We start from the raw sequence: 72089 nt of genomic DNA, 5'->3' as shown, positions 1-72089 counted from the left end.
TTTCCCATGTGGGGATCCAGGTCACGGAACAGAGATCCCGAGGGTGCATCTATCCAGTGTGGTAGGCTATCTTCACAGGGATGTCACAAGGAGCTGGCTCTGAAATGCTATGTTTTTACCTGACATGTAATGTCACTACCTCAGAGGATTGTGACCATCAAAACCCTGATTTGTGCTTTATGAGAATATAGCCTGTTGCTATTTGTTTGGTTTAAGAACCTTCTGGCATCTAATACTTTTATTTAGTCATGCAGCCCAAGTGAGGTGTAGTTGCACAACACAATTCCTTCACCCTTTCATGTAGCAAAGGCCCATTCTGTGAAGAGATGGTCAAATGTAAATGGTTTCCTAGCCGGATATGGTCTAGCCATGCACTACTCTAGCTCTCTTAGCTAAACCTGCACTGCAAATTCAAAAAGCAGCAGCTCAGTATAATCTTTTTTGCACTACAATTACATAATAGGAGGGTCAAAGGCGGAGCCTTAAAGAATCTATATTCTCTCATGCTGAGGTGAGGTAAATCTAGTTCTGTCATGAACAAGAGTTTTGTGCATGCTTAGTAGCTGCTTGTTGTGTTCAGTCCGAAACAATGACCTGCCTTCTGCTGCTGTGTGTTCTTCCATGTAAGTTTGTTATTTCTATTTAAATCACATACAATATATTAAAGGTGTGATTACAAGTTGTGGTTACAGAAAAAAAGGCACTCTCACTCTAATGTGTTCTGTTTGTTTCACCATTAGATATTGTTCTTGGAAATACCGTGGTGTCTGAAGAAACACGTGTTTCAAGTAAATCCGGAGGGATTGTAACATTAACTTGCAAATACTCTGTTCTTAGCAGTTCTCCAACATTATTCTGGTACCGCCAGTATCCCAACCAAATGCAGTATATTCTCTCTCGAGGAGCAAAAGGTTATGCTAGCATGAAGCATGATGGGGAATTCCAGCCTGGAAAATTCCAGTCGATGACCAGCGATACATCCACCAATTTAACAATTTTCAGCCTGAGTGTATCAGATTCTGCCTTATACTTGTGTGCTCTGAATGATGCTGCACAGTGTGGTACAACCACTGAACTGCAATGTAAAATCTTCTCTTGTTCTGTCACTACCAGGAGGTGGTGAGCTTTATATGTCAGTTCTTGCAAACGCCATTTAGTGAGCAGCATAACATGCACAGTCCCATTGATATAATCCGCTCTCAAAACAAGTTTTAAACATTTCAGTAACTTAATGATCAAAAAAAAAAATTTTTGCACATTTGATCACTGCCGCAAATAATATAACAATACAAATAATACAATATTGATTTTCACATTCATCCCTGATAGTGATTAGCAAATATGTCGCCATGGTCATTTTCACCACTATTCTCAATCTCATGTAACATTACAGTACATAGGGGGCACATTTACTTAGCTCGAGTGAAGGAATAGAATAAAAAATACTTTGAATTTCGAAGTATTTTTTTGGCTACTTCGACCATCGAATTGGCTACTTCGACCTTCGACTACGACTTTAAATCGAACGATTCGAACTAAAAATCATTTGACGATTCGATAGTCGATAGTCAAAGCACTGTCTCTTTAAAAAAAACTATGGGGAAGGTCCCCATAGGCTTTCTAGCCAATTTGGGATCGAAGGAAAATCGTTCGATCAATGGATTAAAATCCTTCGAATCATTCGATTTGAACATTCGATTGCAGGAAATGCGGTAAATCCTTCGACTTTGATATTCGAAGTAAAAAGGATTTTACTTAGATGGTCGAATATTGAGGGTTAATTAACCCTCGATATTCGACCCTTAGTAAATGTGCCCCATCGTGTTTCAGATTCATTACAATTACACATAGATATATGGTTCATTCACATAAATATATGGTTCATACTTTTTAATGTGGGATACAAAGCACCCAGACTTTATCTGTTGGTGGTCAGATTTACTATTAGAATTAGTTGTGCCTGTGTGTGTAAGCTTGCAGTGACATATAAACTATAGATGTTACTTTTTGCTTAAACATCAACATAGTTAGTTAGTCGACCAGAGTAATGTCAAAAATCACAGCTATCTTTTTAAGGAACATGTTTAGGCACAACTATCCTGCATCAATGGACACAGGCCACTGATGGAACCCTAAAGCTACTGCCACCTCAATGGGTTTCCCTGCATCAATAGATGAACTACACACATTTCATCCAAAAAGACTGGTGGGATGCATTAGCCCTTTGCTCCAATATGTGCATTAGCGAAGAAAGCCTTTAGATGAAAGTATCTTTAATGAATGCATGATTACAACTGTGGCTGTCATAGAAGAGAGGGGGAGGAGGGAGGCGAGAGCAGCAGGGGAGCAAACCAAGACTAGGGGTAGGCAGAAGACCTTTGAACAGGTACCTGCCCAGCACCCCCACATCGTCCACCCTAGGCAGGTGCCTCTTCTGCCTACCCTTAGTTCTGGCCCTGGCTGTGCTTAATAAACGAGCCCCTTTTGATGAAATTTTTAACCCATAAATGTTCTATGATTCCTTTATTCCTGAGGAAAGTTTTGGCCCTGGACCAAAAAAAACCCCACAAAAACAAAAAAACCAACACCCAAGGTCCTGAGCCACTGCACCCATCTGAGTACCAGCTATCCATTTGAATGCTGGAGGGCTGAATACAGGGAAGGCCTGGACAAGTGTGGAAATAGAGGGTTGCGCCACTAGATATACACTGTAATTGTGGGAAAACGAAAGTATCACAGCTTTATAAATATGAGGTTAATTGTGCAGCAATGTTTGGTGCAACTACTCATGTTTATAAATATATTCCAAAATTACTCAAAAATGAATTTGTTTGTGGCAAAATTGGTGTGGTAAAAACTGTTTTCTGGTGGGTATAGAAAACTTTAGCAGGATTTAAACACACGATCCAGATGCAATGTTACAGGAATCAACTTGTAATATTGCTAGGATTTGGGTGCACTTCTGCTATTTGCCACTAGATGATAGTGTTTCTATGGTGAATAAAAGCATTGTCATAATGAATTTAGTTTTGGGGAGGGAAAAGTCACACAATGTCAGTACAGTAAATGCAGTTCTACTGCAGCTGAATAACTCAAAGTGAGATATTGTTTAAATACATACGATTTATAGTATCTATTTATGTGCTTACATGCAGTAAATGCAATGAAATGTGTGCCTGTCACAGTAGACTCTAATCCTATCTGAATGGATTCCAAACAGTAATCCTATAGTTCTTAATAACTTACTTTTCTGTAAAAGAATCACATTTATCTGAAACACGTGTGCACTGTGAACACAATTGAGTTTTATCTTGTTTTTTTTCTGTAAAAAAAAAAAGACCAAAATGAAGAGAAAAGGGATATCAAAGAAGTCTTCTAGAACTGCTCTTAATATGCAGGAGACATCTTTTAGCACAGAAGTGAAGTTACTTATAAATTATAACATTTATAAAGGTATGCTGCAAGCATGGTAAAGCATGTTCTAAAGTGGAGAAACGAACAGAGAATCATGTGATGTAAAGGTGCGTGTTAAGTAAGTACAGGTATGGGATCCATTATTCAGAAACCTATTATCCATAAAGTTTTGAATTTCAGGAAGGCCATCGCCCATAGACTCCATTTTAATCAAAAAATTCTAATTTTTTAAAAAATGATTTCATTTTTCTCTGCAATAATAAAATACTCTGAGATTCATTCTAACCATATTGGAGGGAAAATAATCCTAGTGGGTTTATTTAATATTTAAATAATTTTTTAGTAGACTTAAAGTATGGAAAGATCCCTTATCCAGAAAACCCCAGGTCCCAAACTTGTTGGATAATAGGTCCCATATCCGCACTACATCAGTACAATATTTTAAGGATTATCGATAAATAAGCAGCACATAAGTGCAAATTATTCATTATATGTTGGTAGCAACAAGAAGGCTATTTAATGTAAGCAAATCTAAGAGAACAGCTTTAATATTTGAGTATAAATATGGAGTATAATTTGATGCAATGATCAGTTTATTAAAGTGACAGAAGGAAATGCAGTTAGAATCTAGATTATGAGATACAGGGTGGAAGGGGGTGTTCCCCTATCCACTCTCCTCCCCCCTTCTGTTTATGGGTATGCTTAAAAGTTTCTGGGACATTAGCAGCCCCTGTTTTATATCTGATTGCTCCAGAGACAATGACAAAATACTCCCACTTCATATTGTGTGCTCTGGTCATGTATTCAGGTACATATTGCATTTCTAATACACTTTACAACATGTTAAGTTTAGGTTCATATTGATCAACGCATCATTGTGTGCATGTGTTGTACAACTGTGCCTATACATGTAGTCATTATTTGTTAAAAGGATAAAGTATACATTTCTTTCTTTTTTGTTTCAGGAGGGACTTTGGGAGATTATGTCAAGCCAATGGATCAAAGGATGTTTTCTGAAAAAGGAAAAAATGTCAGTCTGTCCTGTTTATACTCCACCAGCTTTAGTGGTGTTGAGTATTATCTTCATTGGTACCGTCAGTTTCCCTTCAGAGAACCAGAATATATACTGTACAAATCCAACAAAAACTCCTATGCTAATACTGCCCTCTTTGCAAAGGCAAGATTTGTATCTGAGGTGAATTCAAACTTCACAACCCTGACAATCACAGACGTGAAGCCAGAGGATTCTGCTACCTATCACTGTGCACTGCAGAGAGCACAATGGGACAGAGCCAAGAAGAGCAGCTACACAAACCTCTCTGCTCTCACAGTCAATTCTCAGCACACAATATTAAAATACTCTGTATCTAGGGATAAAGTCAACTATATTCATGCTTCATGTTCATTTTCTACCATATTCTGGAAATGTGTACTCATAATTTTGCATGTAATCATTTTCTTTGATTTTTATTTTGTGAGTTGCTTCCTCACCGCATTAACTTGAATGTTTTCTTGAGGGATCAATTTTTTTTTATTATAACAGTGCCCCCAGCCATTTAATTGTTTGTTTTGAGATCATTTTACTGCCAATGATCTCCATAGAAACTATTCATGGGGAGCGGGTGGGGAAAGGCTTCTATACTCATTGTATAGAAACAAGAAATTGAAATGACTGGTGGTATGTTTTTTTTTTAAAATAGATCACAGCTTCCCCCCCATCAGGTAAAATCTATGAGGCTACAAGAACAATGCCCACCTTAGAAAGATTGTTTTCATTCACTGCATATGAATAATTAACAATAAACTGGACTGGAATATTATACCCTTAATACACAATCAATCTGGTAATGTAGACCCATGATCCCTTCCAGAGCATTCATTCTAAAATCAGCTACTAAAATTGTTTATTTATTTAACAGATAGTTCTGCCTTTGAATTGAAATCATCTGTATGGTAAAATGCATATATGCATATATTTTCGCTAGCGTTACAAAGGCAGTCTGAGCGTTTCATAGCGAAGTTACTCTAGCATTCATTTCTGCCTATGAAACCTCATTAGTCTTCTTATGCTTAGGTAAATTTGAACAGGGAGGATACATTAAGTCATATACACATCTTTATTAGAGATGTTGCAAATGATTGAAGTGGCCAATTTTTATTACAAATGTCCAAGGAACCTGAATAAAGACATAAAAGATCCTCTAATGCCCTAGATATGAGCCCGCCCTAAAACAAATATGGCATGCCCCTCAAATTAGTTAAAACATTTTTTTACACAGTCACCAGCATTTTTTAGAACTTGAATGCATTTCCGGCATGCAGGATATTATGTCAGTGACATAAGATTGAGGAAGATCTGCTTCGTTTTGGTTTGAGTAAACTCTGGCGAAAGAGGTAGAGTTCTTTAAAATTCGCATCTTATTGAATTTGCAGAGTTACACTCATTCACTAGAAAAAAAAAGTCACCCAGAGATAGCGTGCTAACGCTATCGATGGTTCCATTCGCTAGCGATTTGTCGCCTTTGCCTGTTAGTGAATTGGCAATGAAGCTGTGGATGGGATTTCTGGCAAAATGTCTCTAGCGTTGGCCACTTTGCACTTTAATGAATCTGCCCCATAATGTGGACAGCGATAATTATAATGCCGTTTAGCTGTTTTGACTAATATGGGCTTAAGCAGGCCCCTGGAGGGCAGTGCCAATGACAGGGGTTAAGTGATTGACTATTACAGCTTGGGGGCACATTTAATTAGGGTTGAATATCGAGGGTTAATTAACCGTCGAAGTAAAATCTTTCGACTTCGAATATCGAAGTCGAAGGATTTACCGCATTTAGTACGATCAAACGATCAAAGGAAAAATCGCTCGATCGAACGATTAAATCCTTCGAATCGAACGATTAATACATTAATACATCGATCAAACGATTTTCCTTCGATCACAAATTGGCTAGAAAGCCTGTGGGGACCTTCCCCATAGGCTAACATTGATGTTCGGTAGGTTTTAGGTGGCGAAGTAGGTGGTCGAAGATTTTTTTAAAGAGACAATACTTCGACTATCGAATGGTCGAATAGTCGAATGATTTTTAGTTCGAATTGAAGTCGAAGTCATAGTCGGAGGTCGAAGTAGCCAATTTGATGGTCAAAGTAGCCAAAAAAATACTTCGAAATTCAAGGTATTTTTTATTCTAATCCTTCACTCGAGCTAAGTAAATGTGCCCCTTGGAGGACCCTATGATTTTGGATTATGGTGAACTTTATTGTTAAACATTTTGAACAATGGGATTGGACTCCATTCTTTTTACACATTTTGGGTTTTACATGGACTTATATGAATTTATCTTGGACATTTTGGTTGGCTTGGCTGTAAATTCTCCCAGCAGTTGCCTTATAACCAACTTATAACCAACCTTATAACCAACTGTAATTTAATAGGCCTCAAAGTCAGGTTACCCTACCTGCACCAGCTTATAAAAGGTTAAGCTAATGCTTGCTGTTACAAAATATTATAATAATATTATATATAATAATAATATTGCAAGTTAGGTGAAAATTGGAATTGAAATCACTGGAAGGGGCATATTAAAAAAACACCTAGGGAATTTAACATCTAAATATATATTTGAATAGAAGAAGTTGCTTAACTGGACAATATATGTGTTGGACATCTGCCTCTTAACAGATGGTGGTGTGTATTAAAATCAAATAAAATTTAATCAGCATATGTTCATGTAATTAATTAACCTAAGTGATTTGTGATACGTCAAAAATGCTAATGCTAATGACGTTTTGCTCAAGGTATAAAAATATATGTGACAAGGAGAATCAGAATCTTTGTCCGGACCTGTGTGATTGCTGTATTGCTAATCTGCAGTTTAGTGCAAGTTGCCAATACCATATCTTCTGAGTTTGAGCATTATCCATGTGTCCAGATGTGGGGGATTACCAAGGGAATATACTGTATATCCAAACTTTTCACAGTGAAAAGCAAAGGTGGGAGGGGTCTTTGGTATTTAAAGTTTTTATCACAGTGGTTGTATGCTCACACTTGAAAAAGAACCCTTGCATCTCGAAACATGTCGTGTTAGTGAATAAATGCACTTTGCAGCAGTATCCTTGGGCATCTGAACAATTAGCAGCACAAATCATAAACATATGAATAAAAATAGAAAAGGCCTTATTTACAACCGCAGATATCATTGCATTTGTGTAATGATGGATGCAGTTCTTTCACAAATTGACATGATATCATACTTGTGCTTTAACCTCCCTCCCACGCCATACCTCCCAACTGTCCCTTTTTTGGAGGGACAGTCCCTCTTTTGACAGCTCAACCCGCAGTCCCTCATTTGTACTGGAAAGTCCCTATTTTCTCTGCACTGAACAGCCAGAAAAAGAAACAAAGTTTCTCACTTAATTGGCTTTTAGCAGAAAGCCCAGAACAGCTAACAGGTGCAAATAAGATACTTTGTAACAATTTTGAGACACAAAAACACAGTTTAGATGAGGAGAAATAATTTCAAACTTTCATAACCTGCCAAATTTTGTAAAACAAACATGGTAATTAGGGGGTGTGGCCACAGAAAGGGGTGTGGTCAAAAAATTGCTGCGCTACGTGCAGGAAAAAAAATTTTGTCCCTCTTTTTACTTCCAAAATGTTGGGAGGTATGCCATGCTTGTGTGTTTTTTGTACCACACACACAATTAAACCTGCTGGGTAAGGAAGGATGAGTTGCAGTAATTTCAGGGTTGCCACTGAGGGCTCATCAATATGAGCAGCAAACTTCCACCTAAAGATCCGCACGCAGATTTTATTATGATACCTAGCTCAAAAAAAATTATACAGTCCAAACTTTGAAAATTCTTAACGTAATAGCATGTGATTTGTCATAAAGGGAATGTCAACCCAAAAAATAAACATTTGCTCATTCTTAGCAATTTTGCAATATTTATTCATTAGAAAATGGAATATGGTTTTTAAGCTATTGGTATATGTATTGTTATTGAAAGCAGTGTTTGTCTGTCCCCTTTCTATTCTCTGCCCAGATGGCTCAGACTGTTGATACAATGCTAGACAAGCATGTATGCATCTGGAACAACTGTATGTAATAATAATATGTATTAAAAATAAAAATCCAAACAAAGAAAATAAAGTTCTCTTTTGTTAGACATTGCTATATAGATTTGTTTTTGTACTCTCTGAATTAGAAGAGCTGAAGAAACATACACATATGGGGAAAAGAAAGGAGACAAAGCCTTTGCTATTTTCACATGGCTACATCGATTTGATTTCTCTTTACAGTCAGCAGCAATGAAACAGCTGGATTCAAGAATCACTGCAGGAAGCCAAAACATTGTACTTTTGTTACTATTTGGACTAGTCGCACCATGTTTTTCATGGCATGTTTAGGCCATCATCACACAACAAACTTAACAGGCAGTATGCTAAGCTTGCCACAATAAAGGAAGATCCAGCCCCCTGCACATGTGATATGTCATTATGTCCTGTGTATGCAATCTAGATTCACTAGATGTCAGTGTTTCACTTCAACTGATAGATTTGAATTTAATAGTAACAGTAATGTACATATTCAGCACTTAACTAGAACAAGATCAGAGGGGATCAGGGACAAAGGGGTAGATTTATTAAACTTTAAATAAAGTCATTCTATTTTTTCTACAATGTCATGCTTTCTTGTGGTGCATATTTACAAAGAAAACATAAGGGCTTTAGCACACAGGCAGATTCGGGCAGCTTTAGTTGCCTGGGGACTAATCGCCTCTTCTTTGGGGCGACAAGCTCCCCGAACTGCCTTCACCCTGCCTTCCGTCTGCTAAAATGAAAAAAAAAAACGCCTGTGGCAATGCACTCGCGGCGCTTCAATTTCCAAAGTCGCCCGAAGTTTCCTCACGAGGCAACTTCGGAAATTGAAGTGCCTCGAGTGCATTGCCGCAGTCGTTTTTTTTCGGAAGGCAGGGGGAAGGCAGTTGGGGAGATTGTCGCCCCGAAGCAGAGGCGATTAGTCACCAGGCGACTAAATCTCCCCGAATCTGCCCGTGTGCTAAAGCCCTAAAGGAGAAGGAAATCTACAGAGGCGGATTATTGCCAATAGATTAGCCACAATAATGCAAGATAGAATGCTATATTTATTCAGTAGAATGCTATGCAATAGATGAGTAAACAAATCTAGATCTGGCTGTCAGAGGATGGTGAGCATTATAGTAAAGCTGGAAGGTTTTAGATAAGATATTCCTATACTATTTTGTTAATAATTGTTAGTGAACAAACAACAGTTTCCTGGCCATCATTAACGCTTTAAAGGAACAGTAACATCAAAAAATAAAAGTGTGTAGGGGCCCATAGGGGGTTAAAGATGGGTAAGTAAAGAATTAAGGGCATTTACAGAGGGTAACACCTAGGCTGGGTTAGGGCAGGGAGGGGGGGGGGGTCTATGTAGGGTAGGAGGGTAGGGGATTTTAATATAAAGGGTTGTGTTCTCCTATAAGAAGGAAAATCACGATTTTTGGAAATTGTTGTATTTATTCTCATATAAGCAGAAATACAGTAAGTGAGGGTTTGCAAACATGCTCAAACCCTCTAGGATACATTCTCTTTCTCTCTCTCTCTCTTCAGTTCCCACCCACTTCCTGACCAATATTCTGATATGTAGCAGTTCTCATTTCTTTCCCTACAAGCAAAAAAATCTCTGAAGATATGACTGTGTTAGGAGACATGAAGAGAGAGAGGCACCTTCTGCTGTTTGTGCTATTTATTTGTTCAGGTATATTGATGTGGGTGTTTATAATGACGTTCAGTGCTATTAGAATTATACCACCAGTCCTTATAATATAATTTTTTTATAAAATCTAAATAATTAGGAGGTTTGGAATACAAATGACAAACCAATAATGTAACTGGTTTATAATTTCAGAACTAAAAAAAAGGTTCATAGTGCAGAGGAAGTTTGGGTTAATCAGTTAACATTTTTATTTTTTATTAGCTATTGTTAATTACATGACCTGATCTTGATTTGTTTCAGGGAATGTTTCTGGAGATGAGATTAATCAGGCAGATTCCAAGCTGCTGGAAAAGGAAGAGATGAATATCACTATGTCCTGTGACTATTCAGTTAGTTACACTGGTGCAGAGTATTATCTTTTCTGGTATCGTCAATATCCGAATGGTCACCCGGAATACATTACACTTAAAGCTAACATGGGCTCCCATAATTATATTGCCCAATTTGCAAAGGACAGATTTGTATCTGAGGTTAATTCCACCACTACAACACTGACTATCAAACATCTGAAGCCAGAAGATTCTGCCACATATCTGTGTGCGCTGCGGAGAGCACAATGTGACACATCTGAACTGAACAACTACACAAACCTCAGAGGCTGAAGGAAGCAACTAAGAACTGTGCAAGAATGTTTCCCCACAAAACAGGGACAAGCAGGAAACCTTGGTTTTGTTATGACATACAGTATATGAGCAATCCATCAAGCTGAGCTATCCAGCCTTTTCCCTTTAAAGAATAAATCCCCTAAAAGTAAATACTAATGGTCATTATAGTACTTTCAGATCATATAAACAGTCATTGATGAATCAGCCCTTACATATTACCACAGAAAAAAGCAGACAAAGATTTTTAGTGCTATAAAGACAACACAATTATGTTCATTGGTATAAACAAACAAAAAGCAGTATACACAGGTTTTTAATAAGAAGTTACAATTTCCTTGTCTAAAGCAATATACATTATTTAGATTCATAAAAATGTCCTTGTCTAAAGCAATATACATTATTTAGATTCATAACTTAAAGTGAAACGAAATAATATTCCAGGACATGATATATTTTATATACAGGTATGGGACCTATTATCCAGAATGCTCAGGACCTGGGGCTTTCTGGATAATGGATCTTTCCATAATTTGGATCTTCACACTTTAAGACTACTTGAAAATCAAGTAAACATTAAATAACCCCAATAGGCTGGTTTTGCCTCCAATAAGGATTAATTACATCTTAGTTTGGATCAAGTACAAGCTACTGTTTTATTATTACCGTGAAAAGGGAAATCATTTTTAAAATCTGCATTATTTGATTATAACGGAGTCTATGGGAGACGGCTTTTTCTGTAATTCTAGATAAAGGCTTTCTGGATAACGGATCCCGTACCTGAACTAATCTTATTGTACAAATCATAAGTAGCACTATAATTATGGTGGCCACCTGTCGAGTTTTCACAACAGCCTGGGTTTTGGAAGGGCTGTCCGGTGATAATCGACTTACTAAAGTAGGAAATCCAGACATTACTCTGAAGTAAAAAATATAGACATATATCAGCGATCGCCACTTCAGACCCCGACCCCCTGGCATCACCACACCATTTCCGATCTGTCACTGACACACCCAGTGTAATCCTGGCCTGCACCGAAACATCACCGCTAACCGCTGTCACCGACGCTGCAATTACAAAAAGTGGCAACCTTACCTATAATAGTAATGATTCATGACTTCAAATTGGTCCATATCTGCTCCCCATCTTTAGATGAAAGACTTTAATAAGAGCTGTACATGTATGGGATCTGTTACCCGGAAATCGATTATCCATAAAGCTCCGAATTTTGGAAAGTCCTTATCCCATAGATTCCATTGTATCCAAATAATCCAAGTTTTAAAAAATGGTTTCCTTTTTTTTCTGTAATAATAAAACAGTACCTTGTACTATACTAATGAATCCTTATTGGAAGCAAAAACAAAGCCTATTGGGTTTGTAAAATATCTACATGATAAGGTATGAAGATCCAAATTACAGTTTTTTTTTTCTGTGTAATAATAAAACAGTGCTTTGTACTTAATACTAAGATATAATTAATCCATATGGGAAACAAAACCAGCCTATTGAGTTTATTTAATGTTTAGTTCATTTTTAGTAGACTTAAGGTATCAAGATCCAAATTACGGAAATATCTGTTATCCGGAAAACCCCAGATCCCGAGCATTCTGCATAACAGGTCCCATACCTGCACTATATTTGTATTAAAACTTTGCATAAATAAGTACAAAAATGTGCATCTTGTAATCTCATATTCTTCATTAGACAGTTATTCCATTGCAAATTTTAATTGCGCATAGTGCAATTTTGAGTGTTAAGTGGTCTACTGCGTTGATACAGCTGCAAGGTCCATAACAGACACTTTTCTTCTCTTTAAGACATTTTATTTACACACAGGGGTGACCATTTCAGGATACAAAACAAATCATAAAAATAAATCCTGCCCACTGGGCTCTACCTTCACACATGATGAAGAGTTCCCTTACTAAACTGGGCCCCTTGCGGACTACCAGTAAGCAAACACATAAGTAGGGGTCACCCCTATACTCACATCTCTCCTAGGGGAGACTAGAACTAAATACCTTTCCACAGGACAGCCTTCCTGTGGAAGGCGAGCGCAAATCCGTGAGCTGGACTACTGGATTGGAGTCGCAGCTTCCAGGGCCTGGCCACCAAAGCCTTTAAACAGAGAACATATTCTCTGTCTATTAAAACACTCTTCCTGGTGCCTACCTCTCCCACTATGGAGATCTTAAAGGGAAAGCACACCTTTTCCCACAATGTTTTGGTCACTCTACCACAATTACATACACTGCGCACCGATTCCAAATATATAATTTTAATTTCTTCCACTGGCAGATGAGGTTGTAAAGGTCTTGCAAAGATATTATTTTTCACTCTGTTAATATTTTCCTCACTACATTCATTACATTTCATCTAGTTAGGTCACCTATTGTGTGTCAGTGACACTGCACATGCTCAGTGTCTGCTGTTTGAAAGCCTTGTGTCTTGACATTTATATTCCATACAGTATATACACTGTATACATTTACATGGCAAGTCAGTCTCAATGCTCAGGTAACTGACAAAAGCCCAGAGCAAGTTAGCAAGCAAGAATCAGTTAAAATGAAGATGGTTAACTACTAGAGGCACTTACAGAAGAACAGATCTAAATGACTACATGGCTTTAGTAGCCTTTGAGCTGTACACTCCCCAAAAATGAAAAAAAGCAAATAAGGTATCTTCTAATTCTTTGTTGGGCATTGATTTATCTTAAAGTGTCAGCATTGTATTACTCATATTTGTATTCAGGAACTCTCCTATTTATATTCCAGTCTCTTATTCAAATCAGTGCATGGTTGCTAGGGTAATTTGAATAAAACACTAAATAACTCAAAAAACACAAATAATAAAAAAATCAAACCAATTACAAATTGTCTCAAAATATCACTCTTTACATCATACTAAGGGGCACATTTACTATGGGTCGAATATCGAGGGTTAATTAACCCTCGATATTCGACCATCGAAGTAAAATCCTTAGACTTCGGATAAGTCTAAGTCGAAGGATTTACCGCATTTTGATCGAAGGAAAAAACGTTTGATCGAACGATTAAATACTTTGAATCGAACGATTCGAAGGATTTTAATCCATCGATCGAACGATTTTCCTTCGATCAGAAATTACTTAGAAAGCCTATGGGGAAGGTCCCCATAGGCTAACATTGGTGCTCGGTAGGTTTTAGGTGGCGAAGTAGGTGTTCGAAGTTTTTTTTAAAGAGACAGTACTTCGAATGGTCGAATAGTCAAACGATTTTTAGTTCGAATCGTTCGATTCGAAGTCGAAGTAGCCAATTCGATGGTTGAAGTAGCCAAAAAGAACTTCGAAATTTGAAGTATTTTTCATTCTAATCCTTCACTCGAGCTAAGTAAATGTGCCCCCAAAAGTTAGCTCAAAGGTGAACAACCCCTTTATTTATTTATTAACACCATAATTCCCGCATTATATTTTTTTCTGTGGGCATACGGCTGCCATACATATGACCAATGCAATAAAGAAGCAAAGCCTCCAGTACTGCTGCTGACAATCACTTTCAGTGGCTCTCTGGATTTAAGTCATCACAAGCTGAATAACAGTTGCTTAGTCTGCTTTATAGCAACGATGTTGATTCATGTAGAACAGAGTAACAGTTTATTCATGTAAACAGTAACATCTCGCTGAACTTGTAACAAAGTGTACAAAGAGACAACGGGGAGCAGCTTATATAGGTTCCCAATCTGAAGGGTAAGGAAGTGAGATGTAAGGTGAAGATGACATGTGTAGTAGTAGAGGTCTGGTTAAATCCCAGCACTTTTTGCAATATCTTTTAGTTTCAGTTTCGTAGCCAGTTCGACCCTAAACCTTGCTACTGGTGGTCTAATCACCTATAGCAAGTCATTTGTCTCCCATTTTTCTCCTTGACCTTAGCTTTTCATTTGGCCTTAAATATTAATTATACATGCATGACATCCAGATATATAGACACCCTTCCACTTACATTCAGACACAAATCTCTAATGGCCTCCTAGCTATCCATACCTCCCAACATTTCGGAAATAGAAAGAGGGACATGACTTTGCTGATGATTTTTTGACCACACCCATTGTTATGTCCACACCCCTTAATTACCATGTTCATTTTACAAAATGTGGCAGGTTATGAAAGTTTGAACATATTTCTGTGTTTTTTTCAGTTATTAGTTTTGCTAATGAAGGTGAATTGCCCTGTAAGCTGTGAGTCTAACTTCTCCCAAGGGACCTGTTATCTAAATTGTTGCGATTACTTTTTTGCTTATCTCAAAATTGTTAAGTATCTTATCTGCACCTCCTGCCAGTTCTGGGTTCTCTCCCAAAATTCAATTAAGTTAGAAACATTGCATATTTTTTTATCTGTTCAGTGCAGAATAAATCGGCACTTTCCAGTACAAACCCGTGACTAAGGGACTGTCAGTCCCACTGAAAATGGGACAGTTGGGAGGTATGGCTATCTCCTCCTTGATGTACTACACCACCAGACTAAACACAACTAAAATAGAACTTGTAGTCTTCCCACTTAAACCTACTCCTCTTCCACCATTACTATATATGGCATGACCATTAGAGCCCTGACACTAATCTCCTATCCCCTGCGTGATGAAGTGTCTTATAATACCTTGCCCTTTGCATTCATGACCAAACTTGGGTAATCAATTACCTAGGATCACCGCATGTAATGTGTTTTTCATGCACTGATGCAGGCTATTGTGAAGGGGCAATTATTGTTTGGCAGTTCATTAACACTGTGCCTAATCTGGAAGTATGTAACTCTTACTCCACATTTTAGTGACTCTTTTGCTTAGTTAGCCCATGTATTTTGACTGCCTCGATGGCCTTTGTTTTCCTTTTCCGCAGTTTGCAGATGTGTCACTAGGTGTCAGCATTTCACCAATACTGTATGTTGAATTCACCTTTGACAGAAGCTAAAGGCTGAAAACAATAGAACTGACCAAGTACAATGCAGTGTTAAACTGCAATATGTTCCTTCTGTATCTCCATTCCTTGTACAATACACACATACAGAGTCACTGGGAATGTTTAATACAAGTGTAATGAAAATGCAATGAGCTGGAATTTTGTGATGGAAATCATCATTAGTGCAGCAAACAATCTGCAATTGCATGAGACAAATGAAAGGTGATCCATTCTAAGTTACTGTAACAAGGCACTATTTCTCCTACGCCAAAATATAAGTGTCAATATAAGTGTCAATATAAATAAATGGCAACAACTTGTTCAAATACATAAACATATGGCTGCAGTAAAGTGGATCTGCACCCAAAACCTTATTTCTGCATAATAAAAGAAAATATATAATTCTTTCTAATATACATCACTTCAAAATACTATACTACTAATGGTTTTAAAGTTATTTGGAGCTGTGATTGCAAATGAAACCATTAAATGTCTGGCTCTTTATATTCTCTGCACTCCTGACTCCTGAAAAAATGTAGTGGAATGCAACAGATCAGGAGGAGAACAGACAGAAACTCCGTAGGGCGCATTCACAATGCCCTAAATTTATCGTAACTCTGTTAATGGAAAACTTTTAAATGAAGGATGGATGTTATGAAAAGGATTTGATAGCAGTAGCAAAAATAAACAATAAACTGTGAAGAATAGACTGAAAAAGGAAAAATATTTGTGGGACATCAAGTGATTTTATGGGTGGAGCCGGCTAATCACTATGTACTAAGTGACAGTAAAAACACAATCTTAACAGCACAACACACACTCAAGTGAAGGGGACAATACAGCAACACATTATCTGCTTTTGTGCTGTCTGGATAAATACAGAATGCTGTGTCTTGTGTTAACAATCCTAATCTGTGTGAATAGTAAGTCTCATCTTTTAGTATGCACTTCCTAAAACCCATTGCTCAGGTGCTGCATTATGGAACACAGCTCTCACAATTGAGTTTATTAATAATGTATTCTTTGTAGACGTTTATTAACTATTCTAGAATTGAACATGAAGCTGGTGCACATTTTAAAAAAGTATTTTGAAATGAGTGTGGTCACTAATTTCAGTATTCATAATACCAATATTGAATACTAATAAGGAATTATCTAAAACAGACTGTGGTTTTGTAATAACACTTTATTTATTTATTTTTTCATCCCTAGGTTGTGTGGTTGGTAACACTATCAACTCAAAGGAACAATATATTTCTAGACGTGTTGAAGAAAATGTTACATTAACCTGTGAATACTCAACTAGCAACACTATGGCTTATCTTTTCTGGTATCGCCAATATCCCAATCAAATTGAATATCTACTTTATAGAGGAGCTAAGGGCTATTCTAGCATGAAGCATGATGGGAATTATGAAAAGGGAATTATGAAAAAGGAAAATTTGATTCCAGCGCGGATGATACATCCACTAAATTAACCATCTTCAGTCTGACTGTGGAAGATTCTGCTGTGTACTTGTGTGCTCTTAGCGATGCAGCACAATGGTGATTGAGCATCACAGTATAGTGTAAAAACCTTCCTCTACAACATTACTATACTGTAGACCCAGCAGGTGGCACAGTTTTTGCACAGAAACATATGAACACTATTTATGTATATTTACTAAAGTATTTGCTGTAAGGTTAAATTGATAAATTCACAAACAATTGATAAATAACTCATTAAATTACAGTTATCTTTAAAGCATCTGAAACACTAGTATTTTGGCAAAATACATAAAAGCATTTTAAATCTTTCCTAATGATTTGAGCTATTATTCAGCACGAAAAGAGCCACCTAACTGTACTTATTTGTAATCTGCTTGCATATCATACACAGTTCAAAAGAACTGTGGGTAATTCCAAATTAATGTATAGAGCAAGGCTATCCAACTGAAGGCCTGCTGGTCAGCTGTGGGTCTCCCAACAATTTTTATGGCTCCCAGACTGCTTAAAGGCTCCATACACTTCACTCGATGATATTATAATTTTAATTTAATCTGGCCCTTGAGCAAGCTATATAAGAATTAATTCGCCCACTACTTGTAATAAGTGGCTAAATCACAGATGTCCAAGACTATAGCAGCAAAGAAATCACAATGCTTCATTAAATCCCCCAGTGATCCCATCTATGTGGAGTACCTGCCCTGAACTAGATTGTATCTCTTCTGCTGGGCAGGACTAATAGGCAAGCTACTGCCCCTTCTTTCGTAGCCATCTGTGCAAGACAGTTTATATAATAATATTTATAAAATCTATTCAAAAATTCTCTTTTTAAATGTTTTTTTTACTCCAACACAAAATATTTCAGGCCTGGATTACTAGCTCCAAATGCTAACAGCCCTATTGCTTTCCTTTTCATGTTCATTATGGGATCCATTATCCGGAAACCCATTATCCAGAAAGCTCATTAATCCTTATTGGAAGCAAACCCAGTCTATTTTATTTAATGTTTACATGATTTTCTAATAGACTTAAGGTATGAAGATCCAAATTACAGAAAGATCTGTAATCCGGAAAGCTCCAGGTCCCGAGCATTCTGGATAAAAGGTCCTATACCTATACACAGTAAACTTATATTTTACATTCCCACATTTTATGTTTTGCCACGTTATGCCTTTTTTGTATCTCCAATGGTCAACAACAAATCACTTAGGGGCAGATTTATCAAGGGTCAAAGTGAATTCAAGGGAATTTTTGAAGTAAAAGAATTCGAAATTCGAAGTAATTTTTTGGGTACTTCGACCATCGAATAGGATACTATGACTTCGAATTTACTTCGAATTCAATTCGAAGTAAAAATTGTTTGAATATTCGACCATTCGATAATCGAAGTACTGTCTCTTTAAAAAAACTTTGACTTCAATACTTCGCCAAATTAAACCTGCCGAAGTGCTATGTTAGCCTAAAGGAGTAGAGGTCAACAAATGTAACAACCTTTAACAGTATATCATGCACATTCCAATACACTGGAATGTTGTATGTAGTGAATAAAGTACCCCCTCTTGTAAAATATAAGGATATTATAAGTTACCGAGGAGTTTCATGACCATATAAAAACACGAGGCTGAAGAGGAGTGTTTTTATACAGGTCATGGAACCCCGAGGTAATTTCTAATATCCTCATATTTTGCAACTGGGGGTACTTTATTTATTATAATACACAAGTTTCAGTGAGTCATGTGACAGAAATGACATCAGAACTCACCGTTTATAACCGATGACATCAGAACTCACTGTTTATAACTGATGACATCAGAACTCACCGTTTATAAGGATATAATTTACAAGATATTCATGGCTTTTAGTCATTAGGGTTTTGAAAGCACCAGTAAAAACCTGCTAAACAATGTAAGGTTGACTGAAAAAAGAAACAAAGATGTAGTATGTGAAGTGGTTTAATGGGTGGAGCCAACAGATTATTCTTTGCTAACTGTTAAAACAAAATTTAAACGGCTCGACACACTCACTCAGTAGAGAGGAACAGTATAGGAATCCATGATCTTCTTTCTGTGCTGCCTGAATTAATACAGAATGTTGTGTCACATATTCATAATCCTATTCTGTGTTAATAGTAAGTCTCATCTTCCATTCTACATTTAAATCTGCACTGCTCTCATGCCACTTTATGGAGAACTCCTCAAGTAGCTGAAGTTATTATTAATGTACAATGTTTATTGAGAATAATCTTTGAAGTCATTGATTGTTCTATAATAATATATAGCTACATTTTCTAAATGTGTTTTCTAATGTCTATTTGGACATTTTTCTATTCAATTTAATGTATTGTTCAGTCTTACTACTGTGTGACTAGCTGTTCCATTATTATTATTTTTTTTTAGTAGTTTTGGAATTAATGTGTGGATCTAAAAAACTATATTAAAATGTACTGCAGCAATCAGCAGTCATCAGAATAAATGAACATTGACGAGTGACATTTTAAAACAAACTGCAGTTTCATCCTAATATAATTTTTTTCTATCCCTAGGCTGTGTGGTTGGTAACGCGATAAACTCAAAGGAAGAATATATTTCTAGACGTATTGGAGAAAATGTGACATTAACCTGTGAATACTCCACTAGTAGCACTACTCCTTACCTTTTTTGGTATCGCCAATATCCCAATCAAATTGAATATCTACTTTATAGAGGAGCTAAGGGCTATTCTAACCTGAAGCATGATGGAAACTATGAAAAAGGAAAGTTTGATTCCATCACCAATGATACATCCACTCAATTAATCATCTTCAGTCTGACTGTGGAAGATTCTGCTTTATACTTGTGTGCTCTTAGCGATGCAGCACAATGGTGATTGTGCATCACAGTTCAGTGTAAAAACCTTCCTCTGTAAATTTACTACAGACCCAGCAGGTGGCACAGTTCTTGCACAGAAAAACATGAATACTCGATTCACTAATACTTTTGTTGTAAGGTTTCATTTAAAAAGACACTAACAACATCTTGACTTCACATGAAATAACATTAACATTTGAAGTGTCTGGGACACTTTCATCTCAGTCTCCTGCTTCTCAAATATAAAAGAATTTAAACCGAGCCAACAAATTGTGGTTATTGTGAACCAGTTTGCCTATAGTGGAAATAAACTGCAGTTCATTTGAATTATCAACCATAAAAAACACATAATTGTACACAGAACCCAATACAGTAAAAATAAAAGGATCAGTGTCATTAAAAATATATATGGAAGTTTAAAACTATTTGGCTTTTGCATTTTGGCCAAATTCATTATCTAGTATATGGAATGCCATCACTTCCACTTAGGCTTAATTTAAATCGACTCCATGAGATAAAACAAATGTGTGAGAAACACTTAGGCTGTCTGACTACCCAGTGTCAATTTACGTTGCAGTTATGCTCAGATTTCAGCAATTTTTACATGCATCATCATTGTAGAAATAGACATCAGCATAGTAGAAATTATCCTATTTTTTTTAACTCTTAAAACAGAAGTTGGTACATTTGCTAGGATAGGATATTCAATATCATAACATGTCATCTGTGTTTTAGGCTTTATCTAAAGTTTCAGGTCTCCTTTACTTAAAATTTAGAGGTTTAATCTCTGACCCTTCCTTCCCAAGATCCTGAATTTTAGAAATAATCCAATATAATTTTTGGTTCGCCCCAGCATCCCAGACAGCATCCCTTGTAAGGCTATCAAAGTTAGATAGTAAGGCCCTTCTTGCCATTTTGCTAGGAATATGTATATTTCTGCACTTAATCTTATCTGGTAGGGGGGTCTCATTGCAAACCAGTTGGAAGCGGAAGATTAGACCTAAGTCCACGCATCACTACTGGCAGAAAGAGTTCCCACTGGGTGACGTTATGTATGGGGTGAATAAGCAGCCATACAGACCAACAGCATGGGCAGTAAGGTGAACAGATGAACAGGCATTGTCAGGGGGACTGATTGAGGCAAGGAATAAGGAGGGATTTAGAAATCAGCTACAGTATAGCTGCTAATTAATAATAGCGAAAAAAAACTTTTATGGTTGGCAAAAAAGGATGCTGAGATTTGTGTTTTGCAAGTGGCATGGAAACCAACATTATCTCAGAATGTACACAAACATCAATGGGTGGTTTCTATTTTTACTCATTAACATGATCATATTTACCACCTGAAACAGTTTGAATTGCCACAGGAATTGCCACAGTTCATAATGACCCTCCTTATATCATATAAATGGTAAGTGGTTACCAAATGTTTTTCTGTTTAACACTTCATTGGACTTATGTTTAGGCACAATCTGTGTTAGGTCCCCAGTGATTCAGTGCCTATAATAGAAGTCAGGGTAGCTAGCAAGAATATTGTACCATTGAGGAAAAGCAATGGGCCATATTTATTTAATTGCTAAATGGAAATTCTAAAAAATCAACTTGCTTCTGTTTATGGAAACAGTTAGGGGCAGATTTATCAAGGGTCAAATTGAAAATACGAATTTGAGCTTTTTTTATTTAATTCAACTAGGGAATAGTCCAAATTCTAATTGAATATGAAAAAAATTTGAAAATACGAATATCGAAAATTATCATGTACTATCTCTTTAAAACTTCGACTTTGACCATTCACCATCTAAAACCTGCCATATACGTTAATAGAACTATGTATATATATATATCAAACAGAATGGAATGCACAACCATTAGTATGCAGAAACCTGGGTGCTAGTCTGAGAAGTATGTAGACAAAATGCAGGGATTGACAGCACTCCAAGGAAATACATCAAGTCAATAATTCAAATGAAAATGGAGATTTATTGGTGATCCAGCATTTCGGCTCTGCACAGAAGCCTTCGTCAGGGAAAGACGAAGCCTTTGCCTGACGAAGGCTTCTGTGAGGAGCCGAAACGTTGGATCACCAATAAATCTCCACTTTCATTTGAATTATTGACTTGATGTATATTATGGGCACAAAAAAACGAATGTTTCGGCTGTGGCACGAGCCTTTCTCAAAGTGATATCACAGTGTAAAAAACGGTTTATATACAGGAAATGAAAAAGGTGGGCGTGTCATGCAGGGAGTGTATGACGTATACTTCAGATTATTGGGTGCTGTGTGGAGCACCCAATCATTAAGAGTGCTTAGATAAACATCACCAAACCAAATCACCCAACCTCGTGTCAGTGAGACAAACCATATAATATCAACTGCGCAGGTCTGTACTCGTAAATTCTGTGACCCTTACCATATACACCTATGTAGTGTAAGTGATATCAGAGAAACGGGAAAAATCATATGCCGACTAAAAAGTGCAGATCACATAATCCAGTGTGCCCAGTCCACTGAGCATGTCAAATTTTGTGGATTAAGGCTCGAAAACGTGAGTCTTATATAGATTGTCAACATGACATTAGTATATTAGCTATTGGGTCAATCGATACCGGTGTAAAAAGTCCACATGGTCCCGACAACCAGGGCCGGAACTAGGGGTAGGCAGAAGAGGCACGTGCCTAGGGCGCAAAGGTAGAAGGGCGCCAGGCACTTACCTCTTCCGATGCCTTCCCCTAGTTCCAGAAGCAGTGGTAGCAGTTTTCCGCTCCCCTGCGCATGCGCACTTGTGCACCCCCAATGCATGCGCACGCGCTTCCTCGGCGCATGCGCACGCGCTTCCTCGGCGCATGCGCACTTGCGCATCCTCGCGCATGCGCACTTGCGCGTCGCGTCCTTGGCGCATGCGCAAATGGTGGGGGGCGGAGTAGGCGATGGGTTGCCTAGGGCAGCTGGCCTTCTTGGCCCGGCACTGCCGACAACTACTCTAGGCATTGGCGTTGTAAGTCACCAAAAACTCCCACACTCGCACCGTTCAGTACATGAAAAATGTATATACATACTGTTGCTGGTTCCAATTGAGAGTCGAGGTCTTATGTGGTGAATGTGGCTGTTTATCTCCGCTCTTCTGCATCCATCTAATCATGTCTGTGTGGACTAGAGACGGCTTCTGACGCTCTCTACCAATATGCGGCATGGGACTCGATAGGTTGTTGTATAGCAGTAGTCGCCTCATCACAGAAGTCCTTCTGTGTTAATCAACACTATCCGTCACTGCATGCTGATGTTCACGTAACGTGTCTCTGCCTCGTACAAAGGGTATCTAGGGATGTGTTACCCTAGCAACGGAGCTGTGCAGCTTATTATTGAAACCTGTTATTAGACTGTGTCAGTGTGGTTCCACATCTGTGGTGTCAGACATAGACACTAACGTTCTTGACTCGTCATCAGTGTATACAAAGCTTTCCTTCACCAATCCAGTCAAAGATCGCCGCCAACCTCCATCCTGCACCAGACTTGCATCAAGTCACAACCTCTTTAAACTACCCCTCTGTGCGTGCTAGCACATCCCAGGGGTCCCCCGAAACTATATCGACTCAGACAACTCCACTGCCCTGTGTTAGGCATTAAGACCACCTCTGCGTACTCAGATCTCTCCGTTGCTTCACAGGGTAGATATCTCAGTAGTATCAGTGTCTAAGGATGCCTCATAAACATCGGCATCAAAATTGTCTCAGTGTCAGTGGGGGTCTCGATCATCAGTGGCCCCTCTGGGCGAAATTGGCACAATTGGGAATATCGTATCACTTTCGGTAAATCCACAAAGAAATGTATGTCCATGGCAGCAATATCGCCAAACGAGCGGATCTCTCTTGCCAATATGCACAGCTTGAGGCAGATATCAATCAGCCAAATGGGCCAATGAGCTTCCGGCTTGGTCTCTCTGCAGCTTTTATCGGCCCCTGTATGGCCACCTTTAGACTGTGCAGCTCATTTTATCTATCTTTTGTAACACATTCCCTGTGACTTTTATTGAACAGAAGGGCAGTGCACCACATGTGCTGGTTAACTGTAGAATACTGTGGCTACTTTATAACAGTATTATTGACACACAGTTAAATCAAATGATTGAGTTTATGTGTCATACTATAATTAAGTAGCATTTTCAAATTAGCAATAGAAAACGTTTGATAAATAGAGGGTCAAGCATGTTTGTACCAAAAGCCTTCCATTCTAAAGCCCGGTACCTTACCCACAAGCTACCAAAAGAAAAAAAATTGCACTTTAAAATTGTTATATATGTTTTATTGTATACTGCATTAAAAATTGCCACTTTGTTATGAATTATAGGAAAAGTTCAAAAATGGAGAATAAAGTAGAGAATAAAATGAATATGCTGCCCAAAACTTTAACTTAAGGCCACTTGTGCCCTATTTTTTCAAGAAGTTAAAAAAAAAAAAGGAAAAAAAAAAACCTCCACTGCTGTATTTAGGAAGCTACCAAGGTTTTTTTTCCTTAAACTAACATAAATGCATGCAGTGTATCTTACTCACAAGCTACCAAAGGTAAAATCATTTTTATGTAAGTTCTATTACATTAAATTAGCAATTGATTATGAATTATAGGAAAAGTAAAATCAACCAAGTTAAATCCGTTTTGAACCCATGACCCTCCACACCATAGTCAACCATGAGGCTCTGAAGCCAATTATTTAACAGACCTGCTCAAAACTTTCACTTAAGAGAGATTTAAATAGTCATCAAAAAGAAAAAAAAAATAATAATTCCGCTGCTGTATGTAGGATGGTGCCAATGGCTTTTACAGACTCAAACATAAGTGAAATGCGTGCGTTTTTTTGGGGGTACTCAGCCAAGTCTGTTGAGGAAATACAATGCATATTACTGAAGCCTACAATCAAGATCCCAATGCAGATACAGTAATTATTTGGCTGTTTGGCAGTTTGCTCCCCCCAAATTAATACATTGGTCTCAGCCGCTGTACCGGAGCAGGACCCACCCAGTTTATGTCCCGGTAGATTTCTGCAGCAGTCATAGAATCTAGTTCAGGCGCCACCTATCTTCATTTAAGCTCCTTTCTTTTCTAAATGTCGGGGCAGCGTGTATTTCTGCGCTTAATGCATTTAACTTGATTATACGTATACAGACACACAGCCCCCACTGGCTTCATCTGTGTTAAGTGCAAAATCTCAAAAAATAAGATTGAAAAATTCAGCATTTAAATTCTGTAACACTCATGTAGGACTCAATGGGAGTTGTAGTTAAAAATGCCGAGCTATTGTCCCAATGAATTTGAAATATGGCATATATATTGAAGAGAAGGGGTAGAATGTGATTTCATAACTTTTCTTATGTTTTCACTTGTTTTTGAGTTTTTAAGGTTCAAATAAATACATACACGTTCAAGATCTTTTTAATTAAAAATGTTTAAAATTGAGAAAAGGACACGGATAAATCTGCCTCTAAAAGGGACATTTGACAATAAACGAGATTGTGGTTTTTCCATCTAAAAAGAAAATGTTAAGCAAATGAACTAAAGAATATTTTAGAAACCCTCTAATAGTCTGGATGAATTAAAGAAAAAAGTGAATGTGAATTTTAAAAAAAGTATAAAAAAATAAAAAATAAAATTAAACATAATACAAACCAAAACACCACAAAAAACATAAAAAGCATAGAATAAACCATAATGCATAACATAAATTAAAGCAGAAACAATAATGCAATGCAAAAAATATAAAGCAAAGCGAAATAAAATATAGAACAAAATATAAAACACATAATGCAAAACATTGACAATCTCAAACATAACACAACATAAAACATAACCTGAAATAAAGTATAATAGAAAGCAAAATAATTCTTCACAGACAATTTCATTGCACTCATGTTAATGTTATTAAGCCAATACAAGTACATTTCTGTATGTTAAATGATTATTATGGGATGTAAAATGTAAAATGATTATTATAGGATGTAAAATGATTATTATGGGATGTAAAATATAAAATGATTATTATGGGATGTAAAATGATTATTATGAGATGTAATATGTAAAATGATTATTATGGGATGTAAAATGTAAAATGATTATTATGGAATGTAAAATATTTGGTCATTTGGTCTTCCCTGATGATGTCATAGTGAGGAATGTTCCAGAACAAAGCCGTTACCATGGAGAGCCATTGTTGTTGCTTTTTATCGATGATGTCACAATGAGAAGGAAAACGTTACCATGGAGATGTAATGTCAACAGATTAAACCGTGATACTATAATGTACACAGCAGACACACTCTCATTTCCATCTTGAACAGGACAGGTAAGCACAGCAGCAAATTCTGGGAGGCAAACCAACATAAAACTGTGGTTTCTTGTGTTGGCTGAACCAGCTAAAAATTGATCTTATTTTGTGTTTTTCTCTCTAGATCTTATACTGACCATCCATCTATTTATTAAAGTAGAAAATGTTCAGAAATCTGTTCCGTTCCTGTCTGCCTTTGCGCAGTAATGTAAGTCTACTGGAAATAACGGGTGTTTTGGGTGGAATGGTGAGGAGTTAAGATATAAAATGCTTAACAAATGGGAAAGAATATTGGGGATGGATATGCCCTGCTAAGGCCTTTAAATGTGTTCAATTAGAGGGCAATTATAATTATTAATATAAACAACTGGCTGAATGAGGGAAATCCCTAAACTACTGTCCATTATTAAATGCAACATTTGCCTTTTAATTAAGGGCCGATTCATCAAGAGTCGAATATCGAGGGTTAATTAACCCTCGATATTCGACTAGGAACTAAAATCCTTCGACTTCGAATATCGAAGTCGAAGGATTTAGCGCAAATGCTGCGATCGAACGATCGAAGGATAATTCCTTCGATCGAACGATTAAATCCTTCGAATCGAACGATTCGAAGGATTTTAATGCAACGATCGAAGGAATATCCTTCGATCAAAAAAACTTAGGCAAGCCTATGGGGACCTTCCCCATAGGCTAACATTGACTTCGGTAGCTTTTAGCTGCCGAAGTAGGGGGTCGAAGTTTTTTTTAAAGAGGCAGTACTTCGACTATCGAATGGTCGAATAGTCGAACGATTTTTAGTTCGAATCCTTCGATTCGAAGTCGTAGTCGAAGGTCGAAGTAGCCCATTCGATGGTCGAAGTAGCCCAAAAAACACTTCGAAATTCAAAGTTTTTTTACTTCGAATCCTTCACTCGAGCTTCATGAATCGGCCCCTATGGGGCAGATTCACTAAGGGTCGAATTTCGAAGTAAAAAATACTTCGAAATTCGACCCTCGAATTGAAATCCTTCGACTTCGAATATCGAAGTCGAAGGATTTAGCGCTAATCCTTCGATCAATCGATCGAAGGATTTTCCGTTCGATCGAACGATTAAATCCTTCGAATCGAACGATTCGAAGGATTTTAATCCAACGATCGAACGAAAATCCTTCGATCAAAAAAAGGTTAGCAAACCTATGGGGACCTTCCCCATAGGCTAACATTGACTTCGGTAGGTTTTACCTGCCGAAGTAGGGGGTCGAAGTTTTTTTTAAAGGGCAAGTACTTCGACTATCGAATGGTCGAATAGTCGAACGATTTTTCGTTCGATTCGTTCGATTTCGTTCGAATTCGAACGAATTTAACCAATTCGATGGTCGAAGTACCAAAAAAATACTTCGAAATTCGAATTTTTTTCATTCGAATCCTTCACTCGAGCTTAGTGAATCGGCCCCTATGTGTTATTATGTCGTGGGCAGCAGACTTAGCTTGTGATTTTTAATATTATTCTATGTTTTTCTCTCCAACAGACACAATCACCATCAACTTCAGAGTTCAGAGTAAGCAAATAAAGCTTTACTTTACATTATCTTTTCTTTTCTTTTTTTAGTATGTGTGACATTTCAGTGTTAATTTACCATACAAAATTCTTCAATTTAACAGATAATGAGTCTTAAGGATGGGTAACAATTAGGAATTAAGGACTTATAGGGGGTTATTTCTTATGTTTTTTGCCCGAAACCTCTAAAAACTTCGGAGCATGGCACAAAATCCAGCATCTGAGATGCCAGATTTTCTGATTCTAACTTTTCCATCCTCGGGGTTTAATAAATTCTGAAAAATGTGTGTTTTTTTAAATTCCAATTTTCTATAAAAAAAATCACAAATTTTTCATGCAATTTTTAAATTCCAATTTTCTATAAAAAAAATCACAAATTTTTCATGATTTTTGCATTCAGAGTTTAGAAAACAACCCCCATAGTCTTTGACTTGTTTCCTTCCCAATACTGAACCTAATATTCCTGCAGCCTTCATTCTCCAAAAGCTCCACCCTTTATGACTCTGTGTGAATGAATGTTACTTTGTCTTATTATTTCATATTATTTTTCATTGTTTGGTTACTCTGTTCTTTCTTTGCTTTTTCTAATACTTTATTTTTCTATTTGTAGGATCCAAGTGGAATATTAGAACTGGGAGAAACCCTTGGCCAGGGTTCCTTTGGCCAGGTGTACAAGGTAAACGACCACGATTCTAGTTCAGAGATACTTTACCATTACATTTTAGCAGAATGTAGACAGTGACAGTCTAGATCCAGCTTTATTTTTAATACATTTTGACATATTTAATATCATTACCTATTTAATTCATTGTTATTGTTAATAGTTTAATAATACAGCTCTTCAGTTTAGAATGTAAACTCTTATCTTGTTGCTTGGGTCCAATTTACCCTGGCAACCAGGCAGTGGTTGGAATAACAGACTGGAAGATAAATTGAAGAGCTGCACAAAACAAGAGTTTTTGGACCCCTCCCAATGATTAGATAACATAAGGAATTTAATAAAATGTAAATAGTGAAATATAAAATATAAAAAAAAACCTCTTGCTTTTACAGGGTCACCATCTTAAAACCCTTGAAGAAGTGGCTGTGAAAGTCATTTATATCCAAAACCAGGTAATGATTTTTTTTCAATGAATTCATAACTTTCCTTTAAATATAAAAACAGAACTGTACTCACTGCTATTTCTGTTTCCATAGGATCACAAAGAGAGAATCTCCAATGAGATTAAAATCCTTGAAAAGGTCTCACGGCACAGCAACATCGTGTCATTCTTTGGCGCATTCCAGCCGCCTGACTCCATAGAGAGGCCTGTATGGGTAAGACTATATTTCTTGTACAGTTACCTAGGGCACAATGAGGTTGACTGCTCTTACCTTGTTATTGTTCTCTAGTCAGCTAAAAAAGTCAAGTCAAGTTCAGTTGAGCTCTAAATATTTATAGGGAACCTATAGTAACAATGCTGTAACTATTTCTTAATTCTACAGATTGCAATGGAATTTTGCGGAGGCGGCACAGTAGCCGAACTTTTAGATTTGTTACCAGGCAGATCACTTCCCAAGACATGGATCTCCTACATCTGTCGGGAAGCCTTAAAGGTATGCCAGGCTCATCTTGTTCAAGCATGTTATACACAGGTTTATATTGAGGTCATATAAAAACACAACGTCTTGCTCTTTTAGCTTTTGCTTTAACGTTTTCAACTTTTATTTTCCAGGGCCTGACCTACCTCCATAAGAAGAGAATTATTCATCGGAATGTAAAACCGCTCAACATCGCGCTTACGGAGGACGCCGAAGTGCGTTTAAGTAAGTAAAAAAGATTATTCTGCTGTGAATAGGTTATCTAACTGACCAGGATGAATTATTACTGACACCAATATTAATAGCATAATGAATTAACAAACATGGGAACACTGGGTCTTTTTTCCCAGAAAAGTTAGCAAACATGGTTTTGGATAATGAGCCTTGATAATGTTACATCATATTTTGTGAGTTTAAAAACTTCTAAGTTCCAAAAACGCTGGCGTCTTTTCCTTTTTTCTGCGTGATATGCGGCAAAAGGCCTTAAAAGTTTATTTTTGTGTAACCAGTTTCCCCCATACATTTTCTAACATATGGAACATTATTTTACAGTGGGCTCATGTGTAGGGCAATATAACAACTCGATTGACTTTTATTAAGACCTCTAAAAATTTGCGCTAGGCAGAAATGAACGCTAGCGTCCTTAAGTCCAGGACGAAAATACACATTTTAGTAAAATATCGTTGTCCCAGTGAATTTCCACCTAGCGAAGTTATACGATGGGTGCGAAGCCATCGCTGGCAAATTTTTGCCGCTTAGTAAATTTAACCCATGGCTGGATAAATCCAGTGGCAATGTTGTGTATGATACCTTCAAAAATGATAAATGTAGTGACAGTTACATGTGTTATGCCCTAGAACACATGACTAGATATATATATATCCAGAGTATTTGTATAATGTTTATTGTCATGTTCAAATTTCTTTTTGACACTTGTAGATTTGCACCAATTTAAAAACAAACATGTTATTAATGCAATAAATTTTGATGACTTTCAGTTGACTTCAGCATCGCTAAAAAACTAAAACGGCGCAAAACTTGCAAAGAACTGCAAGGGACACCACATTTCGCGGCACCTGAGGTGTGGACTGGTGGACCGTATGATTTTAAGGTAAGACTTCAGGGTTTAATTCACTACAAAGTGACATGATGCTTTTTATGGGCTGCACTCACTAATCATTTTCTTTTTGTCTATCACTTTCAGTGTGACATATGGTCATTAGGCATCACAGCCTTAGAGATGGTAAAGAGAGCAATCCGTGAGTATAAGTCTTTGTTTCTGTGTCTATATTGTGCTGTACTACCGGTATGGGACCTGTTATCCAGAATGCTCGGGACCTGGGGTTTTCCGGATAGTGGATCTTTCTGTAATTTGGGTCTTCATGCCTTAAGTCTACTAGAAATTCATTTAAACATTAAATAAACCCAATAGGCTGGTTTTGCTTCCAATAAGGATTAATTATATCTTAGTTTGGATCAAGTACAAGCTACTGTTTTATTATTACAGAAAAAAAAGGAAATCAATTTTAAAAATTTGGATTATTTGGATTAATTGGAGTCTATGGGAGACAGCCATTCCGTAATTTGGAGCTTTCTGGATATCGGGTTTCCGGATAATGGATCCTATACCTGTAGTTTCACGTTTTAAACACATCACAAACACATCTCTTCATATCTTGAAATGCTGTGGTTATTGCATCAGGATTTATATCAATTATACATGTTCCAGACCTATGCTATAAGTGCTGTATAGTAGTAATGCATCTGATAATCACAGCTTCTGCTTTTGATCATAGCTATTCTTTAAAGGACCAGTAACATCAAAAAAATTTTAAAAAACACAATTGTTGTTATTAGAAAAAACACCAAGACAAATGAAACTTTAAAATCGCAAAGTCTTTATTAAGAAATAACTTACCGAATCCACTCTTCAGAAAGCGATTGGACGATCCATCGTGTGGCGCTCAATTTTTCCTCCCGGCCTTCCTTATAGGAGATAGCCAAGGAGGAGATATTGAGGGCCTGCACGAAGGATCGTCGCCCAATCGCTTTCTGAAGAGGAGAACAAGCAGAGTTTTGGTAAGTTATTTCTAAATAAAGACTTTTTAACGTTTAAATTGGTGTTTTTTTGTTCTATTTATACTAACGAATTTTTTAAAGTTACTGGTCATTTAAAGGTATTCAAAATGAACAGTCAGATGGTTAATATTAGTATAGTAGTATATGGCATTTGACTATTTTTAAACAGTGTTTTGTTCTGCTGCCCCTTGGAATACACATCCTATGTGCCCTCATAATAGCGCAAAAAACAGATTTTATGGTAGGCAGAGAGGATGCTGGGATTTGTGTTTTGCAACCAGCAGGGAAACCAACATTATCTCAGAATGTACACAAACATCAATGAGTGGTTTCTAAAGCATTTTTATTTTTACTCATTAGCACGATCATATTTACCACCTAAAACAATTGGAATTGCCAACGTTCGTAATGACCCTCCAGAGCTGATTATATCATATAAATGGTAAGTGGTTACCAAATGTTTTTCTGTTTAACACTTTATTGGACTTATGTTAAGGCACAATCTGTGTTAGGTCCCCAGTGATTCAGAACCTATAATAGAAGTCAGGGTAGCTAGCAAGAATATTATACCATTGAGAAAAAGCCATGGGCCATATTTATTTAATTGCTAACTGAAAATTTTAAGAAATCAACTTGCTTCTGTTTATGGAAACAGTTGGGGAAGATTTATCAAGGGTCGAATTGAAAATTTGAATTTGAGCTATTTTTGTGTACTTCGACTAGGTAATAGTCCAAATTCGAATCGAATTTGGAAAAAAAAATGGAAAATTCTAATATCGAAATTCATCATGTACCGTCCCTAAAACTTTGACCATTCGTCATCAAAAACCTGCCTACGCGGGACCTCATAGAACGTATTTGGACTTTGAAAAATCAATGGTTTTTTTTTAAATACTTTGAATGGAATTTGATCAAATAAGATCTTACTTCAAATCGAAGTATTCGAATACAGCCTATTCACCGGCAGAAAAAACTTTGATTTTTTTAAATAAATTTCGGTTGTTTTTTTTTTTTATTCAAATTACGAAGTTATGGGATTTAAAAAAAACATCATTACTTCGAAATTCGACCCTTGATAAATCTGCCACTTAAAGTTATTGCTAAATATAGATAAATAGATAAATATAGATAAATACAACAAATACATTAATAGAACTATGTTTAAGTGTATGTATATATATATATATGTATATATATATATATATGTATATTTAGAATGGGTGGCACTCCACTTCTGAACATCACCCAGTTGCATGGTTAAGATTAGGTATAGCTTCAGAAAGAACCAGCAACACAGGGTTATTTATAATAGTGAAAAAAAATATATTTGGTAAGGCATGCATAGCCAACGTGACGTTTCAGTCCCTACGTTGGCTATGCATGCCTTACCAAATATATATTTTTTTATATTTATATATACACATTATATATATATATATATACATTACATCTTACATTTAAGTTTCAATTATTTTTTCTAGGACTACGGAATTCTACTCATTTGTTAAAGACTGTCTGACCAAGAACCAAACAGGCAGACCAAAGGCAAAACATCTCCTAAAAAACCATCCTTTTGTAAATAACATACAAAATGAAGCTGAGGTGAGAGAGGAAATTAGAGCTTTCTTCCTCAGAAACAATGAAGCTGAATTAAAGAATGGTAAGGAGTTTGTCCATTTTCCTTATGAATTATTTGATGGTTTTGATTGGATTTTATATGTAAAGTTGATAAAGGAGAATTGAAATTGAAAAGATAGAGTTCAAATAAATAAATGTATATAGATGTATACCGGGGTGCCCAAACTTTTTGCAACAAGAGCCAGATTTGGTGAGGTGAAAATGTGTGGGGGCCGACCATTCAGCCTGACATTCCTTGAAACATTAACATTAAATTACAGGAATCGAGTAATCGTAGCAGTAATATATATGGAACAAAGTGATGCCATACTTCTTTAGTTTACTGTACTGGCACGTCAGTACATCTATTGACACCTTCAGACCTAAAGAAGTATGTGAGAGTGGGTTATCACTATGTGCCAGTATGTGTCTATTGCTAACACCTTCAGCACATAGGTAGCAGAGGCATATCGTTTCACTAATGTGCCTTAATATTACTGCTATGGGATTTCTGATCACACTGTGCTGGGGGGCTTTATTATTATTAATTTCAAGATGGAGGCTGAGGGCCGGTGTAAATTTGAAAAAGGGCCGCAATTGGCCCCGGGCCACACTTTGGACATGCCTGATGCATACAAATAAATATTTCAAAAAGAGGCATAGTCAAAGATTAAATATGGTCTCTGATTATCCCCCTTGTTAGAATTTTAGATTAATACATGTCTAGATAATTTATGAAATTTTATGTATTACCTCTGTAGGATTTAGTAAACCTAGAGAAGAACCTAGGGATACTGAAAAGAAAAGAACCAGCTCTCAAATTCTTAAACCTGCTGAAGAAAAGCAGAACTTGCCCATGGCTGAGAACATGGACGTAGAAGTTGCAAGCTCAGTTGCTGTCCTTGAAAGCAAGGAAGAAAATGAATTTATTATAGAAGAGAAACTGGACACAGAAGATGCCAGTTTATTAACATCAGAAATCAAAAACATCTCAAAGATAAGTTTGCCCAAGGACGAGAATCTGGATGAAGAAACAAAAGATGATCAAGGCTTTGTTACAAAACAACAACCAGACACAGAAGAAGCCAGTTTACAATCATCAGAAGGGGAAATCATCTCAAATAACTCTGACGAGCTGCATGCAAAACAAGATGTATGTACAGTCCATGTTCAGGAGTTGGCTCCTGAAATAGAACATGATGCACTCATTGCACATGAACTAACCCCAGAAGACAACAGGAATGCATCTATTAATAAGAATGATTATGAGTTACCTCAAGTTGGCTCAACCACTGAGGAGGAATTTTTCATGGCTGACGAGTTTTCTCCACAAGAGAAACTGAAGCCAGAAAACACGAACAAAGAAGAAGAGGAGGAATTTTTCATGGCTGATGAGTTTTCTCCACAGGAATACTTGGTGTTATTGCTTCCCTGGTTTTTGTTCTGTATCTTTTATTTGCTGTGGTTATTGGTTGTAAAAACTAGGATCAACCCACACATCTGATGCAACATGATTGTTTCACTCTACAAATTTGGGCATTTTCACTTGTCCCCCTTGGGGTGATTTTATTTTTGTATTAAATTTTTGGAGACTATAACCTAGTCCTATCAGAGAATAGAGATTGCCCACACCCCATTACTTAAACAGTACAAATCTCAATGCCAGAGATTCCATCAACTGATCCACAGATCAGATCTTCGGGACTTATGGTGCATACACCATCCCAACAAGAGAGCAAATACCTTTCACTATACTTGCCATCAGTTATATTCTAGATCCCTTGCCTCCGCTATTAGAAATCATAAAGATATAACGAGTTCTAAGATTCAGCAGCAAGAATTTGTGGTCACCACAGTAATTTCCCACCATTAATACAGAAAATTAAATCTTCCTTCTTAAATGCAGCCCATATACAACATCCTGACTAGGAGGTACAGGGCAGATTTCATCTTTTTGCGCCCTTAGGCAACTGGGTCCTAGTGCCACCCACGAATGCGAAAACCCCTGTGTGAGTGCATGCGCCGGTTCGTAGACTGCAAGGTCCTAGCTCCTGCAAGAGCACATATTCACAGCAATCGTACACTCCCCAGCGCTTTTGTAGATGCGGCTGGGTGGCATGCCGCCCCTCATAGTACAAGTTGATCCAGGGACTAGTCCGATTGCCATTTTGGAGTCAGGAAGGAATTTTTTCCCCCTCTGAGGCAAATTGGAGAGGTTTCAGATGGGGTTTTTCGCCTTCCTCTGGATCAACTGGCAGTTAGGCAGGTTAAAAAAGTGAAAAAGTTGAACCTAACCTAACTTACTATGTAACTACCCCCAGAACATAGGCTTACAACTTTTATTTTAACAGCAACTAGGTTATCAATCACCTCCCAGTGGAAAATCCCACATTCCCCTAAGTTAATAGATATTATACACAGAATGAAAGATATGAGGGAAATTAAGTACATGACTGCAAATATTAGAGGTTGCCGAGACAATTGGGAGAAGACTTGGTCTAACTGGAACTATTACATAACTTCTACCCAACGGCCTAGAGATAACGTTTCTACATAGTGATATAGGCTAACTGAACATTCACAATACTGAATACTGAATATCAATGTGATATACTTGAGACTGTTTTTCCTTTTTTTATATGACTGAAAAAACAAATAAAAATTTTACAAAAAAAACATCTGTGTTAAGGCTATTTTGTAGTTGGGTTTTTTTTGGATATAAAATAATACAGAAATCACTAATTGTATTAATCAAATTCTTTGTTGCTAAATTAAAATTAGTAGGAATTGCTCACTATAGCACAATATATCTCTAGCTAGTGATAAGCAATGCATTGTTTAACTTGGGGGGTTATTTACTAAACTCCGAATGCAAAAATCACGAGAAATGTGAGATTTTCTTTTATAAAATTGGACTTGTAAAAAATTACGAATTTTTGGAAATAATTAAGCCCCAAGGATGGAAAAGTCAGAATCAGAAAATCTGGCATCTCAGACCTGTCGAGGTTGCATATATGGGAGCAGTACCAATGATTTTTTGATTTTTCCTGCAATACCAAGAAGTTTTCTGGGTTTTCGTGCAAAAAACATAGGAATTCAGAGTTTTCGGGTGAAAAAAACAAAAAAAATCATGAAAATAGGATGAAACATCAGAAAAAATCGTGAAAAAACCCAAGCAGATTTGACCGAGTTTGTAGCAGAAAATATTGAGATAAATTTGATAAATAACCCCATTAGACTTTCTGCACTTTTTTATGTGATAATTAGATGAGTGAATGCACTTACACTGTATACAGTTTATGTATGACAACTAATGGAGTTGTCAAACTATTATTTTCCTGCAAGGATTATAGAGTGTGATGGTACAAATCACTTAAATACATGATTACAAGGCAGCTAAGTGATTGATTGATTAATTAATTAGTCTGATTATGTTTATTAATTTATTAGTTCATTAACTTCATAATAGAATGTTTTTTTAATCTAATGAAAAGTTGACGATTTCATGAATTAGAATTAAATTAAGTATTTAGTTACAATAAATTTTGATCTAACATATATTAATTACACATATGAACTAAATTTGTACGTTAGCACTGCATATTTTTCCCAATTGTTTGGGAATTTAATTCAATGAGTAACATATTTACTTTTTATAATTTGTTATACTTATATATGTTATACCATTTTGTGCACTTATCACAGACATTGTTGTGGGTTCTAAATCTAAATTGATCCCAGTTTCCAACTGCATTAACAATTTCCATTGTAGCTTAAGTTCCATATAAACTAAATTGGTATTAAACTGGTAGCATAGGGTTAAACTCTAAGAGGGTTTGTCCTAACACCATATAACATGTTTTAATTCTTGTAAAGGTTTCTTTGCATTCGTGCCTATGAATATGTATGAAACGCATTTGTAATTTTAGTATTATAGAATAAACTTCAATATTATCTACACCGACTGGCTGCAGGAGTGTGTGCTCACTTTTGGTGAGTGCGAGAAGAGCTGATTTTACCTACACTAATTACATTGTTTAAATTGTGTCTCAAGGCAATAGACCTGTAGTTTATACACCCAGGTCACTCGGATGAGCTGCACTCTAACTTATTTTGCTGTTTCATATTTAATACTCTGAGTTTTTATGTTTCCATGCTAAAAAAAAAAAAAAAATTAGCCAGCTTTTCACTTTTTGGGATTAGAGCTGGTTTTGTAAAGTCAGTAAATCAAACATACTATGTTATACAGAACAGCACAGTATTTCACAAAGAAAGAACGATGGACACCAGCTCCGTACTCCAATTTAAAAAAGTCTTTATCGGCCCCACCAAAGAGTGAACTAGCATACAAACAGACCAGCGTTTCCATTAAGCATGCAGAGGGTTAAGTAACATGGTTACACACGTTCAGGATGGGGTTCTTTCAGAGCATCAAGGAGAAAACATTAATTTTCATATTTGTTATTATAAAAGATATAACAGTGCATTTATACACAAAAAGATGTTACAAAAAGGACATGCATTAAAATATACAATTACAAACAGTTTTGAAAATAAAAGGGAAACATATAGAAAACCTATAGACTCGTCTAGAGAGAATTTCCTGGTCCTGAAGGTCAGGAGACACAAACGGGATGAACTCTCCAATGAATTAGGTCCTTCAAAGTAAATCCAAATTGTTGGTCAGAAGAGCTGATATTTATCACTGATTTCAGGGGCATCAGATAACTGAACTCCTCTCAGTTTTAATAACCTAATGTGAGTATGGACTGGACCTAACATTTAATGATCTTATGCCTTATGGGAACATAGTAGAGAAATTACATTATATTCGTTGGTTATATTTTTTCCCACTACTTCTATTTACACTTAAAATTAATTCTGTGTGACCTGCCCCAGCCCAGGTATTTTCATCTGATAAACCAAGATCCAAACCTAGTCATGTTTGAATTTGTTTGCTAGCAGGTATTTTATTAATATATTTAATGTTATTCCCTTTCCACCTTGTTCCGCGTATGGTTCTCCTGCCTGTCTCTTGTCCCCCATTCCCTGAGTCTAGACTTAGAAACCAAGAACCCTTCCAATAACTTTATACCTCCCTGGTCTCCAATGACCTGCTCAGTCCTAGGCCGACATAAGCCACTGGGCTCTTCCCTAATATCGTGGACTCCTAAGCAAACTGCTTAATTCCTGTCTGTCTTGGGGACAATGTCTGCTGCTGTCAGTAATCCTTTTTTAATACTGATCCCCTGACACTCCCCATCAGTACTGGTTGTGGTACTGGAGCTATACCTGGCCCACAGCTTCCTTGCTCTCTCCAATCTGAGTTGCACTGTCTATTAGGACTCTACTCAGCACCTGTACAGCACAACACTGCACTGATCTCTGAGCCCGGCTTATCTGCTGACCTTCACTCAAGACCTCAGGCAGTTTGGGTACAGTACAAGGGTTCCCTGCTGGAAATCCCTCACTGCAGGTACTTGTAGGAAAAAAATGCTTCTCCCCATCTCCACTCTAATGCTCGCTTTTGGACACCGCTGGTTCTGTTTGACACTGACTCCTGGCTCCCCTAGCTACTTTGCTGCATTTTACTTTTGATAGTTACCTGTTGAGGTGGATGGCCACAATCCAATACAGCCAGAGCTATTGAGACCTGTTATAGGGCACAAAAGCAATTAACATGTAACCCAAATCATTCCCCAACAATACATTTACAGACATTTCACTGGTTACCCCCACTTGCCTTAGACTCTCATCGCACCCCAATCCAAGAAAACTCTTTGCTCAAGCACCTTTGAGTAACTCCCATTCCCTTTATGGGATAATATCAGCAATGTTTATCATGTCTGGATGTGCAAGAGAAAAATTAGACCCCTAATCCCTGAGTCACTTTATCCCCCATAATTTTAGACTGCATATAATGTCTTAGCTTCTCAGTGTTACCAGACACAAGGATTAGCACAGGCTTTACAGGTGGTGTTGGTGGCTAGTACTTTTTGATAAGAGCATGTTAATGGCATCAACGTCTCCTTCAAACTCTGGTGGTAAGTCCACAAAAGCATCTTGTGTATTTTGCCCATTGCTCATGGGGTAGGTGATGCTGTCTGTAAGCGCTTTCAAAGCACCACTAAAAGGAATATATGGCACTCTAGTAGATGTTGCATTTTTGCTGCTTCTCTCTCTGCTTGATGTACTGTAGCTTCTGCATCTCTCTCTCTCTCTCTCTCTCTCTCTCTCTCTCTCTCTCTCGCTCCCTGTTGCTATTGCAGGATCAGCTGCCACTTGTAATCCATCCGTACATACCTACCAAGGGACACCTAAAATGCCCATAGTTTTTCAGGAGTTAAGCCTGCATTACACATTCCCACTGCTGCCACCAATATGTCAAATAGTGGCACTTGTACCTGCACTTGGTTATCAGGGGTCACTAGCTCAATCTTTTCCTTACCTTGCACACAGGTTAGACTAGCACAACACCCCCTACAACAAACCAATACCCACAAAATCCACACACCCAGGTCTCTGCATAATTGATCCTATACATTAAACCCTTGGAATCAGCAAATGATTATAGTATACGCAGTATATCTGTCCTAGGGATTGTACTACAGTAATGCCTTTGGATTTTATGCTGAATATATATGATATAATTATAAACACATTTGCTATAGGAATCCAGTAAAGTGTGTTGACTCTTATTACATAAAAATGCTTTAAAAGGGAAGTAAAGTCTAAAATAGAATAAGGCTAGAAATGCTGTATTTTGTATACTAAACATAAACATGAACTTACTGCACCAGAAGCCTAATCAAACAAATGATCTATGCTTTCAAAGTTGGCCACAGGGAGTCACCATCTTGTAACTTTGTTAGACATATTTGCAAGACCAAGACTGTGCACATGCTTAGTGTGGTCAGGGCTGCTTAGGGTTTGCCAAAGCACAAGTCAAATAATATCTGCCAGAAGCCGATACAACAAGACTGATTAATTATCAGAATATGCAGACTGCACTGGTCATGTAATATGTGGATTATATCGTTTTTGTATTGTTTAATACAAACTTTCTTCTTCTTTGCAGAACCAGTGGCTGCAGCCCAGTTTATCTGTTTAAATCTGGCTCCATGATCTTTGTCCCTGCAGCTGGAGTTGGAAACAGTAAAGGGGGTGTGAAGGCAAAAATAAAATCCAATACAAATCTCTACACAGTCGCCAACTTCTTTACCGGGAAACAAACAAAGCTGCTTGAATTCTGCATGGCTGGGAAGTAAGGCGGGGCTCCCTCTGCTGTTCATAAGTATGATTGTTTCCCTGCAGAGCAGTTAGGCACCGTCTAACAATTCCTATCCACAGCAGTAAATGAATGGAGAATTTCACTGCATACAGTCAGGTTTCTTATAAAAATTGTACACATTTTGTAATACAATTATATTGGAGATAGGTCTCTTTTTCATTAAAGAAAGTAAAAAATGGATGTTATTTTTTGCCTTTACATGCCCTTTAATCCCATCAATTGGTATAAGTGGCTGCATGTTTTTACATCCCAAATTCTAACCTTACATTTATCATCACTGAACCTCATCGGCCACTTAGAACCCAGATTGCCAGTACGTCCAGATCCCCCTGCACGTATTTTAGCCTGGTGGAAAGCGGATTCCACAGTTCTGTGCCATCAGTAACCTCCAATATATTTCTTATAAGATCATCCCCCCAAGTCATTAATTAACAAATTAAGTGGTTATGGGAGCATTCTACGGCTAAGTAAAATGTACAATTGCAATAGTTCAAAAGTTCAACTTATCTGTGCAAATTAGCTACAAACATACACAACAGAGTGACTGAACTTCCTGGCCCCCTGCAATTCAGTGCAGTTACTTTCAAAAACATGGTTTTTAGTCGCAATATTATGATGATAATGGCATTGTAGCATTTCTTGGGATAAATCCCTCTTGGCCAAGGGACTGATTTCACCGCTTGTGGCTTGTCAATTTTTTATTTTTTATTAAGTATATATATTTTATATTTATTTTTTATTAAGTATGTGCACTTGTACAGTTATAGGTATGTTATCCATTATCTGGAAATCTGATATCCAAAAAGCTCTGAATTACAGAAAAGCTGTCTCCCATAGACTCCATTATAATCAAATAATCCAGATTTTTCAAATTGATTTCCTTTTTCTCTCTAATAGTAAAACAGTAGCTTGTACTTGATCCTACTAAGATATAATTAATCCTTATTGAAAGCAAAACCAGCCTATTGGGTTTACTTAATGTTTACATGATTTTCTAGTAGACTTAAGGTATAAAGATCCACATTACAGCAAGATCTGTTATCTGGAAACCCCAGGTCCAGAGCATTCTGAATAACAGGTCCCATACCTGTAAAAAATTACTAGTGAAACAGGGGACCAGGGAATATGAACTGATTTACCAACCATCCATGTTTCTAATTGCCTCATTACAGATATGTCTCAAAATGATCTGTCCTTCATGAAACCATGCTGATACATAATCTTGAACGTGATCTCATACCAAATCTTCAGATAACTTGCCCATCACAGAAGAAAAGGCTTACTGGTCTATAATAGCCACACTGGGTTTGTAATCCCATTTTATACTATGTATAATTCACTTTTTAAAAACATGAAAAGAAAAACTGTTGAAAAAATACAAATAAGAATAAAGAAACCTTTTAATCCATGTTTTCATAAGTATTTTTATGCTACAGGTATGAGACCTGTTATCCAGAATGCTCGAAACCTTGGGTTTTCTGGATAACAGATCTTTCTGTAATTTGTATCTTAATACTTTAAGGGGGTTATTTATTAAATTCTGAATGAAAAAAAATCTAAAAATACAATTTTTTTTTGTTCAGGTAAGTTTATTAACAAATGAAGACAGAAGCATTGCAAACCAGTTTACACTTGAAGGTATACAGTTCGTGAAGTACATTGGTACAACAGATTTCATCATTTACAATAAAAGCAAGCTTTGGAAACTCAATTTATGCGTTTGTGTTACTCTGCTGTTGCTATACCTTATTGGATTACCGGGAGGTTTTCAGGTGACTGCATATTTGGGTGGGGGGATTTCTTCAGCCATGGGGTCCAGGTCTGCTAGAACCTTGCTACTTGTTCTTTCTTTTTGTGTAGTAGGAATTCCAGCATACCCAGATTGGACATGGTGCTAATCCAGAGATCAGGGGAGGGTGGGCTGTCTGACCTCCAACTAAGGCATATGAGTCTCCTAGCCTGGAACATGGATTTACTAAGAAAGACTTTAATGGAAGAGTGTGTTTGTAGACCTTAGAAGAGGCCTGAGACAAATCATTGGATCTGGATCAAACCTACAACCTCAGATAATCCATCCAGTATTGCCTTCCAATAGGCTGTATGTCTATGCAAGACCAGAGTGTATGCAGCAGGATGCCCACACTTTCATTACATCTCAAACAGTTAGGGGAGAGGTTGGAATTTATTTTGTGCAGTCGGGCTGGGGTATAGTACGCCCTGTGTATCAGGTAGAGTTTTGAATTTAGAACTGATGGATATTCTCTTTGGTGTTTTAAGGAAGAACCCCCACTGTTCATCCGTGAGGACCCCCTCACAAAAAGAGTGGCCTCTGTCCCTTAAATACACAAGGGTGTCCCCTGCATATAGCTGTATCTTGTTTGTACCTGTTTTTGAGGACCAGCCCTCTATACGAGGATTTTGTCTTAGTGATACTGCAAATGGCTCTATTGCTAGGGCAAACAACAGGTTAGTGCAAATAGGGGTGAGTTGGAGCTTCCAAGCCTAAATGCAGCTGTCGACTTGACATACAGCAACTGTACAATGGATATGAACACATGCCCAAATCGTATATTCTGTAGCTTTTTCCAGAGATAAGCCACTCCACCATATCAAATGCCTTAGCTATATCTAGTGCCGCTACAGCCCTTGTTCCTTTGTTGGGGGAAGTCTAAGGTCAGATTGAGTAGGCACCTGATTTTAAGTGCTGTGGTCCTCCCCGGCATGAACCCCAACTGGTCTTCATTGATAAGGGTATGTATAACCTTTTTCAGGCGGTTCTTTAATATTTTGGCAAAATATTTTGACATCAGCAGTTAATAGTGAGATTGGGCGGTATGACTCTGCTAATGTTGGGTCTTTGCCAGGTTTTGCTAGCAGGGCAATAGCCGCCTCATACATTGAGTCTGGAAAGGCTGTTGATTGCATTGCGTGGTTGTAGACCTTAAGGAGCAGAGGGCTAGTGTATTGCTATGTCTCTTATAGACTTATATTGGTAATCTGTCTGCTCCTGCAGACTCGTGCAGTGCAGTGCTGCAGGCTTACTCCCTCTAGAAATTTATCTATTTTTTGGAGGTGTGTGTGTCCTCAAGTGTGGTTTTGTACAGTGCACTGTAGAAATTAGCAAGGGTGTCCTGTATTGTCTGTTGGTCTGTGGTGAGGGAGCCCTGGGCTTCCCTGAGGAGAGTGATTGCGGGGGGTGTAGAGTGGATTCTGGTGAGGGGAGCAAACATTTTCCTGTCCCTGGCATTAAGGAACCATGCAATCAGAGGATGAGGAGGCGCCCCTGGTATTGGAGCCTTCAATGGGATTCTGCAGGCGCGTTCCACAGCAAAGGCCTGGGAAAAGGCTGCATGGCCAAATTGCTCTGCCAGCCAGGCCTCAATAAAGTGCTCCAGGGAATCTCGCTCCGCTCTCTCAAGGAATCCTATAGACCTCAAATTATTGCGGTGGAGCCTATTTTCTAGTTTATCAGCTTTTGAGTTGCAGGCACCTATTGCCTGATCAAGCTGCTGTACTTGGCTCAGTAGCAGGTGTCAGATATCCTCCATCGAGCTGACCCTCCGTTCAAGCTCAGTCGTCCTCTGCTGCACCTTTTGCAGGTCTTGCTTAATGATGGAAAGCTTGATTTTGATTTCCTCGGTTTTGGAGCAGATTAAAGTGGAACTGGAGTCTTTCGATGCTTGGATCTCAGACATAAAGGTCAGACATTGTATGCTCTTGCGTTGAAGGTGAACAAGGACCTGGTAGTTGCTGATCCACGCCATCTTGTTCATCATGCAGCTCGGGATAATACAGAATTTTATAGACCAGGACACAGAGCTTCCCTTACATGCAACCTCTTACATTCAGCTCCATGCCACCCCCCTCAAAAAATCCAAATTTTTAGTGGAATAAAAATACTTGAATTTTTCGGGATTTATTAATGACAGATGCTGCGAAAAGTTTGAATCCGAAAATCCAGCATCTCAGACCCTCTGAGGTTGTATATAAGTCAATGGGAGAGGTCCCTCTCTTAATTGTAAGTTTCTGTGGTCTGCGCTGTAATTAGCCTGAAAATATGACTATTTCTGAGAAATTAAGGATTTTCAGGAAGAAGCCCAAAAAAAATCATAGTATTCAGGATAAAAAGGAAAAATTGTACGATTCGTGTTTTCGCTCGATTTTATCAAGTTTGTCCCCGATCTGATTAAATTGTGCTTTTTTTTAATAATAAATAAGGACACATCATGAATTCTAGTTTGGCCAGACTTTTTAATTTTAAAACATCAGAAAAAAACGTTTTTTTTTGATAAATTACCCCCTAATACTACTAGAAAATCATGTAAACATGAAGTGAACCCAATTGGCTGGTTTTGCTTCCAATAAGGATTAATTATATCTTAGTTGGGATCACGTACAAGGTACTGTTATTATTATTATATTATATGTAAATATATTATATATTATATGTAAATTATTATTTATCAAAGTCCGAATTAACCTCAATAGTGATGGGCGAATTTATTCGCCAGGCGCGAATTCGCGGCGAATTTGCGCGATTCGCGGCAGGCGAATAAATTCGCGAAACGCCCGCGAAAATTCGGCGAAAAAATTCGCCGGCGTCAAAAAAATTTTTTCGGAAAAACGGACGCCGGCGTCGGAAAAACGGGCGCCGGCGTCAAAAACGAGACGCTGGCGCCGTTTCGCGAATTTTCCGCCGTTTCGCGAATTTCACGCGAAATTCGCGAATTTTTCGGCGAAGCGAAACGGCGCAAATTCGCCCATCACTAAACCTCAATATTTTCTGCTACAAACTCTGATCAAATCTGCTCGGGTTTATTACTCTGATTTATTATTAAATTTTCCCGAAAATTAGCTTTACGGGAAAAAAATAGATTTTTACGTTTTTTTCTGAATTTTCCTCCTGTTTTCACCTTTTTTTATTTTGATTTTTCACCCGAAAACTCAGATTTCTTTGTCCGAAAACTTCGGGGTACTGCGCGAAACTCAGCGCACATCAGAAAATCATTGGGACTTCTCCCATTGACTTATATGGAACCTCGACAGGTCTGAGATGCCGGATTTTCTGATTCAGACTTTCCATCCTTGGTGTTTAATGAATTCCAAAAAATTCATGATTTTTTGAAAGTTCAATTTTATAAAATAAAATCACAATTGTTTTGTGATTTTTGCATTCGGAGTTTAGTAATTAACCCCTTGAGCGTTGCATCAGCATGGCAATGGTAATGTGTGTGATATGATCACTGGGTACTGTACTGATAAAGTATGGATATTGCACTGGGTCACGTAGTACAGGGTCAGCACTGTTGATCTGAAAGGATAAAGGTGAAGCAATACAATTCCATGGGAACAAATACAAATACATGAAATAGGTAAGTCCTTAGAAAGGTGAAATACATAGACAGCCTTGTTCCACCCAAAGGCTCTGGTAGTGTAAGCTTCTGTTTTTGTTGTTATCGCTTGCTCACTTTTGTATCTTTTTTTGTGCATGCACTTGTATTGGTAGATGAGTCTTCCTATATCCGAGTGAGGCTCGAGTAACACAAATGCCCCTATGAATTGTATTTCACAATGTGAGGTTTTACATATTTATAATCATTTTTGAGATCATACATTCTGGTAACTATTACTTTTTTTCCAAAATGTTCCTTTGAAGTTAAGAATAATCAAGGAGAAGATTCATGAATACTAGTGATGGGCGAATTTATTCACCAGGCGCGAATTTGCGAGATTCGGCGTCCATTTTTTGGATGCCAGTGCATTTTCGTTGGTGGCGTTTCGCGAATTTTTCGCCATTTTGCGGGAAATTTTTTCGGCAAAACAACATAAATTCACCCATCACTAATTAATACCCCGTAGTCGTCCTGCACTTGCGCAGGGGGCATTGTTAAAAAGTTCCTTTAGTATTCTGTCCAACAAAATAACCAGTTAACCAAGATATCCCCTGACACAAGGCGTGGAGCTATTAACATGTCATTGACTGTTTAGGGGTGCTGGGAGTTGTAATGTTAAAGGGCAAAAGGACTATAGTTATTTATAAATGTTATCCTGTGAGGCTCCCTACTGTGGCTCCCAAAAGAGAGTCCTTTATTTGCTGTGGGCCAGGTTAGTGTTCCATAAATATAAAACATGTTGTACTGTAGACACACGGTGTCTTAGTACAATTACTATATTTCTGGACATAACAGGAACACCCGTAAGTTCAAATACCACGTGTTCACATCACCTTCATAATATAAAGTCATTTACAGTACAGATACATTTAGTTACACAACACTGTATTGACACAAGCTGAAGAAGCCTTGATTTGGTCCTAGGGCCCCTGCCAACAAGAAGTGCCTCTTGGAGAATCTAGAAAAACTGTTTTAAAGGGGAAGTAAGCCTTCGGTACCGTGTTGACGTATAAGAAATATCCACAAAAAGAGTATACCTAGGATAAAAGGAAAACTATTCACTAGTTGTATTAAAACTATAGTCATCAAAAAAGTTGATTTTATATTGAATTGCTTTTTTTTAATGTAAAATGTTTTCTTCCCCTTTAACATCATTGGCTAAGCATGTTGTCTACTCCACTAGAGATTAACGTACACTACACTGGTCACTGACCACTACAGACTTCAAGAGTCCCACTCATAGATTCCCCACACAATTCAATAGATAGAGTTCTATACAGCACTAGGACTGAGGGACCTGGTGGGCTTCAAGGCGTCTCCTGGTGTTCCCAGGTTATGGGATCATTGTCTTCTCCAGGTGTTGTGCTCCTGTGGTCCTGCCAAAATTGTTCCACATCTGGAAGGACCTTCTCCTCTTTCAGTTTGGACTCTTGGGAGGACCTCAATCCTGAGTTTGTTTGCAAGTCCTGCAAGGATTGGATGGTACTTGTGACCATATATGATCCATTCTCCCCTGCTCTGCTGAGACCCTCTTCACTGCATGTTTTACATTTCACCACTGTTCATATATTCTTAAAACCTTCCCTGAATTCATCGGATACAGCCAGAAAGACTCCAGGGTTCAAAGTACAGTTGAGGAACAAGATGACCTGAGCTGGAACCATCAATGCAGTTGTTGGATGAAGAGTCCCGAAGCTGCTGTGTCTTGCCCACATCCACACAATCCATTCTGGAAGGCACTTTGCATCAAATGCCAGGTTAATACTCATTAGCATGGATGTGATTCTCCTGCAGAGGACTCTGGGGCTGGGAACTCTGTTTCTCCTCTCCCTCCTCCTGAGAGCTCGTATGTAGCAGCAGAAGTAAAAGACCATTGGAATGACAGAGGTGAGCAGAGGGTATAATTTGCTGAAGACATTCATGAAATTGGAGGCACATTCCGTGATATCAAAAAGGCAGAGGAGTCCTTGTTGTCTAAGTGCTTAGATTAGGGAGGTTGGATTTAGCAGGGGGAGGTTCCTAACATGACCCAGATCTTCTTAAATTGATTTATCATTCAAAGCAGTGTCAAGGGAATATTATAGGAACTACCAGGGCCACCATCAGTAATTGTGGGGCCCCATACTACTAAGTTAGCAGGGCTCTCCCCCTGGGGGTCACAGTTATTAGCTCTCTAGGGCCCCAATGAAAATAATAATTCCCCTTGTATGCACAACCATGTCCCTAATCTGCCCCAGCCATGACCCCCACAAGGCATCACTTCTGCAGGCTCCGCCTCTTACATGACCCACAAATCATGTGTTTCCATCTCAGGAACCCCCATGGCATGGGACCCCAGATGTCCCCCTGGAAACGGTGGCTGCATGGCCCAAACATCAATGTTATTAGGTATAGGGGGTCCCTAACAAAACCTGAACCTTCAAGAACTGAAGGTTCCCATGGGGGTGTGGGGGGCTTATTGAAGTGCCGATGATTAGGAACATGGGTCCATGGGCTGTGGGTGCAGAGGTGCACGACTCCAAATAATGTTCTTTCTGTTCATAAAGAGGCATCTGTGCTGCATGCAAAAAGCAGAGCAATTAGTGGCTTGGATCTCCCAATTACGGGTCAAGCAGTTCTTACATGGGGAGCTTTGGAGACGTGGTGCGTTAATAAGCACAAAGCTTCATGGACGGGGCTTGTCCCAGTTACAAGCTGTACTTTCTTTTTCAGCCCACGACTCAATAATGCAGTTTGCTCATTAGCAGATATACCATATAAAGGCACAGCAATAATAATAATAATAATCATAACAATAGCTTTAGTTTCTAAGCAATGCCACGTTCTTTTTTTTGCATTGGGCTAATAATGGAGAATAAACACAGATAATTGTTATACATAAACACAGCCCATGTATTTGTCTGGTACACAAGCAGCAAAAAAAAAGGCATCACTTAGTGGCAGCACTGGAATAATGGTATAAGGTAGGAGACCCAGCTGCCATATTGCTTATTATTATATATGTGATATATAAATTGTGTGACCACAACACTTTTTATGAGCAAGAGATGTTCCTATATGTGTATAAACATATATTGTACATATTCAGATAAGCAAATCTGGGTTACCACAAGCAGGGTTGGACTGGAGTTTGAAAAGCCCACTGGAAATGATACCCCAGGGGCCCCCACACCCTCTCAGGGGCCTGGGAGCCACCAGGTTTTTTCCCAGTGTCCCACCAGCCCAATCCCACCCTAACCACAAGTGCTTTTTAGATGAGCACTAAAGGGTGAGATTCTGCATCTGGGGTTGAAGTAAATAATCCCTAAAATCTTGTCCAAAAGTTTAGATACCCTGCCTTGCTCATAATCAATGACCCTAAACAAGCCTTTCCTTTTTTTACATTTACCCAAGTCTCCCTAAAATGATCACAAGGAGCCCTTACATATGGACCCCAACTGAATAACCTCCCCAGAAACTCAATCTATGTGTGGGTTATGAGTTTGTAACCAGGATTAAGGGAGAAGAGGAAGAACCATTAAAAATATGAAAGGATATCTCCTCACAATGTATATCATTAGTACATATGGAGACAGGCATAGATTTTTGGGTAACCAGCCCAGACCCAAGTGGGCTCTTGTCAATTGCTAAGATTCTAACGGGAGGTATAAGGGGAATATTATACCTTGCTGCAAAGGTAGCATCTAAGAAGTTTCCCGCAGCCCCAGAATCCAAAAAGGCGGAAATCTTAGCAGAACACCCTGGCCAATACAAATTGACTAGTACCATAACCCTAGAGGCAAATTGGGAAGAGAAAACTTCTTGTCCCAAATGGAGCTCCCCTTCTCCATTTAGGCCTTGAAGTTTCCAGGCCTCTTAGGAAACTGGTTAAGAAAATGAACTTTGTCCCCACAATACATACAAAGTACCTGTGATGGCCTGCGAGCCTTTTCCTCAGGGGACAAATGAGTAACTTCCAATTGCATGGGTTCCTCCTGAGTTAGAGGCATGAGGGGGTAGGTGATTTGTCACTACTAAATACAGAATGAAAAGATGTACCCCTTTTAGCCCGCCTCTCCCTTTGTCTCCTATCAATCTGGATGCCTAACTTCATTAGGTCATCCAGAGTGGAAGAAGGAGGGTAATTCACTAGGCTGTCTTTCACAGACTCTGAGAGCCCTACCCAGAAATGGCTACGAATAGCCATGTCGTTCCAACCGGTCTCAATAGACCACTGGCGAAATTGTGTACAGTACAGTATTCTTCTATTGTCCTTTTTCCCTGTCATAATTTACGAATCGCGGTATCAGCTGAAGAAGCACGATCCCGGGTCATCGTTTAGCATTCCCATGCAACTAAAGAATGTTTCAAGGGGATAACAGGCAGGATCAGAGTAGGGTAACCTTAGTGCCCATATCTGTGGGTCACCTTGTAATAAGGTCATTACGAACCTTACTTTTTCCTCCCCAGAAGCAAAGGAAAAAAGCTGAGGTATAATTTACAAGCCTCCTGAAAAATAAAGAATTCACTCCTGTCCCCACTAAATTTATCGGTAAAGGAAATCTTGGGTTCATGAGGATTACTCCTATTACCCATAGCCGCTGAAGTAGAAGGACTCACGGGAGCTGCAACAGGGGGTTGAACTGCCGGGTGTGGCATCTGTTGCACGGCTTCCAACCTGAGAGATAGGTTGTGCAGACCTTGAACCAGATAGTCCTGTTTCTGCTCTTGTTCCTCCAAGCGCTGCAGAAGGGTACTGAGGAGCAGCAGCAGCATGGCCTTCGGTGTCCATCTTGGGCCCGTTGTACTGTCACAATCGGCACCCTAAATCCAGAACCAGTGCTAGGCTTCCTGGTCTCGGCTCTTGCTTCTGCCTTTAACAGCCGCCTTTCACTTTGGGAGGAGCCCTCAGCAAATCGGATGCCCCAGGTCTTAATAAGAGAGGAGCCAAGCAAAGGTTCTGGACAAGCAAAGGGGCATGGTCGTTAGCAAAGTTTTGGACGGAAGGTACAGTTCAAGGAGCAGACAAAAGCGTAGTCGAACAGGCCGGGGTCAGTGCGAGCAGAATACAAGCAAGGTCAATCAGGCTGGGGTCGATACAGGCAGCGTTCACGAATAGTCAGGCAGGCAAGGATCAATACCGGTAGAAACAGAAAAGTCAGGCAGGCACAGGTCAGGATAATCAGAGTTAAGAGTAGTCAGGCAGGCAAGGGTCAGATTTGGCAGAGTTCAGAATAGTCAGAGGTCAAAACAGGAAATAGTTTGAGCACAGAGCCCCTTTAAACATTTGAATTTGGCGCCATTGCAATGACATCATGACGCTTGTGACGCACCAAAGCCTGGCGTGACACGCGCCATAGCAGAGCCTGCGCTTGAACTAAGAGGATCCCTGTGGCGCGAGTCCCTGCCGGCCCACTAGACAACAGAGAGTTTTTAATTCTCTCATAAGGCATCATTTGTAGAGACATGCTAATCACTCATTTATGTCCCTTTGGCCAACTATGCATCCAGAACCGCTGATTTAGAGCACAGATACAGCCTAATGGTTCAGAGCCATATATCCAAATTTGCAGACAGCCTGTTTCAGTCTTGTTAGATTTTATCAGTGCAAGATATTGGAATATGGCTTCTGAGGGGGTAGGACTTGGAGAGTAGCAAAATAGAAAATCAAAACCTGGTTAGGGTGAGATGGGCTAAAAGGAGCCAAAAAGCCATTCACATGCATTTACATGCAAAGTAAAACCTTCTGAGATCATAAGGTATTTACTTGCCATACACACAGCACTGCCTAAATACTAAAAATTTTAGTTTTTTTAATTCTCCCATAAGGCACCATGGGCGGATGCAAATCAGATTTGAATTGACACTTTACTGTATATCAACTTATAGTTTTTCCATCATCCAATCCAATATCAAAGTCAAATGCTGTTCATCACCTAAATAGAAGTCAGCGTGTTCTGTTGACAGAAAGTGTCCTAATCTGATCCATTTTAGTTTACTGATCCCTAACATATCAACGTGTAACTGATTAATTTCCAAGGTTAATACATCTAGTTTACCTTATTTTGTGCACCATACACACCAAGTTGCAGGAGGAGGTCACCCAGCAAACTGAATATATGTTATTTCTGTTTAATCTATCCAATTGGTTTCGATGGTAAAGTGCAGAAGTGGTTTACAATTGCCTTCTTAGGTGATGCCTTTGGTCCATTTGTTTTCATCTTTGTGATTATCCACTGCTGTCATTATACTAATGTAGCAACCATATAACAACCATACCTTGCTAAGCTTAAAGGGGAACTATCGTGAAATTAAAAATTTGTAAAAAGAATCATTGCATTAAGTTATTAAATTGTCTAAATATAATGTATTAAAAAAAATGTACAGTTTTTAAAATATTGAAGTCATTATAATGAACACATGCCTAGCTGCTTCTCTCCTACCTGCCTCTGGCTAGCTCTGGCGTCGGAGTCGAGTTCTTTGCATAACAACGCTGTCCTCTCTCTCATTGACTATCAGTGCTGTCAATCTTGAACTGTGTGGAGGCAGCATAATTAATGGCTCAGTTATTTGTGTCCTGCTGGATTGATCCCTTCTTCTTTTTAGAGCCAGCCCCAGTACTTATCTTGCTTATAAAACTCCTTTTTTACCCTCAGCTGCTCTCCTTCTGCAGCTCCCCCTCCCTTCCAGAAAGTAATGTGAAAAGAAAGACTCCATAACAAGCTCCTTCTCAGCCCCTCCCCCTGCAGTCAGTCAGTCAGTCAGCATCGTAGTTTTACAAGTCCTGTTACATTTAGACTTGCTCTCCTGAAACTCCCCCTCCCTCCCAGAAACGAGGCAAAATGAACTAAAGGTGGACTCATTAACACTGGCTGAATCCGTGCAGGTCATTAATCTGTATGTGACACTGAGACGCAGCCATGTTAGACAAGCAGAAAAATCAAACTGGAGCAGCAGCACCTTCAATACTCACGCGTCTCAGTGTCACATACAGACTATTGAGCCGCACGGATTCAGCCAGTGTTAATAAGTCCACCTTTAGTTCCTTTTGCCTCGTTTCTGGGAGGGAGGGGAAGTTTCAGGAGAGCAAGTCTAAATGTAACAGGACTTGTAAAACTACGATACTGAATGACTGCAGGGGGAGGGGCTGAGAAGGAGATTGTTACGGAGTCTTTTTTTTCACATTACTTTCTGGAAGGGAGGGGGAGCTGCAGAAGGAGAGCAGCTGAGGGTAAAAAAAGAGTTTTAAAAGCAAGATAAGTACTGGGGCTGGCTGCAGGTAGGGGGGGGGCTGGCTGCAGGTAGGGGGGGGGCTGGCTGCAGGTAGGGGGGGGGCTGGCTGCAGGTAGGGGGGGGGGCTGGCTGCAGGTAGGGGGGGGGGCTGGCTGCAGGTAGGGGGGGGGCTGGCTGCAGGTAGGGGGGGGGCTGGCTGCAGGTAGGGGGGGGGCTGGCTGCAGGTGGGGGGGGGGGCTGGCTGCAGGTAGGGGGGGGCTGGCTGCAGGTAGGGGGGGGGGCTGGCTGCAGGTAGGGGGGGGGCTGGCTGCAGGTAGGGGGGGGGGCTGGCTGCAGGTAGGGGGGGGGGGGCTGGCTGCAGGTAGGGGGGGGCTGGCTGCAGGTAGGGGGGGGGAGCTGGCTGCAGGTAGGGGGGGGGCTGGCTGCAGGTAGGGGGGGGGCTGGCTGCAGGTAGGGGGGGGCTGGCTGCAGGTAGGGGGGCTGGCTGCAGGTAGGGGGGGCTGGCTGGGGGGGGCTGGCTGCAGGCGGGGGGGGGCTGGCTGCAGGCGGGGGGGCTGGCTGCAGGCAGGGGGGCTGGCTGCAGGGGGGGCTGGCTGCAGGTGGGGGGGCTGGCTGGCTGCAGGTGGGGGGGCTGGCTGGCTGCAGGTGGGGGGGCTGGCTGGCTGCATGTGGTGGGGGGCTGGCTGGCTGCAGGGGGGAAGGCTGGCTGCAGTGGGGGAGGCTGGAGGTAGGGGGGCTGGCTGCAGGTAGGGGGGGCTGGCTGCGGGCGGGGGGGCTGGCGGCGGGCGGGGGGGCTGGCTGCGGGCGGGGGGCTGGCTGCAGGTAGGGGGGCTGGCTGCAGGTGGGGGGCTGGCTGCAGGTGGGGGGGCTGGCTGCAGGTGGGGGGGCTGGCTGGCTGCAGGTGGGGGGGCTGGCTGGCTACAGGTGGGGGGGGCTGGCTGGCTGCATGTGGTGGGGGGCTGGCTGGCTGCAGGGGGGAAGGCTGGCTGCAGTGGGGGAGGCTGCAGGTAGGGGGGCTGGCTGCAGGTAGGGGGGCTGGCTGCAGGTGGGGGGGCTGGCTGCAGGTGGGGGGGCTGGCTGGCTGCAGGTGGGGGGGGCTGGCTGTCTACAGGGGGGAAGGCTGGCTGCAGTGGGGGAGGCTGCAGGGGGGAGGCTTGGTGCGGGGGAGGCCGCCTGCAGGTGGGGGGCAAGGCTGGCTGCAGGGGGAGGCTGGCTACAGGTGGGGGGGCAGGCTGGCTCCAGGGGGGCAAAGGCTGGCTGCAGTGGGAGAGGCTGCAGGTGCGAAGGGCTGGTTGCAGCTCTCTCCATCCCTGCTTGTTCCCCTGCCCCTAGGCAACTAGGAGAGCAGGGGATAGAGTGGCCCCAGGGGTGTGATCACTCAGGGGACTCAAGGTGGCAGCAGGCACGAGAATTCTACGTGTCCTGCTGCTGCCTGCACTTCCTGTACCCGCAACACAGCCCACTCACTGGATCTTCACTGAAGACTTCTGCCTCCTCTTTGTGGGACCCCCTCCTGCAACCCCAGATGGATTGTCATTCGTTTTCCAGGTTAGTGTTACACTTACACACACAAACACACACTGAAACTGAAACACACTTACATTCACACTAAAACATACATGCACACATACATTTTTGGGGATCGGGGGGGTCACACTTACAGGGTCGGACTGGGGGGCCATCTCCGACCCCTCGCCCCCTATATGACGTGCCGAGCGCCTGCGTAAAGTTGTTTGCGGCGCTCCTAAATCAACAGGTGCTGAGCGTATGCGCAGACGGCGCTTGAGCAGTGCCTAAAAAAACTATTTTTTTCCCCCGAATCTGATCGGGAGCGGGGACTGGCGGGGGTCCATTAAGCGTCAGGGCCCACAGTTTTTTTCCAGTCCGACACTGCACACACACTTGCACCTGCACTTTGTTTGAAAAAAAAATGTTTTATTGCTATTGTCAATAGCGTACCGTACTGTGCAATACCTTTTGTATGTTATTTTAGTGATTATATTGCAATTTTGGTGCATTTTTAGCCATTTTATTGCATGTTAAGCTATTTTATTGCATTTTCAGCTCTGCATAGGTGTTGTTCGCTTGTTTCTTTCCGTAAAACATATTTGGCCATGCTAAAATAGTCAAACAGTGATTATGACTGCTGATTTCACTAGGCGAAAAAAAAAAAGCATTGATTTTTGTGGTTTTATTGGATTTTATGATTATATAGCATTTACCACTGTTCTTTGTAACGTGTAGTTCAGACCCTCTGCTGATACGTTACAAAAGGGGTAAATAATGGGGTAGAATGCAAGCTTTGTGATGATTTCCAGAAATTTAATAAAAGATATTATGTTTAGCAGAACTTTGCAGCTTGGTAGTTTGCAGTAGAAAGACATATTTACCCCTAGATTAGTCGGAATGTGTACTTTTGGAAAATATATGGTTTTCTAGGGTAATACACGTGCCGGGTGCTTATATTGTAACAGTCAACAGTGTCATGTGAAAATTCATATGTACTATTTGAATTTGGTGGTTTGGTAAATCTATGAATTAACCCTTTAACCGCCAAGCACGTACGGCGTACGTGCTGGCGGTTCAGGGCTCAGGCTGTCAAAAACGTACACTGTACATTCTCCTGCAGCGGAGCCCTTCTCTCTGCTGTGGTGGCAAAAACTATTCAGTAGACCTCTGACGTCCATATTTAGGGTGATTTTTCTTTATACGTAAAACATTGTGTGCGATAAATTCAGCAAACTGCAACAATTTTAGGCGATTTTCAGAAATGTTGTAAAAACCTCTACGTTTAGAAAAGCTTTGCAGTTTGGTGTAGAAAGACGTCTTTATCTTTGTTGGATTCGTCAGAATGTGATTTTGGGGGGGTCTTTGCTGTTAGGAGGGTCTTGAGGCACATAATATGAAGTCAAGGGTCTATGTTCACAGAAGGCAAATCGGCAGCGGAGAAAAATCATATTCACTATTTTCATTTGGGGTCCGCACATGCCAGCTGCCTTGGGATATCAATGCATATTGGGCATCAAACTGTTCAGTAGACCCTTGGCATCAGTATTTATGGTGTTTTACAATTGTAAGTAAGAAATTGGGTGAGAGAAATGCGGCCAATTGCACTATTTTTAGGCAATTTTCAGAAATGTAAAAACTGTTGCTTTTATCGCCAAATTTAGGAAAGGCTTGCGACTTGGTACTTTGGAGTACAAAGACATGCATACCCAATTTAGATTCATGGCAATGTGTACTTTCCGAAAATATTTGGTTTTCTGGGGTGAACTTACTTTTTTCTACATTTGCCCCCCCCCCCCAAATCTATGTAAATGTGTTGATTTTGCAGTACCTGAAATGACAGACCATATTGGGGGTCTTCCTTTTGGGGCCCCTATATGCCACATGCTTGGGTACACCTATGCATATTGGGCATCAAACTGTTCAGTGGACCACAGGCTTTCATATTTGGGGTGTTTTACATTGATACCTAATGATGTGTGGGAGATATGTTGCTGTAGAGTGGAAGCTTTGAGGTAATTTTTCAAAAAATTCACCAATTACTATAAAACATTATAACTTTAGGAAACAATTGCAACTTGGTAGTTTGGAGTACAAAGATATTTTTACCCATTTTTTACCCATTCTAATAATGGGTCATTTTTTAGGGTAAACCTGCTGTTAGCGGAATGTTTGGCCCTGAAATCAAAAGTTTGGGGAGCGGTGCTTTGGACATTTGGTAGTGTACTGCTTGTAGATTTTGAGCTATACGAGTGAGAAATCTCCATAAAACTATATATATTTGGTATTGCCGCGTTCATTTAGACATTTCTAAATCAGCTGTGTTCTCATACATAAAATAAATGATGTTTCTGATATATGTGATTGTTCTTCGTGAAACATGATATTTTTCATTTTATTAGACACTTAGAAGCCTATATTTTTTACAGAAGTAGAATTACACCAAAATTCTTGCATATTGTGAAAGTTCAGGTTGTCCTGAATAAAACAATATATTGTTTTCCTGGGTAAACTAAAAGACCACCCCAGGAAAGGCCCTTAAAGTGAAAGAGTACAAAATATCTAAAACTGCTTGGCAGTAGATGTTCGCATCTAGGACAAAACGGCTGGCAGGGAAAGGGTTAAGGCATCAAACTATTCAGTAGACCCCTGGCGTTCATATTTAGGATGCTTTATGCTGGTAAATTACAAATGTAGGTATATAATGGGGTAAAATGCAAACTTTGTGATGATTTTCAGAAATGATATAAAAACCAAAAAGTTTAGGGTAGTGTTGCTGCTTTGCCATACAAAGATACATTTACCTATTTTAGATTTGGCAGAATGTGTATTTTCTAAAAATGTGATGTTGTCTTGGGATAACTTACTTATTTGCCACTTTTACCAAACATTAATCAGGCAGTGTATGCAGGGCTGGAACTAGGAGTAGGAAGAGGCACGTGCCTATGGCGCAAAAGTAAAGGGGTGCCAGGTAAGTACCTCTTCTTCTGCCTTCCCCTAGTTTGGGCTGTTGTTTCCCTCAGCTCGGCAGCTATTACAGCGTTGCTGCTGTCATCTGAACGTGAATGCGCTCTCCTGTGCATGCACGTTAATGTTCATGTGCGCGCACTAGGGGGGAGGCGACGTAGCCGGCAGGGTTGCCTAGGGCGCCCTGCTGGCTTGGCCACTGAGTGTATGCGCTAACTTCATTTCGGGGCATCTAAATGCCAGATACTTTGGTAAACCTATGCACAATGGGCATCAAACTGTTCAGTGGACCCCTGGCAATTATATTCAGGGTACCTAATACAGTGTGGGATATGCGGAGCAGAAAAATAAAACCTTTGAAGTGATTTTTCAGAATTTTAATACATTTTTATAAGAACCGCAAAGTTAAGACAAGCTTTGATATTTGGTAGTTAGGAGTAGAGAGATATAGTTACTCATTTTGGAATCATCAGAATGTGTATTTTTCAAAAAAGAGGTGGAAATACATGAAAACTCAGATTTAGAAAGCTTATTTTCTACTGAAAAAAAACAATGTATAGTTTTTCTAGGTAAACTAAAGATTTCTCCTCAGAAAATGCCCCTAAAGTGAGAGAACGGGCAGATTTATCAAGGGTCGAAATAAAAATTCAAAGTAAAAAAAATTCAAATTTCGAGCTATTTTTGTGTACTTCGACTATCGAATAGGCAAACATTCTATTTGAATTTTAAAAAATTTAGCTTTTCGAATATCGTAATTTATCATGTGATGTCTCTTTAAAAACTTCGACTTGAACCATTCACCATCTAAAACCTGCTGAATTGCTGTTTTAGCCTATGGTGGACTTCCTAGAACCTGTTTGGAGTCAATTGGGGTGAGTGTGAGAGAGAAAGGAGTGGCTGAGGTGAGTGTGAGAGTAGAAGGCAAGCATGGCAGGGGTGAGTGTGAGAGAGAAAGGAGTGGCTGTGGTGAGTGTGAGAGTAGAAGGTAAGCATGGCAGGGGTGAGTGTGAGAGAGATATTAGTGGCAGGGATGAGTGTGCGTGAGGTATGAGTGGCAGGGGTGAGAGAGAGATAGGAGTGGCAAGAGTGAGGTATGAGTGGCAGGGGTGAATGTGAGGAATATGAGTGGCAGGGGTGAGTGTGAGTGAGGTATGAGTGGCAGGGGTGAGTGAGAGAGAAAGGAGTGGCTGGGGTGAGTGTGAGAGAGAAAGGAGTGGCTGTGGTGAGTGTGAGAGTAGAAAGTAAGCATGGCAGGGGTGAGTGTGAGAGAGATAGGAGTGGCTGGGGTGAGTGTGAGAGTAGAAGGTAAGCATGGCAGGGGTGAGTGTGAGAGAGATAGGAGTGGCTGGGGTGAGTGTGAGAGAGAAAGGAGTGGCTGTGGTGAGTGTGAGAGAGAAAGGAGTGGCTGAGGTGAGCGTGAGAGTAGAAGGTAAGCATGGCAGGGTGAGTGTGAGAGAGATAGGAGTGGCTGAGGTGAGTGTGAGAGAGAAAGGAGTGGCTGAGGTGAGTGTGAGAGTAGAAGGTAAGCATTGCAAGGTTGAGTGTACGAGAGATAGGAGTGGCTGGGGTGAGTGTGAGAGAGAAAGGAGTGGCTGTGGTGAGTGTGAGAGAGAAAGGAGTGGCTGAGGTGAGTGTGAGAGTAGAAGGTAAGCATTGCAAGGTTGAGTGTACGAGAGATAGGAGCAGCTGGGGTGAGTGTGAGAGAGAAAGGAGTGGCTGTGGTGAGTGTGAGAGAGAAAGGAGTGGCTGAGGTGAGTGTGAGAGTAGAAGGTAAGCATGGCAGGGTGAGTGTGAGAGAGATAGGAGTGGCAGGGGTGAGTGTGAGAGAGATATTAGTGGCAGGGGTGAGTGAGAGAGATAGGAGTGGCAGGGGTGAGTGTGAGCAAGGTATGAGTGGCAGGGGTGAGTGTGAGAGAGAAACAAGTGGCTGAGGTGAGTGTGAGAGTAGAAGGTAAGCATGGCAGGGGTGAGTGTGAGAGAGATAGGAGTGGCTGGGGTGAGTGTGAGAGAGAAAGGAGTGGCTGAGGTGAGTGTGAGAGAGAAAGGAGTGGCTGAGGTGAGAGTAGAAGGTAAGCATTGCAAGGTTGAGTGTACGAGAAATAGGAGTGGCTGGGGTGAGTGTGAGAGAGAAAGGAGTGGCTGTGGTGAGTGTGAGAGAGAAAGGAGTGGCTGAGGTGAGTGTGAGAGTAGAAGGTAAGCATGGCACGGTGAGTGTGAGAGAGATAGGAGTGGCTGGGGTGAGTGTGAGAGAGGAGTGGCAGGGGTGAGTGTGAGAGAGATATTAGTGGCAGGGGTGAGTGAGAGAGATAGGAGTGGCAGGGTGAGTGTGAGTGAGGTATGTGGTTATTCTTAGTCATTTACATATTAACAGTTGTGTCCAACACTCTCATAATTACAATGGTATGGGTGGATTCTCGTCTACATATTCCAATGTACAGTATTTGTTTCTCAGCAACTTTGCTGTTTTGGACACATGGTGCTCAACAGCTGTGGTTCCCAAAACAATGCATTACCTAATAACACAAGACAAAGTGATATGCGTTGCACAACTCTGTTTTGTACACTCTGTTGGACCTACTGAATTTTTTTTGCTCACTGTCATGGCTTACGATAGATATCTTGCAATCTGCCACCCTCTACGCTATGCAACAATGATGAGCAATCAGATCTGTCTGTATTTAGCCATTGGTTCCTGGATGAGTGGCTTCTTTACTGGATGGACACTGACGATTCCCACTGCCATGCTGAAATTTTGTGGACCCAATCTTATTAACCATTTCTTTTGTGATTATATACCTCTGGTAAAATTATCCTGTTCAAAGGAACAGTGAGACTGTTTTCTTTTCATTTGCTTGGGTTGTTGTACTTTGCTCTCTGGGTTTTACCACAGTTTCTTACTCTTATATAATTAAGACTATTCTCAGGATTCCATCAGTTCTAGGTCGGAAAAAAAGCCTTTTCCACTTGTGCTGCTCATTTAACCATTGTCTTGATCTTCTACGGTACTGTCATCTTTATGTATGTTCGGCCAAGGGCCTCTTATTTTTCTGACAAAGACAAAGTGATTTCTTTGTTTTATTCAGTAATAACCCCACTTCTAAATCCACTTATCTACAGTCTCAGAAACCGAGAGTTCAGACAGGCTATGAAGAAGATGCAAGGGAAGATTTACAATTCCTTCTCTAGATTTTATATAGAGTGAAGGCAATGAATAAAATATGCATGATAATGGTGCTCAATTTGTTATACATATGAAGGCAATTTGTCTGTTAAAGTGACTCTGGGTGAAAATATAAGAATAGAAGGTAACTTAATAAACATTTTTTTAAAGAAAGGCAGTTAAACCTTGTAAAGTGATAAATACTGAAAAAGGCCTAATGGTAACTTCAAAATGAAAAAAAACCCAGTTCATTTTGCAAATTTTGGGCTCATGCTGCTGTAACACTTCTATATAATGGCAGATTTGAAGTTAGATTACCTAATTTACCTAAAACCAGAACAAACTTCATTTACAGGTTTGTGTCAAACACTCTTCTTGACTAAGGTTGTCAGTATAATTCTGTACAGACACTGTTGACATTTCCTTGGTTGCATACTGAAAATAGTAGATCACTGAAAAACGGGCACATTGTGGTTTGAAACGCTGTGTATGAGAAATAGCGCTTAGAGTTGTTTTAAACAAATGTAGTAAAACCCAGGCATTTGTCTGACAGCAGTTTAATCAAAACATAAAACCTGTTATAGTGTCTCACCATAAAGTTTCCCCAGAGTTAAACTCTCTTCATTACCAATTCAGTACAGTTTTAATTATTTTATTTTTACTATATTTATATAGTTAACATATGTATATTTAAAAAAATGTACAGCATATCATGCACATGAGTAAGCTTGTAAGCTAGATGGCAAGAATAGGAGCAAATACAATATGCAATGACAATGGTCTGAAATTCAACTTGCAAAATTAGCAAAGTCTGAAATTTTCGGATTTGCTTTTTTGGCCAGTCTATTTACTTAAACAGAAGCTTTCAAAACTATTTTAGCTCCTATGTAACAGCATTGGTTTACACTGAAGCTAGCTCAGCACAGTGATATTATATTAACTTTTATATGAACAACCTTGTTTTTAAATCCAGACAAAGATAAGCACATCATTGTCACCAATTGCAGGCCAGTAAAAAGAGATTTTCAAAAAATAATCCTGCCTGTATTACTATATCCCTGTATACAAAAGCAATGTAGAAAATGTGATAGTAGCAAGTCTGTGTATCTATGTAAATCAGCAGCAGCAATATATGTACCTAGCAATGTAAGTAAGAAATCATTACAGTGCAAGAATAGTAGTTCCCAAATCATTGATCATGTCTACTTCATTTACCTTTCTCTGACAGCCACTCACTAGTGTTTTTACTTGATCACTTGATCTGGCTTCCAAGATCACAAGATCTGGCTTCCAAATAGTATTCACTATGACAGTATACTATTAACAAGGTTTTTATAGGTCCTGTTATTTTAAGTTTGTAAAAAGATTATTTAAGGAATTTAACTTCGTCCATCATGTGTGATCCCTGAGCCACTGTGACTGCAATTTCCGGTGTACAGACTTATGTAGAGCTGCCTAGAAGGTACCTTTCATTGACTATTCCTCCCTATTCAGGTACGGGGCCTGTAACCCAGTATGCTTGGGGCCTGTGGTTTTCCAGATAAGGGGGTCTTTTTGTAATTTGGATATTCGCACTTTGTCCATTAAAAAATAATATAAACATATATAAATAAACTGGAAAGGATTGTTGTGCCACCAATATAGATCAATTGCATTTTAGTTGGGATCAACCACTAGGTACTATTTTAGTATTACCGAAAAAAGGGATAAATGGTTTAAAAATTTGAATTATTTGATTAAAATGGAGTCTATGGAAGCTGACCTTCCTGTAATTCTAAGATTTCTAGAATAATGGGGTTTTCAGAGAACAGATTCTATACCTGTACCAATATATTTGAACATGTAAACTTTCTGCATTAATATACTTTCTCACCCACACACTTCCCTTCTCTACTGCCCTCTTCCTGTTATAGTGAAGCTCCAATCTGATGACAGCTGCATGCAGACATTTGTTATACTCTTTATCACTCTGCACATCTGTCCTCCACAGATAGCATTGAAGAACTAAGAAGTCCCAATGATTATCTTTGTATACACATAACTTTAAAGAGTATGAACTAGCACAGCATCTCAATTCACTATACTGATAAGCTCAAAAACATTATGTGTATTCAGCATCCTTTTGAAATATTATATTAACTCTGCTAAAATTGCAGCTGCTATTCTGAACACGTTAGAATCTGCAGATGAGCATAAAAAGGAACAAAACTTCAAGATTTCAGTAGGTCTGACTAAGCACGAAATCCAATGTTGATGCCTCATATTACTGAGTACCACCTCTCACTTCTAGCCATGTGCAGGGATACTGTACAAATCTACAGTCTAGTGTGGTTGTCTTTCCCAGATGACTAAATCATATTTTCCTACCTCTGATTACTATTAAAGCTTGAAGGGGCAGTATACCACTCTGTTCAAATGAATTCAATATTCCCCTATATAATAGATTCATGTTAACAACATTAGTCACAACAGTAAAGGGAAGGCATTTATACTGGCAAACTATCTATCTCACAAGGACCAAACATGGAGAAGCTTCAGTTTCCCTGTTTGACATGTTTGCTCAAGAATGAACAAAAGCTATAGACGTTTCATGATTAAAACAGTAAACAAAAGGTATGTTCCTTGGAAGCCCTATTAAAGGGGTTGTTCACCTTTAAGTTAACTTCTATTATGGTGTATAGAGTGATAGTCTGAGGCAATTTGCAATTGGTTTTCATTTTGTATTATTTGTGGTTTTTGAGGTATTTAGCTTTTTATTCAGCAGCTCTCCAGTTTGCAATTTCAGCAATCTGGTTGCTAGAGTCCGAGTTACCCTAGCAACCATGAATTGATTTCAATAAGAGACTGGAAAAACATTATTAACCCATGCATTTTGAAAAAAAAAACATTTTCCCATGATAGAATCCCTTTAATAACAGTGGAATCATTGCTGAAAACTTGATTGTCACAGCTGGTCCTTTCATTATCTCCCTCTTACCCATAATTAGTAATGTGTTGCAAATAATATATCTATAAGTCTATGTAAAAAACAGCCAAAATGTGCATTTGTTTAATGGATTTTAGGCCAAATTGTAGCTTCATTTTGTACTCCTCAGTCTTACATTCTGGTTCCTCTCTTGTGGACATCCTTCCTAAATTGGGCATAGGGCTTATCCAGTCAGGTAACCTATTTGAACATTGGTATCCTCAAACCAAGGTTTCTAATTTACATGGCCACACTCCAGAAAAGGAGGGGGAGACGTGTCATGTTGGAAACACCCAAAGATAGGTGCTGTAACATGGAAGCTGGCCATGGAAAGTCACATAGTAGCCCTATGCAAGTAATACAATAACTTTTATATTTGTTGTGCTAATTTCCCAAAGCACAGTATAGATTGTGGATAGTGAAGAGTAAAATGTACCCGTTTTACCTGCCACCTGCGGCCACCTAGTGTTTGGATCTGCTACAATTCACCATCTTTGTATTTGGAGGTCAGCAGTCAGAGTGCTTTGCTCTGGAAGAAAAAGGCATGAGAAAAAAGTCTGTATCTATTAGAATCTTTTTAGAGTTAGCAGGTACTATACGTAAATCCAGGGAACATTGGGCTCATTCTACTGAATATTAGTGATATGCACTAATGCAAATGATTATAATTTATGCAATACTCTACTATATTTACTTGCATAGACACTTTAGGGGCATATCCTAAATATTCTAAAAGCCTAAAATAGAGAACAGAGGTACTGTATTAAGTTCTACTTGGTCATATTTTGAACTGTACAAGATCAAGTAGTTTTGAAAGAAACAGGGAAATGTTTCCAGTTGATATAATATAGTACAGTTATAGTATCCCTTATCGTGATACCCGATATCCACAAAGCTCCGAATTACGGAATGTCTTCCATAGACTCCATTTTATCCAAATAATCCAAATTTTTAAAAATAATTTCCTTTTTCTCTGTAATAATAAAACAGTAGCCTGTACTTGATACCGACTAAGATATAATCAATCCTTATTGGAAGCAAAACCAGCCTATTGGGTTTATTTAATGTTTAAATGAATTTCTAGGCTTAAAGCATGAAGACCCAAATTACAGAAAGATCCATTATCCGGAAAACCCCAGGTCCCGAGCATTCTGGATAACAGGTCCCATACCTGTATATAAAAGGAACTGGATACATCTGCTCATTAGAGGGTCATCAGGAATCAACATTTTAAGTAATGATAACACCTTACAAATGGTTATTTTCAAAGCTGAAACGCTAAACTATAATAGATGATTACTAAATGCGAACATTAGCTTCAGTTAGTACATTCGTAAATTATTTAGTTCCGCAAACTATAAGCAGCAGAGATATTAAACCAACTACAAAATGGAAGCACGTTTATAGAAATAACTGTTGCCCTTTGAACAAATGAGTTTCCAACATCACATTTCCTTCTTTATTGGTTTAGAATTTTTACAAATATTTAATTTTTACACTTTTCACAATATACTGAAATTTCATTGTTATTAGAAATTACCTTTAGGAAAGTACTGTATAGTTAACAGGGTTTTTTTTAACATCCGAGTAGCACAACTCAACTGTCTTCAAAAGAAAACTATTGGGAAGTAATTCCCCTGGTTATTTTTGGGAACAATACAAAAGGCTGTGTTGGGCTCTGGATGGTATTATTATATTAGGAATTCTTCATCTGAGTATGCTCTTTGCAATGTCATACAACTGTTATACTCAAGGTAAAAACATTAGTCATTGTTTCAGCATGCAGAGCAATTCTTTATGAATACTTTCCTGTTGGGGCAACTATCATCCGTGTATTGTAAATTAAAGAGGCATTGCCGAAGATTCAAGAATATCACAAATATCCTACAAATATGACTGTTAAAGCCTAAGGGAAAAAAATCAGGTAATGAGTAACAACATAATTCCAGGTAAAGCAGCTTGAAAAAATAACTAAAATGTTCTCAAAGCTTGCTATGATAATCTTAGTTTTGTTATTTTTGCAGAGTAAAAACATAGATATACTGACTAAGCAGGAAAGATTATTACAATTTTATTTGTGAATATTTATAATAACCATAGTTGTTTCTACTGGCAATATAAGTTTATTATATTTAATATTATAATAAAGAAATATATACATAAATAAAAGAACATATTAAATTGTGGTGGTTTATTCTGTTGTTTTTTTCAGATCATGAAAATAATAGATGTTCGCAATGTAGCCGAATTCAAGTCCACAGCTGCTAAATTTTCTGTTTTTTGTATTAATTTATGTATTAACAGTTACAGAAAATTTAATATTTATTGCATTTGTAAAATATCACACCAATGTACAGATGAAGCCACTTGGATTTGTGAGTTAAATGCGTCATGACTCAGAGTTAATTGAAGAAACTGTGTTATCTAAAGTTATCTTAACTCATTTAATGCATTTAACCTTTTCATTAGCATACCAAAGCACCATTGTTCACAATGGTGAATGCTTTAATTAGATGGGATGTTGTGACACAGTTTTCTGTGTTAAATGAGATAAATGGGATATCTGTGTTTAGTTATTCTGTGTCAAACAGACAAACCAAAGTGGCTGCATCTGTATTACCTTTTGAGCAGCTTATCATTCTTAGAGATATTTACAGTAACCATGCCCAAACTTCTGAACATCTTAGTAGCACAAAACAAGCAGATTTCCTTTGGCCTGCGCTGAATGTGCGCTGTTGGCGTGCATGGCGTTTGACCGTTATGTTGGAATATGCATTCCTCTGCGCTACTCAGTTATAATGAATGACTCTTTCTGTTTATATATAGATATTGGTTCTTGGGCATGTGTTTTTTTTCATTGCAATGGTAAAGGTAGGATTTATCTTGGGAGTGAAATTCTGCTGTGACTTGATCAACCATTTCTTCTGTGATATTTCCCAGCGTCTGAACCTGACTGTCAGGGGCCTATCAGCTCTTGGCGGAGAAGTCTGGACTAAGGAGGAAGCTTTAGGACAAAGTTCAAGTTTGTGGTTATCAAAAAGGGTTCAATAGTAATCGTAGTCAATTCCAGGCAGTAGTTCAATTGGAAGGCAGCAAAGGGTCGTGGAAACGGGTTCAGGCAAGAGTCAAAGTCCAGGAATACAATCAGGAACAATTTATGAACACTCAGGAACCAAGGTAGCAATTCCTATAATCAGGTATTGAACCCATGACCTGGAAGTCCTTTTATTTTCTAATTTTGTGTCAGGCCCCTTGACGTCATTGTGAAGGCGTCAGCATTGGCCCATGTGGGTCATGGGAGCCGCCATCTTGGATGCGACACCGCTGGAGACGGGAGCGCCAATGGGCGCTCCTGACACTGGCTTGCAAAAATATGTCACTTCCAGAACTTGTGGATTTTGTCCTGGCTATAATGGTCATCACAGTGCCATTAATTATGATAATACTTAGTTATTTGTTCATTCTACAGGCAATCTTAAAAATTCCAAGACAGAAAGCTTTCTCTACCTTTGCCAAACATTTTACTGTAGTTGCAATTTTTTATACAACTGCAATGTTCATCTATGCAAGACCTAAAATAATTGGTACCCCCCGGCCTACCTCCCCCAGGGCAAATGCCCTTAAGTTGCTACTTACCTCTCGGCGCAGGTCCTCTCCCGTGGAGTTCGTAGACGCCATCTTCTCAATCTTCTTCCTGGATTCCCCCGCATTTGGCAGTTCAGCTCTACTGCGCATGCGCTGAAAGTAACAAAGTTTTCCGATTTCTTTTTTCGGCAACTTCATGACTTTCGGCGCATGCGCAGTAGATTCCAATTGGCAAATGCTCCTACTGCGCATGCGCCGCCAAATGCCGGGGAAAGGGTTTCTTTCTCCTTTAAACGCAAGCATCTTTTTAGTTGCTATGGGTTACTACTACTGGGCAAACACGTTTCCCCCAAAATATTCTTATCATTGTAAACACAAGTGACTCCTGCAGATAAGGGGGTATATTTATCAAAGAGTGAAGTTAATAGTGAAGTTCCACCACTAGAGTGAAATTCCGCCACTCTCCATTCATTTCTATGGGATTTTTGTAGGCGTATTTATCAAAGGGTGAACTTTCACTTTCACCCATTGATAAATATGCCTTTCAAAATCCCATAGAAATGAATTGAGAGCTGCGGAATTTCACTCTAGTGGCAGAACTTCACTCTTTGATAAATTTACCCCAAAGACTATGGCAAAATATCAAAATTGATACGCATAAAAATTGACGTGAGTCAAAATTATTCGGTTGCCCATTAACTTTAATGCATTTGGCAAAATAGTCCCGCGTGTAAAAATCTCTCGCATCTAAATTGATGTGCGTCAAAATTATTTTGATGCCCATTGACTTCAAAGTAGTCTGATAATTTTTCACCAATTCGCCCATCACTACTTGTGAACATTAGCAACCATGTTTGCGTCCTTTTTGACTGATTAAAGACCTTGATGACTTCATCGCAAAGTTTGCGAGTGCGACCAAATGGCTTTTGCCAACATTCGCAGTGGATGCAATAATTTTGCAATTACAAAAAACTTTTTGCAATAATATATTTAACGAAACTCCAGAGCAGGTGTTAACGCTAAACCTTGGCTTAGTGAAAATGTGCAATGTAATATTTGCCAGAGACCGATTTAACATTGCGAGCAGTGCTAAACATCCACAAACATGCCATTTTAAATAACATTTGCGAATTTTAATTACATTCCCCCATAGTGTTTGTAAATAAAATATTGTGTACCTGTAAACTGTATAAAATTACAAAAAAAAATTGTTAATATATAGCTTTTTCACTTAGGTTATATATTTATTTGATTGTAATTTAGCTATTAGCTTGGAATAAATGGTTTGGAGCAAAGACAAGTAGAATAACATCAAAAGTAAGCCAGTTCCATATGGCTAGTTTGTATAAGCAAAGAATAATGTGTTTAAATAGCAGAATGCAGCAGGATGCCACTAGCCTTGTTGTTGTCAAATGACCATGCAAATAACAATAGGTTTAAGTACTGGTGCAGTTGATATTATAGGCATTAAGACCATAATTCTTCATACACTCAAACTTTTGGATAGAAATGTATTCCCCAATGACACTCCACAAATGCATTATAATAATTTTAGTACTGTGTTAGTTACAATTTTAGAATATTTAGAATATAAAGATCCTTAACAAAAATTCAAGAATTTTTCGTCTGAGAAATGTCTCAGATGTCTTAAAGTGGACCTGTCACCTACACATAAAAAACTGCATAATGAAAGTCCTTTCCAAATTAAATATGGAACCCCAAAAGATTTTTTCATTAAAACATCTATACCTGTTATAAAGGTGTTTAAATATCTAAACTGTCAATCAAATATTACCTGCCCCGCCTCTATGCCCCTGGCATAGAGGAGGGGCAGTCAATTACTTTCACTTTCCATTCAGCACTTCCTAGATGTCACAGCTCTCCTCACATTCCCCCTTCCCTCCTCAGGCTCTATATTTGTGTAGGGCACTGGACATGGACATTAGGTCCCTCATTCTGGTGCATACACAAGATTTTAGGGTGACACACAATTTCCCTTAATAACCTTGTCCACAAAATGACTGCTGCCTGCTTGCTGTTATTGTATAATTCCAAAACAGAAGGAAACAAAATTTAAATAATAAATACAGTGTAAGTAAAGTTTATTTTGCTCAACTAACATGATAGAAAATAATTTGAAATTATTTCTTAGGGTGACAGGTCCCCTTTAACCCAAAAGCAAACCTTGAGCTCATGTTTTGGTCTCGCCTGAAATCAAAAGAATTGTTTTATGGACAGAAGTCACATTTTGGGAATAGGTAACCGGGAACCATTACAGGCTCAGGTGGATTGGGCATTAGTTAGTGTCACCAGTACACATAACCAGAAAGACAGTTGGCAGGGAGGCGGCAGCCCAGAACACTATTGTCAGGATCAGCCTGGGACTTGAACTCTGGTGGTGCTGTTCTGGCAATTTGCAGCACTTACCTCATGAGCCACTGGGGGCTCTCGGGACTGGTCCTGAACTCTTGTGTTTAGTGTTTCTGTTATCTGCCTATTCACATTCTGTTTTCCACCCACCTCGTTTACCCTCATGTGTTTCCCATTCCTAATCACCTTCCCTTTATAAACCCCGCCCTAAGCTTTGCTCAGGGCTGAGTCATTGAATGTATTCTGTTTGTTCCTGACCTGCCAACCTGAATCTTTGTACCTTTGTTCCTGTGTTCCCCATTTTTCCCTCACCATCTGGATACCTCGATTAGCCTTTTTGCCTGTTCCTGCCTTTTGTGTTTCTGTGTTCCGACTGCCAATAAACCTACTATTACTTACATCATCATCATGTCTTTGCCTACAATCACCTATGGCTACACCCCTGGGCTCCCACCATATCCACTCCCCTTGGAGTGGCTATCCTCGGTTACAGCGGTTCCCCGTTGTGAACGTTACAACTATATTGCATCAATGGCTCTCCTCTGAAACCCTGTCCCTCTCATTAGTTAAATGTAGACTACACTACATTTTCCATGTGGACTGGATTGAAACAACTACAAAAAAAACCCCAGCTTACGTCAAAATTTTAGATACCTGGTCAATATATATATATATATATATATATATATATATAACAGTTCAAAAAACTTCATTGTATGATACAGAAATTTTAAGAAACAATTAGTTGCAAAGTTTCACCGCCAAAATGTTGTCCATAGACTCCAATGGGAGTCTAATCCGCCAGTAGACTTTAATGCATTTCGGCGGATTTTCAATGTTTCGTGAATTTTGGATGAAGCAAAATGGGCCATTACTGATCGATGAAAGACAACATATTCAAACTACACACCAAGAAAATGATTATCCTGCAAGATCATCCCCCATGGTTTACGGATAACAGGCTGCTGGCTACACACTTGCCATGAACCATAATCCATAGGAAAGGCTCCGTGAACCAATATGAGTAACCTATTATATAAGTTGAAATGTTTTGTTTTATTGTTGAAAATATTAATGGAGAAGGAAAGACTTGCAGCACTTGGGGGTGCCCAATGACGAACTGCTCACTAATAGAATTCATCACCATAAGTGCAAAAACTCCTTGGCCTTGCTCTACAGATAGATAGTTGGTGTAAAGCACAGTGCATTTTGTGTTGATAGATATATAGATAGACATACAGTGATGTGCGCAAGCATATAAAGTAGCCCTGTTTCTTAAGAGCTTTAAAGGAGAAGAAAAGGTCTTTTAACTTTATCGCGAAAAAGCCGAACTTTAACGAAAAAGTTGTCTATTTGGTTCCACTGCGCATGCATTTCCCCAGTGAAATTTGAAGATAGAAGAAGCAGGAAGACAATTGCTCTGTGGTGCTCGCTGGAAGAATTCTGGGCCGGGGAATTAATAATGACTACTGACACACAATAATGAAGAACAGACTATGCTAAACTCAATTCATAAAGCATAATATATATAAAATAATTTAAGTTTACAAATATGGAAGTTCTCTATCTACTGTACCTTTGTGGTTCCTCAAACATACAGTTCTGCCCCATTGAGCTGGGGTCATCAGGATGTCTTGAGATCACTACATTCTTTGCTATTTAATCCCTTCTGATTGTAATATATGTGGTTCATCATACAAACCAATACACTACATAATTGCCATGAACAGAAGTTTTTTTTTGCACTAGCTGCCCATTCATATTTAAAGTGATAAGGACACATTCATACAACTGTAAGGAACTGTAAGGAATGTCAGTATTACTAATAATGCAACACTGCACTCCAAGTAAAATACTGACCCTACGCTGCTTCCAGGACAACTGCACTTAACTCATGTTGGGACATTGTGACACAGTGGATGCGGTTTGAACATATAGATCTGCATGTTAGTGATGCAGTGGTTGTAGCCACATTATCCTTCCATAGGCTGGAGTATAGTTTACTTGTGTACTCCAAAATGGTATATGGTAAGTGCAGCTGGAGGAGTTGTAGGGTAAATCTTTAAAAAAAGCAACAGTGTATTGATGCATTATTAGTAATACTAACATGCTTCAAGGGTAAGCAAACCTTTAAAATAAGTGAATGTAAAATTGATCAGAGTGCTATTCTATGCACCTTTGTCATTTACATTCATTATTTATTTTCTTTTTATTTCAAGATATTAAGGGATATATATGTGGGTTGTAAAAGGAGAACTACAGCCTAAAAATGAATATGGCTATAAATGCCATATTTTATATACTGCACTTACTGCACCAGCCTAAACTTTCAGCTTCTCAATAGCAGCAATGATCCAGGACTTCAAACTTGTCACAGTGGGTCACCATCTTGAAATGTGTGGATGAGACCTGGGTGCTCATGCGTCCAAAAGTT

At 39.1% G+C, this 72089-nt stretch overlaps 1 protein-coding gene, 1 pseudogene and 1 gene segment (V, D, J or C); all 3 read left to right on the top strand.

Annotated features, from left to right (window-relative positions):
- The first annotated feature begins 19192 nt into the window (after nt 1-19192).
- On the top strand, nt 19193-20224 carry LOC121394434. The segment is given in 2 exon segments: nt 19193-19356; nt 19771-20224. Coding segments are annotated over 2 exon segments (363 nt in total).
- A 6286-nt stretch (nt 20225-26510) lies between these two features.
- MGC131023 (uncharacterized protein) lies at nt 26511-35882 on the top strand. Its single transcript, NM_001096390.1, is given in 12 exon segments — nt 26511-26596; nt 27901-27930; nt 28540-28605; nt 28983-29042; nt 29127-29246; nt 29415-29525; nt 29645-29735; nt 30509-30621; nt 30715-30769; nt 31950-32031; nt 33071-33249; nt 33968-35882. Coding segments are annotated over 12 exon segments (1695 nt in total). The 5' UTR covers nt 26511-26551; the 3' UTR covers nt 34711-35882.
- A 24086-nt stretch (nt 35883-59968) lies between these two features.
- Nucleotides 59969-60777, top strand: LOC121400920 (annotated as a pseudogene).
- Nucleotides 60778-72089: the final 11312 nt, after the last annotated feature.

This window comes from Xenopus laevis, chromosome 1L (genome assembly GCF_017654675.1).
Source record: "Xenopus laevis strain J_2021 chromosome 1L, Xenopus_laevis_v10.1, whole genome shotgun sequence".
Taxonomy (NCBI): domain Eukaryota; kingdom Metazoa; phylum Chordata; class Amphibia; order Anura; family Pipidae; genus Xenopus; species Xenopus laevis.
This window is presented reverse-complemented; position numbering and strand designations above follow the sequence as displayed.